At 42.4% G+C, this 72,089-nt stretch overlaps 2 protein-coding genes, 1 non-coding gene and 3 pseudogenes across 3 annotated transcripts; 4 read left to right on the top strand and 2 right to left on the bottom strand.

Annotated features, from left to right (window-relative positions):
* Positions 1–9,867: 9,867 nt before the first annotated feature.
* On the bottom strand, positions 9,868–9,995 carry LOC121583738. The gene has a single exon (XR_006003595.2). It is a non-coding gene; the product is annotated as a U6atac minor spliceosomal RNA (small nuclear RNA).
* A 6,719-nt stretch (positions 9,996–16,714) lies between these two features.
* LOC123487212 lies at positions 16,715–31,473 on the top strand (annotated as a pseudogene).
* Positions 31,474–35,530: 4,057 nt separating this feature from the next.
* Positions 35,531–37,206, bottom strand: LOC123487211. Its single transcript, XM_045218369.1, has 4 exons — positions 37,078–37,206; positions 36,807–36,914; positions 36,352–36,582; positions 35,531–35,893 (listed from the first exon to the last, which is right to left on the bottom strand). The coding sequence occupies exons 1-4, from the start codon at positions 37,114–37,116 to the stop codon at positions 35,531–35,533; spliced, it is 741 nt and encodes a 246-aa protein (XP_045074304.1). The 5' UTR covers positions 37,117–37,206.
* A 1,050-nt stretch (positions 37,207–38,256) lies between these two features.
* Positions 38,257–50,961, top strand: LOC123487209 (annotated as a pseudogene).
* A 20-nt stretch (positions 50,962–50,981) lies between these two features.
* Positions 50,982–52,033, top strand: LOC123487208 (DNL-type zinc finger protein-like). Its single transcript, XM_045218368.1, has 2 exons — positions 50,982–51,157; positions 51,856–52,033. Exons 1-2 carry the CDS (start codon positions 51,003–51,005, stop codon positions 52,022–52,024), a joined length of 324 nt encoding a protein of 107 aa, XP_045074303.1. The 5' UTR covers positions 50,982–51,002; the 3' UTR covers positions 52,025–52,033.
* Positions 52,034–62,653: 10,620 nt separating this feature from the next.
* LOC123487210 overlaps positions 62,654–72,089 on the top strand; it is an 11,883-nt pseudogene continuing 2,447 nt past the window's right edge.

Below are 72,089 nucleotides of genomic sequence, written 5' to 3'. Positions count from 1 at the left end.
CAAACAATTTGGATTTCTAGTTTAAATTTCATATGAAAATAGTGTGACAGAAATGCTGAGCTAGCTAGACACATGGTACAACATTTTTCAAGCTCCAATTTACCTCAGGGGTAGAATACTTTCCTTCTGAAATTTCAGTCACTCTTCTCTTTTCACCCACGAAGTTCATGGGATCCCACCAACATGCTTGCAGCAGAGACGGAGGGAGAAAGAGTGAAATGGGGAAAGGACACTGGTGTTGTCCGTTTTATTTTTGCACTGTGATACAAAAAGCAGCAACGGTGTGCTTTAGGACCATGCGGACGCCTCAGAGATGTCGGGTAAGCTGTTCAGCGGATTCAGACGGCTGGATTTAGGGCTGGCGGACACCACAGAGCATGCAAACAGGCTGTGTGAAGGCAAAGCTTCTGAAAGGTTGGATCAGCATAATGCTGCTGTCTGCAGCTGCTGTCTCCTGTGTGGTGCACTTTTTCTCCCAGTTGTAAAATAACAAAATGCAGAGCAGAAACTGACTACTCTTTAGTTGACTGATGCAGCTGGCAAGGTAACTGATGTTTGACTTAACAGACATTTTAAACAAAGTATTTTTAAAGTAAATTAACTTGACTAGTTTCAGTCAGTTGATTTTTATTTTTTTATTTTTTTATTTCACCTTTATTTAACCAGGTAAGCCAGTTGAGAACAAGTTCTCATTTACAACTGCGACCTGGCCAAGATAAAGCATAGCAGTGCGATAAAAACAACAACACAGAGTTACATATGGGGTAAAAAAACATAAAGTCAAAAATACAACAGAAAATATATATATACAGTGTGTGCAAATGTAGCAAGTTATGGAGGTAAGGCAATAAATAGGCTATAGTGCAAAATAATTACAATTAGTATTAACACTGGAATGCTAGATGTGCAAGAGATTATGTGCAAATAGAGATACTGGGGTGCAAAAGAGCAAAATAAAAACAATATAGGGATGAGGTACCATTAGAGCTAGCCAAAAGTTGGCTAATGTTAGCTAGCTGGTTAGCTCACTGACTTTAGCTATTATTTTTGCCTCAATCACACTAGACCTGAATCAGATGATGAAACTAGCGGCCAAATGATTGAAGATCAATATTCTGAAGTTTTTTGACAGCGCAATGTTAGTTTTTATTAGTCAGTATAGCAATGTAACCTTATTGATCTGTCAGTTTCCCTAGCTAATTCCCTACTTTTCACACTGACACGCTATAAACAGCTCTACAGGCTACACTGTCATGGTGCACAGTCAGTAAACAACACTATGCTCATCATGGCTTAGCAGGATCAGATGGTGACAGGTGTCCCAGCAGGGTCAGACAGCCAGGGAAGACCAGTCTCACGGAGCTCAGGTGAATTTTGCAGTATATTATAACAATCAGTCAATGGATACAAAGTTACATCTTGAGTTGATGGGTAGGCTACAGTCTCGGATCTGGGAATAATGTTAATTTCAATTATTGAACCATTGATTCTATTCTTGGATAATATAATGTATAAATGTACACAGAGGTAATTCTTTGTCATCTGAACAGGATCAGATGGTGACAGGGATCTCAGCAGGGTCAGGCAACCAGGGAAGACCAGTCTGTGATGACGCTGAGGTGAACTTTTGCAGATACAACACTTTATTCTCTGTGCAGCAAACACTGGACAAGCCAGAAGCATTGAAGATTGAAACTATTTTAAGGCAGTCTGACAAACCTCTAAAGTTGATTTCCAAACTGTATCAAGGGTTGATAGAGACTTTTCTTGATGACACAAAACATGTCATACAAAGATGTGAGGAAGACCTGGGAGACACTATTGATGATCATGAATGGATACAGATAAAGTATTTTGAATGCCCAGGCATGCTCATATAATCTCAAACATAAATTACTGCAGTTTAAGACCATCCACAGAACATACTATATGCCAGTGAAACTGAATATCATGCACTCAGAAATGCTGGAGGTGTAAAACACTAAAGGGGACATATTTGCATATGTTATGATCTTGTGAAGGCTGGCTGAAATCTTTTATCTCAGCATGTCTTCAGATTCTCCCTTCTCCCTGTTTTTGTTTGCTTGGAAATGTTGATATTGGAGACTGTTATCAGAAGAAACTGTGTAACCTAGCATTTATAGCTGCTAAGAAATGCATTGCCATGAATTGGAAGGATGGTTATCCTCCCACAATGTCACAATGGATGGCAGAAATGTCAAGTTATGTCTCACTAGATTTGATTTATTACAAGATTACGGGTACACTGTGCAACTTTCATAAATTCTGGGTGCTTTATTTGGAATACTGTATGACAAAAGGGGGTCTGCATTGAAAACATACAAGCAGTTACAAATATATTGTATTTTTTTCATGGCACATGAGACACCTGTCTGATTTGTGCCTGTCTCAGTGGACTAATCCATTGAGGAGGCCGCGGGGATGCCATGGTCCAAGAATATGGGGATTGTGGCTCAGATGTACAAGGCACGTCTCTCTCCAGAATGCGCTCTCTCCCACCATTTCGTGGGTATTCATTGATTCATAACTTAATTGTGTGGATTGTTTGCTGTGTCTATCAATTCCCCATTTCATATATCACCAATAGTAGCCTACATTTAGCCTACCGTTAATTCCCATAATTTCTAATCTGCAATGTTTGTTTGGTTAAAGGTCATTTCTGTTTATGCATTCAAAATATTATTATTATTATTACAGCCATTTACCATTCTCATTGTCAGAGTGGACATGTGTTTTGCAGAACCCACAACCTATGCTACACTTGTGAGAAACAAGTTTTTGTTTATTTCATTCCATTTACGAGTTTTGTCAATTTATTGATCGTCTTTTGTTTGAAACGCTCCTGTCAATGTTGATTAAGGACACGCACCTGATTACGCATATAGAAGTAGGACTAGTCTACCTGGCCTGCGCGCAAATGCAGGCCTATAAATGTGCCCATTTGGGGATGTTTGATAGTATTTCTGATTGTCTTAACTCACCACCACTAATGAGCTGTGGAGCTTCTCAAAGTAATTTTTCTTCACCTCAAACATCAAGTTAACAATGTCTGTTTTTAGAATCAATTGAGAATGACAAAAGTTCCTCAAAGTATTTGAACAATATTTCCAGCATTCTTCCTTTCGATAACCACTCAGCATGAAAGGGAAAAATGTCATGCTCTGATCCAGTGGAAACGTCATAAAATACACCTTTTACAAATAGCCTGCAGCTGTGTCTGTCCCGAACTCACTGACTCTAAACTCTGAGGGCCCAGAATATGTTATACAATGTTTCAAGTTAGCTAGTGCAAGTTTCTGGGCGACCCAGTTGATAGTTGATACAATGTTTCAAGTTCGTTGCAGACATGCCATGCGTATACAGTACCTGCAGGCTGCAATGTTTTTATGCGTTGGCTTTATGTAGGCTATTTCTACAGTCGTGATCAAAAGTTTTGAGAATGACACAAGTATTGGTGTCCACAAAGTTTGCTGCCTCAGTGTTGATGATGGCAATTTCATATACTCCAGAATGTCATGAAGAGTGATCAGATGAATTGTAATTAATTGCAAAGTCCCTCTTTGCATGAAAATGAACTTAATCCCCAAAAAACATTTCCCCTGCATCTCAGCCCTGCCACAAAAGGACCAGCTGACATCATGTCAGTGATTGTCTCATTAACACAGGTGAGAGTGTTGACAAGGACAAGGCTGGAGATCACTCTGTCATGCTGATTGAGTCAGAATAACAGACTGGAAGCTTTAAAAGGAGGGTGGTGCTTGAAATCATTGTTCTTCCTCTGTCAACCATGGTTACCTGCAAGTAAACATGTGCCGTCATCATTGCTTTGCACAAAAAGGGCTTCACAGGCAAGGATATTGCTGCTAGTACGATTGCACCTAAATCAACCAATTACCGGATCATCAAGAACTTCAAGGAGAGAGGTTAAATTGTTGTGAAGAAGGCGTCAGGGCGCCCAAGAAAGTCCAGCAAGCGCCAGGACCGTCTCCTAAAGTTGATTCAGCTGCAGGATCGGGGCACCACCAGTGCAGAGCTTGCTCAGGAATGGCAGCAGGCAGGTGTGAGTGTATCTGCATGCACAGTGAGGCGAAGACTTTTGGAGGATGGCCTGGTGTCAAGAAGGGCAGCAAAGAGGCCACTTCTCTCCAGGAAAAACATCAGGGACAGACTGATATTCTGCAAAAGGTACAGGGATTGGACTGCTGAGGACTGGGGTAGAGTCATTTTCTCTGATGAATCCCCTTTCCGATTGTTTGGGCCATCCGGAAAATACCTTGTCCGGAGAAGACAAGGTGAGCGCTACCATCAGTCCTGTGTCATGCCAACAGTAAAGCATCCTGAGACCATTCATGTGTGGAGTTGCTTCTCAGCCAAGAGAGTAGGCTCACTCACAATTTTGCCTAAGAACACAGCCATGAATAAAGAATGGTACCAACACATCCTCCGAGAGCAACTTCTCCCAACCATCCAAGAACAGTTTGGTGACGACCAATGCCTTTTCCAGCATGATGGAGCACCTTGCCATAAGGCAAAAGTGATAACTAAGTGGCTCGGGGAACAAAACATCAACATTTTTGGTCCATGGCCAGGAAACTTCCCAGACCTTAATCCCATTGAAAACTTGTGGTCGATCCTCAAGAGGCGGGTGGACAAACAAAAACCCACAACTTCTGACAAACTCCAAGCATTGATTATGCAAGAATGGGCGACCATCAGTCAGGATGTGGCCCAGACGTTAATTGACAGCATGCCAGGGCGGATTGCAGAGGTCTTGAAAAAGAAGGGTCAACACTGCAAATATTGACTCTTTGCATAAACTGAATGTCATTGTCAATTAATGCCTTTGACACTTATGGAATACTTGTAATTATACTTCAGTGTACCATAGTAACTACTGACATAAAGATATAAGAACACTGAAGCAGCAAACTTTGTGGAGACCAATACTTGTGTCATTCTCAAAACTTTTGACCACGACTGTACATAGTTGGCAATGGCAATAAAAGTTACTTTTAGATTTGTACAATTTTAATTAAGATTTAGATAGAATGTAGATTAACCACAGACAAGGATTTTGAGATACAAAGACTATTATAAATGAAATGAAACTGTTCCATGAAAATGTGCACATGAAAATCATAACTGGCATGCAGATTATGAAATTAACTGAGGAGGATGATCCTCCCCTTCCTCCTCTCAGGAGCCTCCACTGACTGACATTGTCACGTTCGTTGAATATACGTACATGTTTATTAACTTATAAACACAACGACAAAACAACAAACCGAAACGTGAAGTCCAAGGTAGAACACACAACATACCTTACACGGAACAAGATCCCACAACTAGACAGTGCCAATAGGCTGCCTAAGTATGGTCCCCAATCAGAGACAACGAGCGACAGCTGCCTCTGATTGGGAACCACACTGGCCAACATAGAAATACACATACTAGATACAACAACATAGAACATTCACACCCTGACTCAACATATATGAGTCCCCTGAGTCAGGGCATGACAGACATGTTGTCCACCCAATCTAAAGATCAGAGAATGAATCTAGTACTGAAAGCATAAGCTACAGCTAGCTAGCACTGCAGTGCATAAAATGTGGTGAGTAGTTCACTCAAAGAGAGAGAAAGACAATAGTTGAACAGTTTTGAACAAATTAATTTCTTCCAAAATTAAGGAGAAGCGAGAGAGAGAGAGAACTAGCTATATTTGGTTGTGGTTTTTAAAAACGTTCACTTAGGGAGCTGAATGCAGCTAGCTAGTTTAGCCTACTCAAACACCCGGCTCAAACTGAGAGGGATGCTATGTTAGCTAGGTGGCTATGGCTATCCAACACTGGAACTCTTCCAAGTCAAGGTAAGCTTTTGGTTTTATAAATGTATTGCCACCGGGTCCCACCGGAGTAACTGCTAAACTGCTTTCTGACTGTACACTGTACTGCATGATTGTATGATTGTAGTGGGTTTACTAACGCGTTAGTTCTAGTAGCTATGTTGACTATGAGGTGACAACGATGTAGACTGTGTGTAGCGGTTGGCAGTCATGATATGAAGGTTTGGCTTGGAAATGAATTTTTTGACTGGTCACAGACAGCTGATGTGTTGGGCACTGAAGTGCACAAGCGAAAGGAAAAGGTGAGAGGAGGAAAGCACGTAGATAATTGCGAGAAGGAATTACAGTATATACCATATACAAGGAGCAAAGTGATCATGCTGTTTCTATATGGCTGCTATGAAAGTGTTTGCGTGTGATCAGGGTGTATTCATTCCGCCGATTCTGTTGAAAAACGGAAGCAAACGGAACGAACGAGGATAAACATAGCTGAATTTGTCCAATAGAAACTCTCATTTGCAACTGTTTGACTAACGATTACTCCCTAGATCAGATAGATGCGCATGGTGATATTGAATGTGTCACTGTCTGTCACCTTGATTACAAAAAATTATCTCGACCTGTGCACCTACGTTGTAAACTTTCATTCATAGGCTAGGTTGTAGCAACCTCATGATGGGTACAGAGAAAATGTGAGTATCATGTAGTAGCCTAAACCTACCGATTTTACAATGAGCTGGGTGAATGGAATATGAATGACAGTCATCCAATATGCTGTAATAGAAATAAGGCCATGCTCACAAAAAAAAGATAATCCTCCCTCATCTTAAACGGCACTGACCACCACTAATGTCACTTCATGCTGCAAGACCTCTGATAGGTTGGAGGACATCCTCCGGAAGTTGTCATAATTACTGTGTACAGGAAAGTATTCAGACTCTGAAAGTATTCAGACTTCTAAAAACCTGTTTTCGCTTTGTCATTATGGGGTATTGTGTGTAGGTTGATGAGGACATTTTTAGATTTAATTCATTAAAAGAATAAGGCTGTAATGTAACAAAATGTGGAAAAAGTCAAGGGGTGTGAATACTTTCCGAATTCACTGTAAGTGAGAACCAAGAGCCTCCTAGGTACTGTATTGAAGTCAATGTACCCAGAGGAGGACAGAAGCTAGCTGTCCTCCCGCTACACCATGGTACTACCCTACAGAGTGCTGCTGAGGCTACTGTAGATCTTCATTGCAAAACAGTGTGTTTTAATCAATTATTTGGTGACATGTGAATATATTTAGTATAGTTGTATCTAAAAATTATAACTTTTTAATGTTTCACTATTTTTATTTTTATGAAATTCACTGAGGAGGACAGTCCTCCCCTTCCTCCTCTGAGGAGCCTCCACTGATTCATATATAATTCCTCTCAGTAACTAGTCTATTCTTCTATACTGCTTCATTGCAATCTTGTAGGCCTAATCCCCAATGACTTTTTAATAGACTCTTGTTGACAATGTAGAGGTCCTCAAGCCAGCTGGCAGTTGACCATGGTCATGATGTTGGGGGAGTTGGACAGCGTTTGGAGCTTTTCGTTGGGACCAGCACAGCACTGTAGCTAATATAATACAAGGAGCTCCACTCGGCTGTAGCCCCGGTCCAAAGAATACCTCAGTGCTCGGCCTAGTCTCAGCTCGCCGTGTGGAGGAGAGTAGAGCGGCGGTGACAACATTTACATTACAACATTATTCCAGATGGAGTAGAGGAACGACCAACCAACAGACCAACTGCTGCTGACCTACTTTTCACTCACATTTTTCACTTTTCCTCCTGCTTTTCAAAATGACTCCCCTTACTTCTTTCTGTTCTGACCATGGTTAGAAATTGCAGTTTTTTAACTAATAGAATAAACGCCACTACCATGGCATTGTGGTGGTTTTTATTTTATAAAAGGAAAATAAGTTCTGGAGACTTGTGAGTTTCTCCACATTTGTTATTTTGTGTAGGCTGGTCTACGTGAGGGCGTGGGGTTTGTTTTCAGTGGTCCAGGGACTCTTGACTGATGCTATCTGTGTTTCCCTGTCATTCAGTTCTCATACAGTACACAAACTCATATCAATGGAAATGATGCAACACATATTGGCTATGACAAAAGGCTTCCATGTTGGAGGATTACTAAGGAGGGATAGGAAATGATGACACAGCATAGTTGAGCTCTGCAGCTCAGTGTGTGACAGTTACTCAATCAGAAAACCACTCCACACAGAAACGTTATAACATTCGGGTTATGATCAGTTTATAGCAGGGGTAATGCAGTTTTAAAGCTTATTTCCTGCAATTCTGCACATTTCACCATGGGGCTGAGAGAAAAATGTTACAGTTTTTAAATGAATTTCCTGCAATTCTACACATTTTGCCATATCTTATGTGTGGTCATACCTCTATACTGGTGCAGATTCTCATAACTCAGTAGCCTGTACTCTCTCAGTTCAGTCCAGGCTACTATGGTCCAGAAGGGCCTCCGGGCCTGCCGCCTACAACAACATCAAAATCTGATCAAAGCCATTGATAAGAAAGGTTCGATACTGGTTTCAGCGGGGTACACATATGAGATAGGGCGATTGTAGTAGAGAAGCCCAGACACACACTGCTGCAATACATGTATCTAGGAGTTGAAGGCAACTACTGAAGGCCTCCTCCTCTATAATGTATCACTGTTATCTCTCAATCAGCAAGTCATGGGAAAACAAGGTGAGCTGACCTCATAGCTGCCTATCCAGGGCCGGATTACCGAACGGGCACGTAGGGCACGTGCCCCAGGGCCCCCGACCTCCAGGCCCCCCCCCAACCAAAAAAAAACATAGCATATGAACACATCATAATTGCAATTGCAAAATTTGTATAATTGCAGGAAATTGTCTTTAAAACTGCAGTATTTTCTCTCAGCATCATGGCAAAATGTGAAGAATAGCCTGAGATGAGCTATAAAACAGCACATTTTTCTCTCTACCCCATGGCAACATTTGTTGAATTGTAGAAAATGTGCTTTAAAACTGAAAAATATATATATCAGCCTTATGACAAAATGTGTAGCATAGCATTATAAAACTGCACATTTTTCAATCTGCCTCATGGCAAAATGTGTTGAAATGTAGGAAGTTAGCTGTCATCCCCCTCACAAAAAAAGTTGTTTTTTTTTTTTTGGGGGGGGTGTTGGGGGGGCCCCTGGAGGTAGCTGCCCTGGGGCCCCAAATGTGGTAGTCCGGCCCTGTGCCTATCCCTATCTCACCAGTCTGCCTGCCTGATGCAGTAGACCCAGACACATAGACACATGCACACTGAGGTGGCCTGCTGTGGTCTGGGCAGAGGGCCCTGATGGCTTTCACAGAGAGAGCCCCCCGTATAATGGTTGGCTGCCAGGGCAGATGGATCTCTAGAGGTCTGCTGCCTCATCAGCCTCACAGGCTCTCTGATCCGGGTTCAGAGACAAGTATGGGGGACTTAGCCAACAACAAGCTACTGTATGTCTCATATTCACCAGCATAGTAAGGCTATTGCCTATCTAGATCTCTTCACATTCAAGGAATGTTCAGGTGAAGTTTATTGAAAATATATTTTTTTGTAATCTTTATTCCAGATACCCTCAGGCCAGGCATACCTTTTTGGGGGACGATGGATTGAAGCAGGAAGTCTGAGCTCTTCTGTGTCTTTGGTAGAACATGACTGCCCTCTTCTGGTAATTGAGAAAACCTACACAAAGATTTCAGGATGAACGCAGCATTCTCATCTTGAGTACACTGTGTTACATGCTGTTGTCTGTTGGTTATGCTAGGGGGCATAACTAGCAACTTAATTTAGTGACTATGAATGCAATAGTGATAATTCTTCAATCAAAAACAGACAATGAAATAACTGTCCTGTTTCATTTTCCTGGTCAGGATGTCTCATAATTCTCAACATGCTAAGAAAAATAATGTTGTGTAGAGTATATATTTGTGTGAGGATGTACCATTAAAAAACTTGGTTGAAGATGTCACGAAGTAGGTGACAATGCCTTAACCATATGTGTGTTGAAGGCCACTAGGGCCTCTTCCATCCTTGTCAAGGGGAGTGCTAACCTTCTCTCCTTTCATACAACACAAACACTCAATGTCAAATGACCACTATATATATGGCTGCTGGAGTATAAACTTCTCGGCTACGGTTGCTGAAATTTCTTCTACCAAAATGGCCAAATATACAATAACAGTTATAAAATATACTATTTCCTAATCGTGCAATTTTTTCTCTAAATCTAAATCAGTATTTATATACGTTTTTTCGTTATATCTACAAAAGGACCAGAATGCATTGCCCAAAATGTCCATATTATTGGTGTGAGCCAATGACATCGAGTTATTGACCCAAAGCCTAATCCAGGAAGTCAACAAAACATTTTAGAACTGAAACCAGACCGTTTTGGTCTATGCTATGAAACAACAACCTATTCGGTTTCTGATTGTATTTAGTTGTGTCAAAGTTGCGTCAATTCAAATCTGGTATTAGGAACAAAAGAGGTCAACACGACTTCTAAGATATACTAGTTATTTTAATTAATGCAAAAACCTTCAATGGTAAATATGATGTTTCGTATGTACGGGCTCTCTGAAATACCTCGCAGGGCACCCCAGAGAACTAAAACATTGTTTCAGATTCAATACTCAAATACTCTGACAGAGAGAGTTTCCCACTTCTCTGCTGGCCAATTAGAGTAAAGACTTGAGCGTGGTTTAGACTTACTCAGCCAATCCGTTGATGCACAGGCTAGTCCCCCACCTCTTAGCGCATCCCTGTTTTCAGGCATATGTTCATTTTACATTTAAGTCATTTAGCAGACGCTCTTATCCAGAGCGACTTACAGTTAGTGAATACATTTTTATTTAATTTTTTTATTTATTTTTTATACTGGCCCCCCGTGGGAATCGAACCCACAACCCTGGCGTTGCAAATGCCATGCTCTATCAACTGAGCTACATCCCTGCCGGCCATTCCCTCCCCTACCCTGGGCCAATTGTGCGCCGCCCATGAGTCTCCCGGTCGCGGCCGGCTGCGACAGAGCCTGGATTCGAACCAGGATCTCTAGTGGCACAGTTAGCACTGCGATGCGGCGCCTTAGACCACTGCGCCACTCAGGAGTTCATCATAACAACCTGTCATAGTGAGAAGAGCCAGCTCCCTTAGACACCATTCCTACGTCCAAGGAAGGTTCACAGATCACAAAGAACCAGTATAGTTTAGCATTTGGAGACAAAATCCTTATCTCATTTTACCCCCTAAAACAGCTCTTCACATCAATCACAGCTTGCCAGGTGTCACAACCTACATTAGCACAGTCCAGAATGCATTCTTTCTAAGTTAGTCATCCCATCAATTATGAAAATAATAAATCTCTCACAATCCCTCTTTTCACACCCCCTAGGGTGTGATTCAAAAAATAAGAAAACACAGGGTGTCATTCATTATAATACAATACAAACAAAAAGAATCACACTTTTATTAATAGGCCATAATGATACTAAAAAAGTAAAACCCTCAGTCCATCTACACCCAACTTGCAAATTGCTACCAGTCACCAAGGAACTTCAAACCATCACATAAGGAAAGACAAACATTCACATGGTTAACTTGATTAATAAAGCATAAAACACAGGATTAATAGAACACAAAACATAAGACTATTAAAACATAAAACACAAACAGAGAAGTAAATTTTAGCCCCCTTTAGACACCCTCTAGTGTCACTCCACCAAGCCTGGTAGGTCATATCTTTAATTCCTTAGGTCGGAGTCCGGGATTGGGCCGTATCTCACCATCTGTTGGGAAACCGCCTTCTCCATCTCCTTTTCTCACCAATCCTCAGACACAGGGAATAAGACAACATCCACAAAGAACAAGTATACCCATAGAAGCTATAACTTTACCCAGAATAGTTACAACAATAGTTTTCCATTTACCAAATATGTTCTCAAACCAACCGTTTATGGAGCTATCAATACCAGAGTTCTCAGCCAGTTCGTTCGTCAGCGTGGTTACTCCCTTGAAGCTCTTTTGTCACGGATCCGTCCGGTGCTATATTGTTTGAGGATGAAAATACAGCACATATATCCAAACAGAACACAAACTCCGCCCCGCTCAGCCAAAAGCATATCTAAAGCTATTCTATTCTGCCATGTCATTAAGCTAGTTGCCGCTGTCTGCTCAGCTAATCCCTTTATTGCATCACGAGTGTGGTTTATAAATCTTTGCTGGTTAAAGTAAATATAATTCATCCAATCTACGTTTTTATTAATTGTTGACCACCAAAAAAGACTTGATTCAAACCCAGCTGTGATCTGATTCCCTCGAGGTACTCCTATCCCATCAAAGGATCCTTTCATCAAAGGATCCCGGGAGGAGGTCCTACTTTCTACGTGACAACTCACCAGTCTCTGACACGTTTGATTATTTGCGTATGTAGGTGAATTCACAATCAGTTATCACCACAAAACCATCAGATGTCAGCACGGGCCTGGTTTTGGCTCCTAAAATCCTCTGGCTGCAACAAAGAGGAGAGATTAGTCATGGTCTCTTTTAGTTGTGATATTCTCTGTGTAGGATCAGAGCTAAGATGCCCTACTCTGTATCCTATCTTACTAGTCCTAGAAAAACAATTAGAATCCCCTGAGACTTCAAACGTAGGCAACCTAGGTCGGAATGACTTTGTTATCGGGGGATACAGATAGTTCAAGTTACTACAAGACTCTTTCACCACATTCCCAGGTGGCTTGCATGGAGGATAAACCTGTTTTTGCGTACTTCAGACTTTCAGACAGTACCTACCCTTCTATGGGTCGCACTGCCATTTCTGGTAATTCCCTACTTTCACAAAACTACACCTGTCCCTAAACTGTGTATGGAGATTTACATATCCCCCCCCCCCGCTCGGTATGAGTAACTACATAATCTCAGGATGTACATGGTGACATACATATGGTGATATCCTCCCCTAAAGTCCCTAGTACTTCCCCTTTCCCTACGTCTAGCTGTCTCCTATGCCTTCGTAGACTGTGCTCAGGTATTATTTTATCAACTTGTTTTAGGTTAACTACTACTTTTGGCTGATCAGGAGGGTCTGAGTGTGATAGGAATATGGCCCCCACAACCCATTACTTCACCTTCTACCGAACTCACACAGGGATGATCAGACAGGGTAAGGGAATCTTCGTTAAGGAGCCAACCCCCGAGCCCTAATGGTGATCGGTTCTTTCTCCTAACTCTGTGTTTGTTCATCAGGTGTAACTGGATTTACCTTTTTACAGTGTGTGACATGCACCCAGGTGGATCTAATAGGACTTGATAGGGCCCTTCCCAACAGGCCTGCTTCCAGTTTTTCTTCTTTTAGGGACTGGATCCACACCCAGTCTCCTGGTGAGATAGAGTGGGTCACCTTCTCCTTTAGTTCACCTGTGGGGCACAAAACCTCTGACATACGGGTGTGGTTAATAAACTATCTTTACACATACATGTTGAGCTCTCAATTTCTATTGTTGTTGTTTTTTTTTTTAAGTATTTTTTTTTTTTTTATCCTATCATTATTTTTAATCCTATCACTCCCCCTTTTTTGACACATGATTTGCCCATGTGTCAATATTACCACCTTTCTAAACCATCCCTTAGGTAATTTATCATCCAATTGCCATGCCTTTCATTTTTGAGATTGTCTTTTGCTTCTTTATTGCTCCTCCCACTTCCTTTGTCTTTTATGGCAGCTAAATTCGACTTTCATCCAGTTCAGAATCAATTAGTAATCCAATCTTCAATCTCGTATCTTGTAAAAACACTCATGTTTAGTTCAAACTCTGTTCTACCCAGGCTCTCCCGGGCTTGACCTGAAGACTGATTGTTGGACATGACAAGTCTATATTTAGGTCACCTAAGTCTTCTGTCTAGCAACAAAGAATAAAAATCTCTATGTTCATGATTAACCCAGTTATATCCAATAGCCCACCAAAAAACCTCATCATCTTTAAATCACGACCAATGTCATATCCCTCTTTACTCTCTACCATTTGGATAACATCCCTGATGTACATCTGCCTCCTTAGAGTTCCAAATTACTTTACCATGGGCTACCATTGCCTTCCCATAGATAAGATCACTTAATTTACCCGTATGCAGTACATAATGGAGTACCCAAGCTTTACAGCAGTTTATCATTACCAAAAAGCTCATCATTTGTTTTTTGTTTAATGGTTTTGGCGCTTCAAGTATAGCAGTTTTCCTGGATGAGTTTAACATTCGCCCCTCCTGAGTTATAGTGTGTCCTAGGTAAATGACCTCGCTCTGCCAAAGTTGAAGTTTCTTTTTGCCACTTTGTGTCTCTGTTCTGCCAGGAAGGTTAACAATTGGATTGTATCCCTCTTACATCCCTCCTGAGTGGGATTAGCCAATAGAATATCATCTACATAAACTAACATTTTGCTTCCTTCCCTAGGTTCAAACTTTCCCAAATTCTTAGTTATAGCCTGAACAAAGATTGTAAGACTTTCCAAGTAGCCTTGAGGCATCCTAGCGTAAGTCCATTTCCGTCACTGAAAAGTAAAGCCAAACCACCCCTGACTATCCGGATGAACTGGGATACTAAAGAAAGCATTAGCTAAATCTATCACTGTATAATAGGAGTTCTCTAGTTTCAATTGGTTCATCAATGTATGTGGATCTGGTACACATGGAACTCTGGGAATTATATTTCTATTAACCCCCTGCAAGTCCATGACCATCCTCCAGTTGGCGCTTGGTGCCGCCTTTTTAACAGGAAATACTGGAGAGTTGCATTGTGCCTCATCTCCAGGAATTATCACCCCTCCCTTAAGTAAATGCTGAAATGTAGGTGTTATCCCTTTTATTGCTTCTGGTTTCATAGTATGTTGCTTTTGTTATGGTCTATTATCGGATCGAGGAATCACTTGTACTGGAGCTACCCCCTTAATTAGTCCTACATCTGTTGTCCTTGTGACCATAATTTGAACGGAATTGCTGCTAACTCAGCCTCCTGTTCCTGAGTTAAGAAAATCTCTTCCTGTCATCCGTTAAAACTTATCTCCAGGTGGACCCTGGGCTGGGTTTTTGCTCTCCAATTTAACTTTCTTCTATATCTCCCAGTGGAGTGGCCATACTGATCCCCATTTGGTGTATTCTGCCAGTCAGTAATGTTTTTCCCCTGTTTTATCCATTTACCTAGTGATAACCATTCCTCTGATTACTGCAGCTTATTCCATTAATTTAGGTTCAAATATCCCCCAACAAACCGTTCCATCCTACAGCATAGTAAACACCACCCATGATCTGTTGAAAATCCCCTAAATTCAACATAACAACCCTTTATAAACATCATGCTGGTGTGTTTTTTTAGTTATTTGAAAAACCCAATTGAAAAATAACAATCAGAGATAGTTAGGCTCAACTTAATTTGGTAGCTCCCTCTTATGACCTAAATACTGCCTAACTGAGATGAGCTAATCTCTTTCTCCTGGTTATAATCTAAAGATGGTAGTACACACAAAACACGACACAGACATCCCCAGTCTCAACCCATCAACAATTGCTTGCATCAATCCAACTCCTCACAACCAATCCATAAAACCACTCAAAACTCCTCGAGCACACAATGATTATTTAATTGATCACCCCAACTCTGCTACATGTGATCTCAGCCCAAACGATCTACCATCAATTATTTGCTCAACCCCCTAGGAAAATCTGTCTCCTACTCTATTGTTCCTGTCCCCACTGTTTCACCAATCCAGAACCCACCACAGGCTGGCGCTATTTCCCCAGCACAACAGCCATTGCACACTTTCATCCTAACCAAAATAAATTATCGTTCTAAAATTGTCCAACTATTTTGTATTTTCCCGCTAACCCATTTCAGTTCGCTATTCAATTTCTTTAACTGTTCTCTCTGATTAGGCCCTAATTAATAAAACAAATACTTGCTATCGTTTATCAGCATACGCTTAATGACATTCCTCCCATCTGAACTATGTCCTGTCTCTTACATCTCCTCCCCCTCTCCTGCTCCTTCCTGCATTATGGAGGAGGCGCGGGAAACTTCCCTACAATCTTCCTTCTTAGGAAATAATGTCATTTGTACTTGTAACATATTTTCATAGACCTATTTAGAATATTACTAAAGCTATCTTATGCAACTTTTAATACACGTAAAAACTCTCTCTCTCTACCCATTCCCTATTGAATAAGTGAGTTTTTTCTATTTAACCCCAAAACACGCTACAAATAGTCCATTCAACATTACCAAACCAAATACTCCATCGTACCCATTCAATCAACACATCAGCAGTGGAATTTACACTCATAAATTCAGATTGTTACTCCATGCCTTGAAATGATGAATAGATTTCCACCAATAGTACCATTAATGATCTCATCTTACCCTCTGACACAAAATGAAGTTCCCTCACTGTACTACGTTAGCTCTACCATGATAATTAGTTGAATTTAACCCTCTATTTGCTTTGTACTATATTATACATTACGTCTAAAACAACATTAGTTATGGTCAGTTTATTCCACCATCACATGATCCAACAACGCCACAATCTTAAACTCATATGGGGCGGCAGGCAGTTTAGTGATCAATAGCGCCGCGCCAACAACCGAGAGGTCACCGGTTACAATCCCCGAGCCGACCAGGCGAAAAATCTGCCGATGTGCCCTCGAGCAAGGCACTCAACCTCAATTGCTCCCATAAATCGCTCTGGACAAGAGCGTCTGCCAAATTACCAAAAATGCAAATGTAAATATTCTCTACTTTCTCACCCATGACGCATGTCTACGCTCGGGTGAGCAAGTTTAGAACATTCTCTCGTCAGATACCCACATGCGTTCCCAGCCAACTGCCAGTCTTTCATGGCTCCAAAAGCCACACTTTCGCTCTCTCCAGCCCCTCCCCTTGCAACTCTACTTCTTTCTTGTCCAGGGGGAACAGGCTTTTTGAGGAGCTGTGAGGAGCTGTTTCTCGTTTTAGCGCGTTTCCAATATTCTGCCGTTATTCAAAGTACTTTAGTCTATTTATTTAAATCAAATAATTCCCACCTAATTAGTTAAAGTTGGTGCACGTTTATATTTAAACGATAAACCGAATTATTTCAGTCTAATTGTTTAACCAGTATTTTGCAGGGTCAAACGTCAAACATTACATCAAATAATCAATAAAAAAAAAAGCCTCAACCCAAGCACCTATAACCAGAATTATGCTATGTCTAACACCAAACGGCACAGTTCAAACATATCAGCTCAACCGTTTCAGTTCAGTCACACAATTCATCACTTTAGCTTTATGTTCCCAATTGTTTTTAACGGGTTATATGGTTTAAGCAACCACAAATCCAACAGTTATTCACAAATTATACCGTTTGGACAGCCACAAACGTCATTTGATTCCCAATTTGTTTTCTATCAAGGTATACAGGTTTATCATTCACACTTTCATGCATACGACAACACTCGCACTGTCTAACTTTTTATAGTACCTCCTATGGGTGTCTTTTGTTAACATTTGCACAATTTAAACCTTATTTCCTAATTGTAATTCTTATTATTTACTGTTTTAAAATATTCTTTGTATTCACAGCCAAAAATGGTACACAGTTAAACGTAGTATACAGTTATCACACAGCAAAAATAGTACACAGTTATCACACTCACTCACAATATACAGTCATAACCCTATCACACAGTCAAATATGTCACACAGTCATAAATGACACACCTACACTCCACACACAATCTATTTGGGCACACAGCCTCTTCTATTTGGGCACACAGTCTCCTCTACTATCTTTAAAAAATACTCTGCTGAACCTAGCCATATCCTCGAAGTTATGGACCTTGCCAGTCGCTAGTATTTATCTAAAATTTCCCGAACCTAGCCATATCCTTGTAGTTACGGACCTTGCCGGTGTAATTCTTCTAACCTTAGTCGTACTGTCGTAGTTACGAACCTTGCCGATAGCAATTACTTAAATCAATAATTCCCTATATCTAAAATTTCCCGAACCTAGCCGTATCCTCGTAGTTACAGACCTTGCCGGTGTAATTCTTCGAACCTTAGTCGTACTGTCGTAGTTACGAACCTTGCCGATAGCAATTACTTAAATCAATTATTCCCTATATCTCCGAACCTTAGCCGTATTGTCGCAATTACGGACCTTGCCGGGAGATGTCAGTATTGTCTCCTGAACCTAGCCGTATCCATAGCTACGGACCTTGCCGGTAGAACCAATACTCTCTGTGGTACCATGGTTTAACATCACATTTACCACAGGTTTGCATATAACAATATTGTGCTTATCTACTCATAATAGTTTCATAATTTAGTTCACTTACATCAGACAGGTGTTTCACAAAATTAATTTGGATAAAGCCAATGTGCAAAACTTTAGTTATATTCCAATAGGTGTTTGCTTAGCTTTTTAGAAGCCCGGGCACTTTGTGAAACACACGGTTCGATGAAAGAGGTGACCAAATGGGCCGGACATTACCCAGCGCAGCGAAGTCCCTTCTACCAGATCACGTCGAGTGTCACCAATTGTCAAAATGCGTCAATTCAAATCTGGTATTAGGAACAAAAGAGGTCAACACGACTTCTAAGATATACTAGTTATTTTAATTAATGCAAAAACCTTCAATGGTAAATATGATGTTTCGTATATACGGGCTCTCTGAAATACCTCGCAGGGCACCCCAGAGAACTAAAACATTGTTTCAGATTCAATACTCAAATACTCTGACAGAGAGAGTTTCCCACTTCTCTGCTGGCCAATTAGAGTAAAGACTTGAGCGTGGTTTAGACTTACTCAGCCAATCCGTTGATGCACAGGCTAGTCCCCCGCCTCTTAGCGCATCCCTGTTTTCAGGCATACGTTCATCATAACAACCTGTCATAGTGAGAAGAGCCAGCTCCCTTAGACACCATTCCTACGTCCAAGGAAGGTTCACAGATCACAAAGAACCAGTATAGTCTAGCATTTGGAGACAAAATCCTTATCTCATTTTACCCCCTAAAACAGCTCTTCACATCAATCACAGCTTGCCAGGTGTCACAACCTACATTAGCACAGTCCAGAATGCATTCTTTCTAAGTTAGTCATCCCATCAATTATAAAAATAATAAATCTCTCACAGTTGTCTACTTACTTTCGTCCTTGTCTCGAAAACAAACAATGTTGTGTTTGCCTCCATCAGTTGATGCCAATGACGTACAGTAGGTTAAAGTTAAAACAGATTAGATTTGATTGGTTAAAATGTGAAACGTCATCAACGCGAGAATTTGAAGGGAAGGGAAATATGTCAAAAGAACACGTTTGAAATGTTCAGCTCAAGACAAAATATTACTGCATGGATGAGAAGCATGAAGTAGCGTTGGAAATATTCGATATTCCTCTCTCTTCAACTGCGGTCGGATTTTGTACTGATTGACAGATGAGTGGTCAAAATGCTTAAACTAGGTAGCTAATGTTAATTATAGCTACTGGTTGTTGTTGTCAGTTTACTTTACCAGACTTAACTAGCCACCCCCTTTAGACATCAGTGATAGCTAACATTATCTAGTTAGCTACAATTACACAAAAACAAATCTAATCAAATGTATTTATAAAGCCCTTTTTACATCAGCAGATGTCACAAAGTACTTATACAGAAATCCAGCCTTTCTAAAGGGTAACTCAAAGTAACAACACCGTGTGGTCAAATACTTAGTAACTTAGTTGTAGTCACAGTATGGTTACGTATAACTACAAACATAGTTATGTTTTTACATATGTATTAACTTATTTCCGAATATCTTCAGAAGTACCCACAATGCACTATTTCTCAACATCATATGGAGAACCGGTGCTACCTAGCTAGTTCCCAGCCTCAGTGGTTCCGGCTGGCTAATGTTAGCTACTAGCCATGCTAGCATGTAATTACAAATCCATATGTTAAATGTGGTTACGTTTACACTACCTACCCTTTAAAAGGGGGAAAGTTAGATATAGCTAGTTACTATCTAGCTCTTGATCATGACTCTCAGTTCCATTACATTATGCATAAGAGTCATTGGATGATGCCATCTTCTGTACGGGGAGTTTTGTTAAGAGCTCAGACGCTCTGTCTGAACATTAGCTAACACGCATCGCTTGCGTACGGTTTTGGAAGCATAAGGACCTTATCTTTCATATCAGCGAGGAATAATTTTCAAACAAAAGGTTACATTGATACACACCTTCATAGGGTTAGTGTTCCCACAATGCCATATCTTCATGTTACATCACTTGTTTATGGAAGACAGACAGAAGACATATCATGCTCCGAACACCTGTGTGTAAGGCGTAACTGGGTTGGAAGTGTAGTTCATCAGCTTGTGGATCTGTGCAAAACTGCTAAAGTAAGTGTGTATTTTATTTGAAAGATTATTTCTCGCTGATATGAAAGATAAGGGGCATATCAGCATATATTTTTCGAAAACCGTTTAGAAAGCGATGATTATTGACATTTCTAAACGTTAAAACACAGCATGGAGCCAACAGTTAGGCAAATGTAACCGCTGACAACCCTACGCACGGAGAAGGGTTTTCGAGAGCTAGTTAGTATATTTCATACAACCGAACCTAGTTAGCGATGTTATCACTTTAACTACTTCAACATACATTTTGTTTAGCTTACTAGCTATCTAGCTGGCAAAAGGCTCATGCTGGCACCTTTTATTGTCATTACAAACAATACTAGCTCAAAGTGCATGTCTTACAGATGAAGGAAGGAAGCAGCCAGTTTGGCCCCCCAACCGGTACGGTAACCTGCATTGATAGGCCCCAGGCCAGAGTGACTCCGACCTGAAATTGGCCGACCATCCCTCCTCCCTGCTTGTAGTCTCGTTTTCTTTTCTCTCTGTTCAGCTGCAGAGAGGTGGTCGGATGCACTCATATGCACTACATGACCAAAGGTATGTGGGCACCTGCTCGTCAAACATCTCATTCCAAAGTCATGGGCATTAATAATGAGTTGGTCCCCCCTTTACTGCTATAACAGCCTCCACTCTTCTGGGAAGGCTTTCCACTAGATGTTGGAACATTGCTGTGGAGACTTGATTCCATTCAGCCACAAAAGCATTAGTGAGGTCGGGCACTGATGTTGGGCCATTAGGCCTGACTCGCAGTCGGCGTTCCAATTCATCCCAAAGGTGTTCGATGGGGTTGAGGTCAGGGCTCTGTGCGGGACAGTCAAGTTCTTCCACACCGATCTCGACAAACCATTTCTGTAGTGATCTCGCTTTGTGCACGGGGGCATTGTCATGCTGAAACAGGAAAGGGCCTTCCCCAAACTGTTGCCACAAAGTTGGAAGCACAGAATCGTCTAGAATGTCATTGTATGCTGTAACATTAAGATTTCCCTTTACACCACTCCAGCCGACGCTTGGCATTGCGCATGGTGATCTTAGGCTTGTGTGTGGCTGCTCGGCCATGGAAACCCATTTCATGAAGCTCCCGACAAACAGTTATTGTGCTGACGTTGCTTCCAGAGGCAGTTTGGAACTCTGTAGTAAGTGTTGCAACCGAGGACAGATTATTTTTACGCACTTCAGCATGTGTCCCTTTCTGTGAGCTTGTGTGGCCTACCATTACATTTACATTTACATTTACATCATTTAGCAGACGCTCTAGTCCAGAGCGACTTGCAAATTGGTGCATTCAATTTATGATAGCCAGTGGGACAACCACCTTTTTTTTATGGGGGGTGGGGGAAGAAGGATTACTTTATACTATTCCAGGTATTCCTTAAAGAGGTAGGGTTTCAAGTGTCTCCGGAAGGTGGTCAGTGACTCCGCTGTCCTGGCGTCGTGGGGGAGCTTGTTCCACCATTGGGGTGCCAGAGCAGCGAATAGCTTTGACTGGGCTGAGTGGGAACTGTGCTTCCGTAGAGGTAGGGGAGCTAGCAGGCCAGAGGTGGATGAACGTAGTGCCCTCGTTTGGGTGTAGGGTCTGATCAGAGCCTGAAGATAAGGAGGTGCCGTTCCCCTCACAGCTCCGTAGGCAAGCATCATGGTCTTGTAGTAATGCAAGCCAACTGGAAGCCAGTGGAGTGTGCGGAGGAGCAGGGTGACATGAGAGAACTTGGGAAGGTTGAACACCAGAATGTGAAAGGTTGAATTAGATAGCTTAAATAGAAGTATTCTAGAAAGGTCTATGAAAATATGTTATAAGGTCCCCATGCGATTTCCCCGAAGGAGCAAGGGGAGGGGTGAGAGAGAGTTCAAATGTTAGGAACATCATTAAATGTATGCTTATCAACGATAGCAAGTATTTGTTTTATTAATTAGGGCCTAATCAGAGAGAACAGATAAAGAAATTGAATAGCCATCTGAAATGGGTTAGCGGGAAAATATAAATAGTTGGTACATAAATAGTTGGTACAACGATAATTTATTTTTGGTTACGGGGATGCAAGTGGCATTGGCTGTTGTGCTGGGGGAATAGCGCCAGCCTGTGGTGGGTTCTGGATTGGTGAAGCAGGGGGGACAGGAACAATAGAAGGGGAGACAGATTTTCCTAGGGGGTTGAACAAATAATTGATAATGGATCATTTGAGATGAGATCACATGTAGCAGAGTTAGGGTAATCAATTAAATAATCATTGTATACTCGGGGGAATTTTGAGTGGTTTTATGGATTAATTATGAGGAATTAGATAGATACAAACAATTATTGATGGGTTAAGACTGGGGATATCTGTATCATGTTTTGTGTGTACTACCATCTTTAGCCCAGGGCTAGCAGTAGTGAAGTTAGGCAGTATTTAGGTCATAAAAGTGAGCTACCAAATTAAGTGAGGCCTGGCTATTTGTGGTTGTTATTTTTCAAATTGGGTTTTTCAAACAAAAAACAACACACCTAGTATGATGTTTATAAAGCCTTGTTGTTTCAATTTTTGGGGGTTTTCAGCAGGTCAAGGGTGATAGGTCTTAGAGGAGCACACACTGTGAATTTTATTTTTTTAGGTTTTGGCTGAGTTTGGGGTATATATGATTTCTTATGAGAATGAATGTCATGAGGACTTAATGAACACTTGGGATAACTAACATTTATGAAATATTTAGAATAATGGTAATGTTTAGTATACTATGGGATTAAACAGTTCGTTGAATAATTTCAATTGCCTCTGAACTCTGTTTTAACCTTCTGTTGTTAATTAATCATCCACACTAGTAAATTCTAAAGGCATGAGAGGAGGACTTTAAGAGTTTATTTTACTAAGTTGAGGGTAATTTATAATACTGTGAAAAGTGTGAAGAAGATTATAATTTGGTAATAATATATATGATTTGAACCATAAAATAACAGAAGAGAGAGTGGAGGGATGGTAATTGGATAATGAATTACCGATATTACCTAAGTGATTGTTTAGGTAGGTGGTAGTATTGACACATGGGCAAATCATGTGTCAAAAAGGGGGATGGTAGGATTAAATAATAAATATATACGAAGGAGAGGACAAAATACTTCAATTTTTTTTAAAAAGATTAGAAATTGAGAACTGAACATGTGTGAAGATAGTTTATTAACCACACCCGTATGTCAGAGGTTTTGTGCCCCACAGGTGAACTAAAGGAGAAGGTGACCCACTCTATCTAACCAGGAGACTGGTGAGCATCCAGTCCCTAAAAGAAGAAAGACTGAAGCAGGCCTGTTGGGAAGGGCCCTACCAAGTCCTATTAGATCCACCTGGGTGCATGTCAAACACTGCAAAAAGGTAAACCCAGTTACACCTGACGAACAAACACAGAGTTAGGAGAAAGAACCGATCACCACTAGGGCTCGGGGGTTGGCTCCTTAACGAAGATTCCCTTACCCTGTCTGATCATCCCTGTGTGAGTTCGATAGAAGGTGAAGCAATGGGTTGGCTTCTGGCGTCTGACATGTTCTCAGGGCAAGGGTGGGGATTCACAGGTCTCCCGACGGCAGGTAGCTGTCTGATTGTGGGGGCCATATTCCTAGCACACACATACCCTCCTGATCAGCCAGAAGTAGTAGTTAACCTAACACAAGTCGATAAAATAATACCTGAGCACAGTCTAAGAAGGCATAGGAGACAGCTAGACGTAAGGAAAAGGGGAAGTACTAGGGACTTTAGGGAAGGACATCACCATATGTATGTCACCATGTACATCCTGGGACTATGTAGTTGCTCATACCAAGCGGGGGGAAGGGGGGGGGGGGGGGATGTCAATCTCCATACACAGTTTAGGGACAGGTGTAGTATTGTGAAAGTAGGGAATTACCAGAAATGGCAGTGCGACCCATATAAGGGTAGGTACTGTCTGAAAGTCTGAAATACGCTAAAACAGGTTACAGACCTGACAAGTGAGATATCCTCTTCAACTGGGGCACCCTATAGAGTAAACCTCTCTGAGGGAGGTAGTGAGACCGGGGCTGTGGTAAAGATAGTGCAAACTATAGACCTGAAGGAAGTAGTACAGATGGAGACGGAGTAATTAGATTTTAACCTGTGGTTGGAATGGATTCAGTATACGGCAAGAACTATGTCTAAAGAGGACTGTTATGCCTGTAGGACAGCCAAACCAAGGTTAACAACTACTCCGTTCCCCTTGACAGGCTTTAACTCTCTGTCAGGTTTATCCTCCATGATTAAATTGTTCAAGCCACCTGGGAATGTGGTGAAGGAGTCTTATGGTAACTTGCACTATCTGTATCCCCCGATCTCAGGGGGAAGTCTCGAAGTCTCAGGGGATTCTTATTATTGTTTTTATAGGACTAGTAAGATAGGATACAGGGTAGGGCATCTTAGCTCCTGCTCCCACACAGAGAATATCACAACTAAAGAGACCATGACTAATCTCTCCTCTTTATTGCAGCCAGAGGATTTTAGGAACCAAAACCAGGCCCGTGCTGACATCTGATGGTTGTGTGGTGATAAAAGATTGTGAACTCACCTACATACGCAAACAATCAAACGTGTCAGAGAATGGTGAGTTGTCACGTAGAAAGTAGGACCTCCTCCCGGGATCCTTTGATGAAAGGATATATATTGATGGGATAGGAGTACCTCGAGGGGTTCCAGAAGAATTCAAAGCTAGGAATCAGATCGCAGCTGGGTTTGAATCAAGTCTTTTCTGGTGGTCAACAATTAATAAAAACGTAGATTGGATAAATTATATTTACTATAACCAGCAGAGATTTATAAACCACACTCGTGATGCAATAAAGGGATTAGCTGAGCAGACAGCGGCAACTAGCTTAATGACATGGCAGAATAGAATAGCTTTAGATATGCTTTTGGCTGAGCGGGTGGAGTTTGTGTTCTGTTTGGATCTATGTGCTGTGCTTTCATCCTCAAACAATACAGCACCAAAGCGCTTGAGGGAGTGACCACGCTGGCGAACGAACTGGCTGAGAACTCTGGTATTGATAGCTCCCTAAACGGTTGGTTTGATAACATATTTGGTAAATGGAAAACTATTGTTGTAACTATTCTGGGTAAAGTTATAGCTTCTATGGGTATACTTGTTCTTTGTGGATGTTGTCTTATTCCCTGTGTCTGAGGATTGGTGAGAAAAGGAGATGGAAAAGGCGGTTTCCCAACAGATGGTGAGATACGGCCCAATCCCGGACTCCGACCTAAGGAATGAAGGATATGACCTACCAGGCTTGGTGGAGTGACACTCTAGAGGGTGTCTAAAGGGGGCCAAAATTTACTTCCCTGTTTGTGTTTTATGTTTTAATAATCTTGTGTTTTGTGTTCTATTAATCCTGTGTTTTATGCTTTATTAATCAAGTTAACCATTGTGAATGTTTCTCTTTCCTTATGTGAAGGTAAAGGATTCCTGGGTGGCTGGTAGCCAACTCAGTACAAGTTAGGTGTAGATGGAAGAACTGAAGGCCTTTTTATTATCATTATTGTCTATTAATAAAAGTGTGATTATTTTTGTTTGTATTGTATTTTAATGAGTGACACCCTAGAGGGTGTCAAAAGGGGGAATCCGAATTTCCCTGAAATTTCTTATTTTGGGTTTTCTTATTTTGGGTTCACACCCAGTGGGTGTAAAAAGGGGGATTGTTGGGATTTGCTTTCTCATAATTGGATCTGTATGTGATGAATAGCTTAGAAGGAATGCATTAATGATAAGCATAGGTTTGTACTATACTGATATAAATTGTTTCACATAACAGGCTGTGATTCATGTAAGGAACGTTAGGGGGAAGGACAGATAAGACTTGTATTTCTTACAGATACGAACACTGCCTCTTTGTTGTCTGTGAACCGTCCTTGAACGTATGTACTCACAGTACAGTGGTGACTTTTGGGTGCTAACTCCACAGGTTGTTATGATAAACTTATGCCTGGCAACAGTGTGCAACAGGTGGAGCGCCAAGGGTTGGGACCAGCCCGTGCGCCAACGGATTGGCTGAGTAATTCTAAACCACGCTCAGTCTCTACTCTGATTGGCCAGCAGAGAGTGGGAACGATCTCTGTCAGAGTATTTGAAGAAGAACCTGTAACAATGGATTAGTTCTCTGTCTGCCCTGCGTGGTATTTCAGTGAGCCCGTATACGAACCAATATACTTATCATACATACATTTTGCATATAATAAATTTAGCTTGGAATGAATATCTCTTGATTATGTTTTCTATTATTCCAATATCAGATTTGAATTACGCAATTTCTAACAGTTGTCATGCAGGAATAGGAGAACTCGTGATGTGATGTGTGTAAGGGATCGGGGGTTGGCAGGGTCTAGACAGAGTCATCAGACTCGATCTGGTTCACCTGAGTTCTGAGCACACCTGTCAGTAATTAGTGTAGGATTTAAGGTGTGCTCAGAAGCTCAGTCGGCGCGAGGTATTGTTCCATTGGGACTTGCTAAGCGTTTTGTTCCGAAGTGAGAGAGAGAGTTTGTTGTTTTTGATTACCCGTGTATCCGACCTGTGCCTTGTTGTTTGACTCCCCGAATTGCTTAATCCTCTGCTTGTCTACCCCAGTGATTACCGTCCTCTGATCCTGTGCCTGTGCCCTCGACTACGACTAAGCCTGCTCCATTGGTACCTCTGCCTGTCTATGCCTGGCCCGGTTTTGACCACAGCCCGCCCGACCACGATTAAGCTATTCCCTTGTCTGTACTCTAATAAAGCATCGCTATTCTGCGATTGGATCTTACCACTCTGTCCGAGTATTCATTACAATGTGACATCGCTAATGAAATGGGGACGTCTCTTGCCACCAAGCCATCAATTAAACTAACGTTAGTGTCTTGTTTTCTGTCTGTGAGATTATTTTGAAATGTGTCAGCTACTGCTCTCTGCTCCAACCTCATCATCAAACTGAAAATATGCCAAATGTCAATACATTTCCTGCGTGTGACAGGTCTTTAACATGGTATATTACACACAATTCATGGAAACTTTACTCAACTCACAAAATGTTGAAATACACATAACCCCTTTCTATGTGATAGATTTAGCTAAACTGTGCTAATCTAGGAAATAATAAACCTGTCTGTTTTTTAGTCAACAGTATGTGCCAAAATCATGGAGTTGCTGGGCCAGAACAAGGTGGACCATCGTCAGAGGAAAGTTGCTATCGTCAGCCAAGACAGTTTCTACAGAGTCTTGACACCTGACCAGAAGGCCAAGGCACTCAAGGGCCATTACAACTTTGACCACCCAGGTGGGGGTGGCAGGTAGCTTAGCGGTTAAGAGCGTTGGGCCTAAAGATTGGACCGAAAGGTCGCTGGTTAGAATCCCTGAATTGCTCCTGTAAGTCGCTCTTGATAAGAGCGTCTGCTAAATGACTAAAACGTAAATGTAAAATGTACTACAGGCCTGTATGAATTGTAATAACATAAGTATAATCGTTGTAATAACATAAGCTCTCAGTCAGTCACTTATCACTTAGATAACGTGGATTTAGTTAATCATGGCGTTTAATGAATCTTTGCTAGAATTATAAATGGCTAATGTTCTGGCTGAACAGTGTAATTGAGTTAATAACCTTAATGTTTATTACAGATGCTTTCGACAAAGAGTTGATGTACCAAACCCTGAAGGATATTGTGGAGGGGAGTGTGGTGGAGGTGCCGACATATGACTTTGTCACGCATTCCAGGTGAGAAGGAAACATTCCATCCAGACCCAGTGTACAGAAATGCCCCTTCTTGAATTCAGACAGACGGGATCAAAAATGCCCACCCTCCACATTCCAGAGCTCAGATAGATGACCCTTGACCTAAAGAAAAATAAAAACCAAAAGAACTGGGTGTATTCATTAGTCTGATTTCATTGCATTAGTCTGTTGCAAAACATTTACTCCAAACTGAAAACTTTGTGCAATGAAAACAAGTTTATTTTGGACAAATTCAGATAGGTCTCTCCCCGTTTCGTTTAGTCTGTATGCTTCCCGTTTGGACCCTAGAGTAAACGGTTTCCGTTGCAAAACGTTTGGCAAAAGACCAAACGTTTTTGCACACTAGGGCAGTTCCCAACTAAATAAAATCCTGGTTGACCCGAGAGTCGTCTGTTCTTTTGACCAATCGCTTTTAAAACTTGTATTTTTCCAAACACCCTATGTTTGAATAAAATCAACTATATGTAGGCTACGGAGCTTGTCTGATGCTTTAAGCACTGCGATGAAAAATGAAGACACACAAATGACTAAAGAGGGAGCCAGAGATCAATATAGCCTAACCAGAATAAAAAAAACCTGACCCCCCTCCTCCCTCTACTGCTGGTCTTCGCAGATTCTGCCGTTACGCTCCTGAAGTTGCCGGTAATAGGCTACGCCAGCGGTCGGTAACCTTTTCCATTTGGAGTGCCAAGTTATCGTACCATTTCTACTGAACTGCGTGCGTGCCAGTTATGATTTTCATTTTCGTAGAACAGTTTCATTTAATTTATAATAGTCTTCAAAACTCAAAATCAATGTTGTGGTTAATCAACATTGAAAATGATACAAATCTAAAAGTAACTTCTATTGCCATTGCCAACTATGTAAAAATAGCCTACATAAAGCCAACAAATAAAAACATTGCAGCCTGCAGGTAGAAAATATCCTGATAAAAATAAATATACTATAAATCCCATTGGCTACGCATGGCCTGTCTGCAAGGAACTTAAAACATTGTATCAACTATTAACTTGGTCCAGCCTGATGCTCGTGCTAGCAAACTTGCAACATTGTATAAAATGTTTTGGGCCCTCAGTTTCCTGTGCCAGTGAGTTCCGGACAGACAGACAACAGCTGTAGGCTATTTTGCGCAAGGGATAAGAAGTAATCAGGTAGGCCTATATTGTGACGTTTCCACTGGATCAGAGGATGACATTTATTTTGCCTTTCATGCTGTGTGGTTATCGAAAGGGGAGAGAGCTGGAAATAATTTTGAAATAGGCTACGTTGAGGAACTATTGTCATTTTCAATGGATGTAAAAACAGACTTCATTTACTTGCTGTATGAGGCAAAGAAAAAAATTACTTTGAGAAGCTCCACAGTGATGGTGAATTAAGAAAATCAGAAATAGTATCAGATCCCCAAATGGGCACATTTATAGGCCTACATTTGCGCGCAGGCCAGGTAGCCTAGGCCTACTTCTATGTGTTACAAGGTGCGTGTCCTTACTCAAGATTGACAGGCGCTCTCCAAACAAAAGACAATGAATAAATTAACAACTCAGAAATAAACGTAGGTTGTGCGCTCTGCAAACAACGCGTCGACTCCGACAATGACAACGGTAAGACTGTAATAATAATACATTGAATGCATTAACAGAAAAAAAGCATTAACATAAATTACCATAAACAAACATTGTAATTAGAAATGATGGTAATTAATGGTAAATGTACTAGTGGTGGTACTGGTGTGCCATCCCCGCGGTCTCCAATGGATTAGTCCACTGAGACAGGCGTCAATCAGACCGGTGTCGTGTGCCATATATTTTTAAAAATATATTTGCCACTGTGAAAACTAAGCGCAGACAGCCATTCTGATTCTGTGTTGAATCATAGAGCACGGCACCTACTGCTTTCGGCCGTTCATCGTCCCGGTGTGTGCAGCCTCAGACATGAATGTCAATGCATTTGCAGATTAATTAACACACACACACACACACACACACACCATGCATTCACGTGAAAGTTAGTCTGTCAATAGAATACCTCTGTGTGTACTATACATTTGGTGCTTAATGTGTGTGTGTTTTCCAGGCTGCAGGACAGGATCACGGTGTACCCGCTGATGTGGTTCTGTTTGAGGGCATTCTGGTATTCTACTCTCAGGAAGTGAGGGACATGTTTCACATGAAGCTCTTTGTGGACACTGACTCTGATGTCAGGCTGTCCCGCAGAGGTACTACTGAAACACACACACACCTAACAAGGGGATTGTCACATGCACGTCCACTTCCATACTCATACACACACTTTTCTCTAGCATATTTGATGTATATACTGAATTGTCACATTTGTCTTGGTCCTGACCTGGTTGTTGTTGTTGTCTTGGTCCTGACCTGGTTGTTGTTGTTTTGGTTTTGACCTGCAGTTCTGCGGGACATGAAGAGAGGCAGAGACCTGGAGCAGATCCTTAACCAGTACACCACGTTTGTCAAGCCAGCCTTCGAGGAGTTCTGTTTGCCTGTAAATGTCCAGCAGAGCCACACACCCTCACCATACACCGATGATAACTAACAGATAATGGACACTTTCATTCATTATTAATAGGGCTAATTATGGACATTTAAAAGATAATGACACATATAACACCCAGTGACTAATTTATATTATGTTCTAAATGCAGTCTTTTGAGAGCATTAGCTACCAAATTTAGATTGATTAGTTATTTTCCCCCCCAGACCAAGAAATATGCAGCTGTAATTATTCCTCGAGGAGTTGACAACATGGGTAAGTTATAGCACTCTGATGAAGCCTTCAGACTCATACCCTCTCCATATCCCTCTCTCTCCACACTCCTCCCTCCCTACATCTCTCTTATTAATCTGCCTCTCATGCTCAGTGGCCATCAACCTCATCGTGCAGCACATCCAGGACATCCTGAATGGGGACCTCTGTAAGTGGCACCGTGGAGGAGTGGTGAATGGGCACAGCCGGGGCTTCAAGCGGGCCATCTCGGAGCAGGGGGACCTGGATAACGCCACCTCCAACCTCCCCCTAGGGAGCCCAGCAGTCGCCCCCACTTTTAAATGGAAGATCAGTTATTGTTCACATCATGTTTCTACAGTGACAGGCATAGCATGATTTGTCAATCAAGATTTGGTTGGTGAGGTGATCAGAACACTGGTACTCAGGGCCCGTATCCACAAACCATCTCAGAGTAGGAGTGCTGATGGATCAGTGCTGATGGATCAGTTTTGCCTTTTAGATAATGAATAAGATTATATGGATAGTTTATAAAGTTCAGACTGACTCTTCACCCTGACTCTTCTAATAAACGGTATCATTATTTTACTGTCAATGATCTGTATGCAGGTGTGCTCAACCAGGTCAACAAAGAGGATATCCAAGGTAGCCTATCATAAAGGTGTTGTCCTAGTGACCTGCCCAGGATGTGAAAAAAACACCACATTATTGCTGACAACTTGGGTTGGTTCTCTGACCTGAAGGGAAAGAGGTTGGTGGCCAAGTTAATGTAGTTGTGAACATTTTACATGCATGCACAGTATTACAATGTTATGCAGGCAGGGCACTCTCGCGTCACCTCAGGTAGCGCAAACCCACACTCGTTCAGAGCCCTCTGCGCGCATTTCACCATCCACGTCAACTTCCCTGATTACACGGTAGTTCCCCAGTGTAAGGCGCTGGTCGAATTCAGGCGCAGCTGGGAACTTTATGGACAGGTCTTTAGCTAATAGTCTATGTATTGTCTCCTGTAGCTCAGTTGGTAGAGCATGGCGCTTGCAATGCCAGGGTTGTGGGTTCGATTCCCACGGGGGCCAGTATGAAGAAGAAAAAAAAAAATGTATGCACTCACTAACTGTAAATCACTCTGCTAAATGACTTAAATGTAAATGTATTTCCCCTATTGATAGTGACATGCACAGAAGAGAAATGGAACTGCAGTCATAGTGAATCATAAGTGAATACCGTATATAGGCTGTAACGTTTGTGTGGACTAAAGGGCCCTACACACTTCACGCAAACCCAGCATAATATTCACAGGTAGTTCTAGGTACTTTTGTGTGACTCAGATTTTGGAACGGACCATATACGACGCTCCTTCGCTCTGTTTGCATGCAGCCTCCTTAAGACTTGAGTATTATTCCTGAATATATATTTTTTTATTCATGGTTTGTTTTTTTCCTACAGGAACATTGAGGAAATCCTTGCAGCGAAAGGGGAGAAAGTGAAGAGGGTAGAAGGAGAGGCGGCCCGAGATTGTTGTAGACAAGTCCGGCAAGGATTCAACACAGACTGCTCAAGATGCAGATGCAAAGAAACCTTCACCAGAGTCTGATGACTCAGGGAAATCATGATTAACTCTCTCTGTGTGTGTATGCGCATACATGCATTTGTCGATGGACTGATCACAACAAGGACACCATTCTCTATGAGTGAGAAATAGCAATTACTAAATAAATGCAACACTCGCTTTTGATATTTATATCTCTATATTGTTTTCATAACATGTTGGTCATTTCTTATCACACTATTTTATACCAACTGAACACTAGTGTCAGAATATTATTTGGGTTTACACCAATCCTACAACTACTGCACTGATCACACTCAAACAGAAAAGGCTGATGCTTGCAATTCATTTTTATTGTAAAGTTGTATGATATAAAGCAGGAAAAATGAACATCCAAAAGCCCATTTAGGGCCATGGCAAACTGCCTATAATGGACGCTCTCCCTCTTCCTCCATTGTTCCCTCCAGCAGCTCATTAAAGCAATGCTGTCAATCCACACGGAAGCAGAACATAGTGCTCCTGTAAAACAACAAACAGTCATTGAACGAATGGGATTCACAGTAATACATTTGTCTTATAATTTTAAATCATGAAGCCGAGTTCTGGAGCCCCCATCCTCTTATCACAAGCCCAAGCACTTACCTCATCTGTTCTTCTGTCTTTTCCTCTCCCTCCTCCCTTTCATCCTCTCCCTATTGATGCTTCATCAGATAAAGTGACCTCAAATGCCACAATCTGTTTCAGGAAAAAATAAACATCCGAAAGCCCACTTACATGAGGTAGAATAATCACATGAGATCAGGAATTGTAGTTTTTGAGTTGAAAGACATTGCATAAATGCACTTCTGTCAACACTAATACAGTTGTCTACAGAGAACAGGCTTTGATCCTAAACACTTACCTAATGTAGTCATCCAAATGTGCTCCTCCTCCAACCCTCCCATCCTTTCCAATTGATGCTTCTACAGATCTGTTTCTATGGCTGCTCTTTTCATCTACCTCAGACTGGAAGTCTGCCTCTTCGAATGCATTAGCTAGGTTCCAGTTGGGATAGCTAATTTGCCCATATGTCCATCTCCTCTCTATTACTCTTATGAAACGGTTTCACCTCTTTTCTCTTGGTCTCTGTTTATCTTGTCTTCTTCTGCCTCTGAGTATTGCCCTCCCCCTTGCGTTTTCCATAACTTTATTTTGATCCACTTAGCTCTTCTTTACTGCTAATCTCATTGACCTTTTATCCCATGGTCCGTCCTGATTCTGTCCATCAGGACTTGAATTCTATATCTCCTATTTCCCCTCCTGATAAACCACTCTGGTCTCCCTTCCTCCTCTCATGTTTTCTCCTCTTCACCCTCATGCCTGGCTCTGTATTATTCCCCCCTTTTTGCACCTTTCCAGTTTTGTTGTTAGTTTTTTTGCCTTAAATATAAAAATGTTTGTTTATTTACATCTATTAACATACCTAAGAGCATTGACAACATTTCTTTCTTCCTTTGTCTGCTCAGCTTTTCTTTCGTCATCTACTCAAAAGTTGTCAACGCCTCGTCCGCCCTCATTCTTCTGCTTCTTCCTTGTTCTCCTCTTGCAGACTGTGCGTGAGCGTCTCTGGACACTGCTCCCTCTCTTCCGTCCACAAAGATGTAAACGCTGTGACCTGGTATGGCACCACCTGTTTTGCTCTCTGTGTCTGCCCTTTTTTCTCATACTTCGCACGCCTCTTTCTTTCAATCTGTGCAATCCGCTCTTCTCTCTCATACAGTTTCTCCATCTCCATCTTGAACCTGGCCTCGTCATCTTTTATTCTTTGAAGCTCTGCTCTCTTCTTATCCTCGTCCCATATCCTTTTCTGACTTTTCTTCTCCTCCTTCTCTTGTTCCTGCTGTATCTTCAATCTCCTTTTCTTCTCCTCCTTCCTCCTTTTCTCTTCTTTCTCTTGTGCCTTTTGCTGCATCTCCAGCACCTTCATTCTCTCCCTTTTCCCTGTTCTTCTCCTCCTCCATCCTCTGTTTCTCAATCTTTTTCAACTCCTCTGCCCTCTTTTTCTCCCTCTTTTTTTCTTTCTCCACCCTCTTTTTCTCTTCTTTTCACGGGCCTTCTGTTGCATCTGCTGCTTCTTCATTTCTTTTTTTCTCTCTTTTCTCTTGCTCTTGTCTCTTTTTTCTCTTGTTCGATCTTTAGTTTCATCTCTGCCTTCTCCCTTTTCATCTGCTCCTCTAACTTCTTTTTTTCCATCTTTTCTGTCATTTTCCTTTCCTCCTCAACCGATTTCTTCTGTCTCTTTTCCCACTTTTAGCTCTTCTTCCCTGTCTTTCTCCGCCTTCCTTTCTTTTTCCTTCCCACTTTTCATCTTCAACATCTCTTCATTTTTCTTAGCCTCGTCCTTGAAATATTTAATCCTCTCTGCGTAGCTCATGGCATTAAGTTCTTCTTTCCCTAGGCTCGCCATCATAGACATTGCATTTGCGGTTGCATATCTCCCTTCCATTGTACGACTATCAATCTTCTTCCTCTCCCTCTCACCATAAGGATCCCTGTGTAGACATCTCTGTTGTTGTCCACTCATGCTCTCCTCACTTTCACTACTCCCCTCCTCACTTGTGTCCTCACTCATACTCTGAGACACATCCTCCTGAGACAAGCGTAAGGGCGTCACAGCCTTCTCAGTGGTGTCGCAGAGCGCCTCTGATGTAGTCAGCTTCTGAGTTCACCCTGTGAGCAAGTGGGCACAGCTCCTCGTAAATGGAGCTCCACGTGAGTGAATCCTCACAAACGTCGTCAGGCAGGTATAGGTCAGATGACTGCCTCTTGAGCACATTCACAACCTCTGCTAGGTCCTGCTGGGTGGCCCCCTGAGTGTCCTCTTGGGACGGCCACTGGCGTGGCATCTGTGGTGGCCTCTGGGCTGGCCGGACGCTCGGGGGGCTGTGGCAGGGGTCTTGGATTGTCCTACTGCAGAGGAGCAGGAGGCCTCAGTGTCATCGTTCTTGTCATAGTTGTTTATCCTTTTTCTTCAGAATCTCTTCCTTTCTCTTTTGGGCCATCCTCTCTCTTTCAGCTGCGCTTTATACATATTCTCAATTTCTGCACCTCTCCGTTGAACTTCCTCAGACAATTCCTCAGACGATGCAACCTCTGACCTCTTGACCTTATCCTTGACCTTTGCCTGGTCAGTCAATGGGGACCTGGGGTGGACATGCGGATGGGTCTGCCTCAGCTGGGCAGGAGGGCCAGGAGCCAGGAGGTGGAATGGGACAGAAAATCTGTGTGAAGCGTGTGGGTGCGACGTCTTGGGACGGAGAATGAGGCCGTTTGTCAGGGGAGGTGCAGCTCTGTGTGACCAGAGGGGGAAAGATTGAGTGTTTCTTAGCCGGGTTCTTCTGGGTGGCGGCGGCATGCTGGTCACACTCCGATTGGCTTTTGGTGAGGTACCTGTGGAGATTGTACCTGGGGAGAGCTGGCAGTGTCGGGGAGACGGGACAAAGAATGGAGGAGGTGGAGCGCTGCTTGATCACCCCTTTATCTACCCCAATCTGTATGATGACAGACACATTTTTATTACTTAATAGCTTGATGGTCCATGTTATTACTATCTTAAAACAATTATATGTGTATGGGTAGTACATATTATAGAGAAAACATTTTATTACTGTATATTAGCTTATTAGGAAAATGGGATCGTCCACACTTTTGGATTTATTCTTTTTTCAACTCTTCTAGGAATGCAGACCTTCCTGAGAATACTACCAGTGCAGAATGCAGACCTTCCTGAGAATACTACCAGTGCAGAATGCAGACCTTCCTGAGAATACTACCAGTGCAGAATGCAGACCTTCCTGAGAATACTACCAGTGTGCAGTTTTTTTTATTGCTGTCTTATTTCACTATTCAAACTATTTAGATCTAATTTCCGTGTATCAGGATTGGGAACATCTCAAAGCAACTACAGTATATCTACTGAGAAGTCTGATTTAAGAAAACTGCTCGTTACCTCCTCCAACAACTTGTGCAGCCTAAATATTTCTCCATACAGCGCCTTCATCTCCCTTATGTTTCCTCGCTCAGTTCTCCATGTCTCTTTAGCCAATCTCCAATGGGCGAGCTCAAGGTCATGGATATCCTCCCGCATGCCTAGTTCAACCTGTGTCCCCTTCTCATTGTGCCTCTTCTTTTTCCTCTTCTTCGGGGTTGAATCGGTGTTCTCCTTGCCCTGCCTACACACCTTTGGGGCAGTAGGGATATTGAGAATAGAACATGGTATATTTTGTTTTACTCATTGGATTATTATGTGCCTTCCATCGTTTTCCGTTGATATAGAATATCAAGAAGGTATAATGTTGACACTAGATCAAGCCGTAGTTAGTACGAAGTTTACACTGATTGGCCATAAATTATTAGTCTGGACCACTTTAGAGATCATAGAGTTAGCCTGCAGATGGGACTTACAGTATGGCTGGGGAGTTGTGAGGAGTTGTGAGGGTGGTTTGGTCTGAGCCTGTGGAGTTCGTTAGTTCCTGTGCAGAAATCGTCCCGTGCAGTCCGATTTGCCCATGGCTAGAAATTAAAATGAGGACAAACATGCAGTCAGTAATGAGGTTATCATTATACAAGCTTGTTATTTTCAATCTTAGAAAAGCTCATAGGCCTAAATGTCAAAATGATGATTTTAAAGCGCTGGAGTTTTGACTGAGGGTGGTGAGAGAAAAGGGATTCTAACCATTCTTATGATGAGCCTTGGGAAGGAGAACTTTCCCATAGTTCCCTCAATTACTGTAATCCTGAAAAAGATACAATATGGCTTAAAAATATTATTATATTATTTAAATAAACTCAATTAAATTGTGCCACAAAGTAGGACTACTATAGCAATGGTTTTGACCCTGAATTGAACTTAAGTGTTGCCGTAATGTGACAGTAACGCTATGGCAAACCATTTAGGCTGTCAACATATCTGAACACAGTCATTTATGACATCATGAATGTGATGTAATGTGATGCCATGGGGAGACCACACCCACTCTGACAGACAAATCACCAGAGCCAAATAGGCCTATTTTCAATTACCTTAACCAATTAACCCACTTCTATGGTTGAAATACAGTATATTTTGTAGTAGTAAGCTCATAAACATAGTAAAAACCACACTGCAACAATGTGTATCACTTCACAGCTACTGTCCATGATACATGAGCTGGGTGTCCTCTGAATGTGTCCTAAAATTGCACCCTATTCCCTACATAGTGTACTACTTTGACCAGGGCCGATAGTGTACTTTATAGGGTGCCATTTGGGATGTACATAGGACTATGTAAACATTACCTTTGTTCATCCACACACATCAGTTTTGCCTTGATATTAAGTAATTTTTGCTAAGTGAAAATTATTGGACAACAAGAAAGAAATGTATTCATAAGAAAAAAATATACACACCTTATTGTAATATCAATATAGATTCCAGTTGTAAATGGTATACATTATACAACAAGGTAACTCTTCAGGATGCTTCAGAGAACCAGTAGGCCTAGGGCAATAGAACATTACAAAAACTGCATGGTGGCCAATTTAATGTATTATTGCAACATTACAGCATTTTTTCACACTTATTTCATGAGTTTCAAAATGAGGACACTTATTTTGACGTTTTTACAAACATTATTTTTCTGAAGGAAGTGCTTGTCCGTGTTCTCGCGTTGTTACACGTATGAACGTGAACAGATTATTGTTTTATAAAGCAGCTAGACTGGGGAGATTCAGAGTGTTGTTCAACAGTTGAGGGAAACTGATATGCTGATTGTGAAGAAGGTGAATGTTATGGTGTTTATCGCGCATGTGATTAATTGTACTGCACAAACGAACAAAAAGTCCAAGAAACTGGACATAATAGTATCATCGGCTGAAAGGTTTTTGGGTTTCCATGACTTCACTGCCCAAACGGTGCAAAGAATACTGTCCGAAGATGCTATTTTTTTCTCAGGCCCCAGAACCTGCAGGGATGGGCGTTGGCAGTTGAATCTGAATAAAGGAGCGCATTGATTTTTGTTTTGTATTATTTTGTTAATTATTTGGGCTGATATACAGCCAAAACAGTAGGTGGCGGCATGCACCAATAGCATTTGTTTGCGGACCGCCATAATATCAAAGAAGAGGACCCCGTACAGAGGTGGCGGCAATACACAAATAGGTGTAGTCTTCCATAAATCTTTATAGAAGAAGAAGAAGAAGGCAGCAAGCTAGCTAAACAAGCGTGCTGTTACTCGACAAATTGCCCCGATATGACTGCTATCAGACCGTTCGAGATGGAGCGGCCAAGACACCGTCCGTTTCTGATCGGTGTTAGCGGAGGAACGGCCAGTGGCAAGGTAGGTAACTAATAATAGCTAGCGTGCCTTATCTAGCTGTATGGGTTAGTAAGAGCCAATTTATGCTTGATCCGAAAATGTGGTCGGAGCGTCGTAATGGTGGTGGCCAGATTGAGCTCTGTACGGCATCGCCGTGTTGTAACAATGCGGAAGGCTCCGTATAGCTCCGCATTGACATGATTGAGGGCGGAAGGTCCTGTGTAAACACAAACTCACTAACTTGACAACTTCCTTCACATCAGGGGCCTGTTGCACAAAAACTAGGATAAGGGATTAAGCCAGGATATCTTGGTGATCCTGGCTCAATTGATCCGTAATCCGGTTGCACTAAAGATGGATAGGGGGCAGGAGGATATGTTATGGTATAAATTACCATGGAGATTTATTCTGTGGAGCTAGCCTGCTCCAGACCAGGCTAAATTCCAGGATCTATTTAATCCATCCCTAATGTCAGTCAGCAGTCACCACAAATGGAAACCAATAGTTATTTCACTGCTCACTATACATTGTTATCACATATAACTAGACCCACTGTCATTATTTAAACGTTTGTGATCATTAATTTCAATGATTTTGGATAAAAAATGATTTTTAGATGATGTTGCTATCATTAGATAATTTACAGTTTCCCATAGACTATAAGGCTATATATAAAATGATAGAATATTAGGGCCACAGAGGGGAAAAAAACACAAGTCATAATATTGTAACCAGTTGTTTTAAAGGAGGACAGTTGTTAAAATGACAGATGTGGGGCATTTCGTGAAATTGTACTTCAGTATGGTTTCATAAACAAAGACATGCTGATGTGCCAGAATATTAAGTATCACATTGTCATAAGTATCAAAACTGTAAAAACAATATGTAGCTTTTCTGCAGAAAGAACCAGCCTCATAAATTTATGACTTTATCCTTTTTCTTCAGTGTGGCCCCTAGTACTCTGTCATATAAACAAATACACATTCCATATGAATATAAAAACACAATGTGTAACATTATGTTCCTTTATTGAATAAGGACAAAACAAAGCAGGTAAACCATCAGCTCCTTTCGAAACTGAAGTCACAGTGACTCTACAAGATGGAAAGCACAGAATCCAAGCATATTATACAAAATGATACATACACATTCAAAGGTCTGTATATAACACACCCTGCATGTCTGCACACTAAAATAAATGCAGGACAAATCCATACACATCAACTGAACAGACAAATGAATGGATGCAGTAGCCTCCCTGCAGCCTTGTATTACACACAGTATACCGCACAAACATCATAAGAGGCCAAATTCAGTAAAAAAACGAACCCAAAAAAACCCAAATTCCTCTGCCACCGCAGGAACATATTTAACCAAAATTGAAAGCACACATACTAACTAAATAATTCAACACATATTGGTCCCTCAACGGCCGACCACTGTCGTCATCAGGGGAAGATTGCCGATTGTCCCAGTCCATGGCTGGTGGCACTCTGGGGGCCCCTCTCCTTCCTCAGGCAGGCCACATTGTGGAGGACAGCACAAGCCACAGTAATATCACATGCCCTAACAGGGCTGACCCTTAATTTGTGAAGGCAGTGAAAGCGTGCCTTCAGGAGGCCAAAGGTCATTTCAACTCTGGCCCTGGTCCTGCATGGGCATGGTTGTAGGCCTGCTGTGCTTCCTGGGGGTCTGTGAAAGGTGTCAGGAGAAAAGGCTGGCAGCCATACCCCCTGTCTCCCAGCAACACACCAGAGAATTCACCTGTCAACACAAAATCTCATCATTACTACCTCATAAACACAGTGATATTCTTGACACAGCCATGATGGTTATAAATAGGGGTTGTGTGGCTTTACCTTGTGATAGGCACTGATAGATTTCAGAGGCCCGAAAGATTCTGGAGTCATGGACTGAGCCAGGCCATTTTGCCACAACATTGCTGATCACACAGTCAGCATTGCAGACCATCTGAAATCATAAGATGAGGAATATTACACCAATCAATGCACATCACTGGCAATGCAGAGTGTTCGTCAATGGACAATATCAAAAAGTTATGTTCACCTGAACATTAATGCTGTGAAAGGATTTCCTATTCACAAAATCGGCCTCATGGGCACCTGAGGGGGCTTTTATCCTTATGTGTGTGCAGTCCACTGCACCAATGACATTGGGGAAACCTGTCACAACAAAGTATGAGTATCCTACTATGTGTTAACAGTTGTCCTGTAATTTGTAGATCCTCTTACCTGCAATCCTATAGAACTCCTCTTTGATGTCACAGAGTCTTCTGTGGCCAGGGAAGGAGATGAAGACATCTGCTAATGCTTTGATAGCCAGACACACATCCTTATTGTGCGGCAAATTGTGGCCTTGTTCAGCTGTTCTGCATCCCCCCACTGAGTACAGGAAGGCTCCACTAGCAAAAAAGCGCAAGGCACACAAACCATTTGCTCCACACTCAGTGCATGGCTCCGTGCAGTGCGGTGCTTAATCCTGGGACCCAGTAGTCTGCATAGATACCTGATGCCATCTGCAGAAAACCTGTATCTTTCATATAGATGGTCATCAGGGAAGGCCAGTGGGTCCAACCGGTCCCCTGAAGACCCTTTCTCGCCTGAAGGCTCTCCCTCAGCACAAGTGCTTCTTCATCCACCACATCTCGCACGAATGGGCATGCCATTGTCAGAGCAGAAAGGAACACACAATTTTGGGCCTTCATATAGGCTAGTGGCCACACCTGGTGCTGGGGGTGGGCAAAAGAGGGCGATGCCTTATAACGATGACTTGGTTGTACTGATTGCTGGGAAAATAAAAAAACCTTAGAAAGATGCCACCGTCCTGTGTGCTCACATAAGAGCTCATATGTCATGGCTCACTTGACTTTTACGAGAATATACCTAATTTTATTTTGAGCTGTGTCATCTTCTTGGGAGCTGGGGGAGGAAAGAAAAATAATGATTAATACATTTGTGTTACAGTTAGCATACAGTGTACATTGAAGGCATATCTCACCTCCCTCTCAAGTTTTTTTATTTCAAGGTCCAGTTTCCTAATTGTCCTCTTTTTATTTCGGACTCCAGTGCAAGATTTTCCATCTTTTTCTTCTTGTACTGAATGTCTATGTCTGCCAGTTCTATTTGGCGCCGGAGGTGGTTGCCATACAACTTTCTGATAGCTTGTGAGCTCTGTGAACACAATACCAATTAGCGCAGCTGGAATTTGGCAGGATGTGGTGTCCTTTTATTAATACGCACTATGTTGCCAGGCTGGTTTCCCACTGTATAGCATCTGGGTCCTGTAAAAGAAATTAGATTTTTGATTTTGATGAGGACTCCTCACCATTGTAGAGTAAATAGTACTTTCACAGTCTTAACATGATACCTCATGCCTTCTGGAATCCAGAGATGGTCTCCTCCTCATCATCGTCTCCATCATGTGCTGTTGCTGCTGCACTGGGGCCTTCACCCTATCACATTTAATCGGATTCATATTGAAGCTAGTAGACAAGACATGCCAGGCCTACAGTATGCCTTTGATGGAGTACTCACTGGATCAGCATCGTCTGGTGCTTGTGCTGGTGGCTCCAACAGGAACACAGTGCTGCCAGACACTGCAAGGCAATAGGTAAACCAAAGTCAGACAGTCCAAATTGATTCAATATGAATGTGGTTGTATCCCATGTAGAGATGGGAAGGACATACCTTGAATGAAGCGGGTGGCATCTTGGGAGGAACCTATGCTCGTCTCTTTCCCCCAGGGATCCCCTCTAAGACGGGCCTGCCTTTATTTAGCCTCCAAGGCCATGTCCTCTGCTGGGGGTAAGGTCAGCCTTTGGTGACCCACCACCATGCCTTGTCTGTGGGTATTCTTTTTTCACTGCTAAAACAGTACAGACAATGTGTGAGCAGGCACCTTCTGGGTACAATATATGCTTGTGCTTTGTTAAATATTAGTCAGGGACCATACCATTCTGCAGAATGTTCTTGTATTTGATTTTGACCTGCTGCCATGTCCGTTTTGGCCCGTTCATGTTTGCAATCTACACACACACACACACACACACACACACACACACACACACACATTTAATGGAGTCACACTGCAAAAATTACTTGGTATTTTTGTCTTGTTTTCAGTAAAAATATCAAAAAATTTATCATGCTTTATACAGTGTGATGGAGTTACTTTACACAATTTCACTCATATCTGCCGTGCATTTCAATTAAAAAATTTAACCGTTTCATAATTACAGTACAACTGCATTTTTGGAGATGTGAATTAAATATTTGAATTGTAATTGTGATGTTTCAGCGGTGCGTGAGTGTGTAATTGTGCACTACTTACGCATTCAGGCGGTCTGCAATACTTTGCCACGCTTTTTCTCTTTGCTTTATCACTGTGGCGGTGTTGCCTTTCTTCTTAATTATATATTTTACCTCCTCGTATGCCTCCATGAGGATTTGTAGCTTCCGGCCGGGAAAAGTACGCGGCTCTAGTTGCCATGGTAAATCAGTTAATCTGTGATCTGTGGCGGGGGTCTATTTGAGTGAGCCGTGAGCGCGCACCTATCCAGGATTGGTTTCACCTGGCTTAATGAATCCGTGTCTGCTCATCCTGGCTTGGTCTTTGTGCAACCAATTAAGCCTGACGCACATGTTTTGGCTTCATTGAGCTCAGCTGAGTCATTTATCCCCGGATGTCTTAATTCTACTTTTTGTGCAACAGGCCCCAGCTCTGCGCACACATGAATGCCTTGACTTCTGCAGAGGCCATATCACCGTAAATACTGCACGGCAGATCAGAGATTGACCATGAAGCGCCTTTAATTTTAGGTCACGTCAACAAACAGTACGCGTTAATCGAAACGTTAGCTTTCGTTGCCCCATGCACTGAGAGCAGACACGCCCCTGTACCAAAACGTGATAACAATTTGTATTTTCTTTGGCCTAATAATTTACTAACGTCTGTTTTCATAAATTTAAGGCACTTAAGGTTAGCTAGCTAATGGTATACAGCTAGCTAGCTATCTAGTTAAATTATTGCACACTCTTAGCTTGGTTGTGATGAATGACTAGTGTGACTGAACTGAAACGTTTGAGCTTATATGATTGAACTGTGGCGTTTGACCCTGCAAAATACTGGTTAAACAATTAGACTGAAATTATTCGGTTTATTGTTGAAATATAAATATGCACCAACTTTAACTAATTAAGTGGGAATGATTTGATTTAAATAAATAGACTAAAGTACTTTAAATAACGGCAGAATATTGGGCGGTAAGATAGGAGAGGGAGGTGAGGTGGGGGTCGGGTGTTGTAGCAGTTGCTAGGCGACCTTTGCATGTATAAATTAGGGAGAGAAAAAGAGTTTGTGTCACAGTGTGTGGCTAGCCTGTCTGATGACTCCAGCAGAACGTGAACAGGGGACCAGTCAGAGGTTGTGTGGTGTGGCTAGCCTGTCTGATGACTCCAGGGGAATGTGAACAGGGGACCAGTCAGAGGTTGTGTGGTGTGGCTAGCCTGTCTGATGACTCCAGGGGAATGTGAACAGGGGACCAGTCAGAGGTTGTGTGGTGTGACTGCCATGAGCTAGCTGCCTGTCCCTCCCTGAGTCTGGTAAATACCCAAAACAATCTCCAAAGAAAATGCCATACCTCGCCATAACTGCAGAAACAGAGAGATATGGCATGGCTGGCTGTTTTTAATTATTTAAAAGTTAACATTTTAGAAGACACTTTTATCCAGAGCTGACTTCCAGTAGTGAGTGCATACATTTCGTTCTCTTCTTTTCTTTCATACTGGTCCCCACGGGAATCGACCCGCAACCTTGACATTGCTCTACCAACTGAGTCACAAGGGACAACATTCATGGCTTGTGGGGCCATGTGTGGTGCCGTCTGCAGATTATGGAGCATGTATCTAAGGGCTGGTAGCTAACCTGTAGACTACTCCGCCCTCATGTAACTAAGATGAGGAAACGGATCACAATTCTAAAACTGAGAAAGAACCCTAACTAGGAACACCATTTCCATTTTAGTCATTTAGCAGACACTCTTATCCAGAGCGACTTACAGTTAGTGAGTGCACACATATTTAATTTTTTTCCATACTGGTCCCCTGTGGGGAATCAGACCCACAACCCTGGCATTCGCAAACGCCATGCTCTACCAACTGAGCTGAACGGGACCATTGATAGGGCAACATTAAATTGATACATAAAGAACACATAATGTAGGGACGATTTCCTAATTTATGCACACTCACTTTTCTCACTTACTTACTTAAATGTACCATTGATATCAGTGCATGATTTACACCAAACTGAGTTACTTATATAAAAACACATGTAAAGTTTTTTGGCCCAAGTAATGGTCCCATAGTGTGTTTGTCATTGAGTTTTATGTGTGGAGTGTGACAGCAGCCTGTGTTACCTTGTGTTGTGTAGCAGTGCTTTAACAGGTGAACTGATCCTGTTAGTGGCTTAGTGTTGAGCTAAATCAGATTAGCTTTGTTCAGTCACCTAGCCTATGGAGCTATGGAGGCCCGTAGCCCACCCACACTGAGCTTGGTCCCGTTTTCTCTCTCTCTCTAAATTCAAAGGGGTTTTATTGGCATGGGAAACATATACTGCCAAAGCAAGTGACTCAAGTGAATTACACAAGCAAGTAATTAACTCTTTCCTTTATTCAGAAAAGCACAAACAGGTCCAATTCCTTCAAGCATCACAAAACACAGTGGGAACTCAAGCCATGCATCAAATGACCGATTGCTTTAATTCGATTCACCCCTGTGGCTACAGTAGTCCATGAGGCATAGGAGGTTGGATGTTTTGTCCCCTCAGGAGTAAGAGCTCAATTCTAAATAGCCTTTGTCTCAAATGGCACCCTATTCCCTACACAGTGCATTACGTTTGACCAGGGCATAGGGCTCTCGTCAAAAAGTAGTGCACTATATAGGGAATAGTGTGCCATTTTGGGACACAGGCTAAATCCCCTTGTTGTCCCTTGGCTGGTTCCACTACCAAGCCCACCGAGACAGACCAGCCGGTCGTCTCCTGGTCTTACCTGATCTGTAGGGCCACACTGGTCACTCTAATCTAACCTGATCTGTAGGGGCCCGCTGGACCCTTATTGTTTTTCAGATGATGGTCATAATGGAGTAATCTCTGAGAAATAGATTGATTTCTACTGTAATCTCCTAAACCCAAGTGACCTTTACAACTATGGCTGGCTGCTTCAGGCTTTGAAATAAGGGAGCAACATAGAGCTTACTTAGGTTTCTCTTTCTCTTCCTTCAGCAAACATTATGGTAGTGCCTGTTACTTATCCAGGTCTTTATTCAGTAGTAGGCTACCTGTAGCTATTTGATTTGGGTTTGTGTTAAACTGTAGGGTAACGTAAAACAACCAAATGTTTGGGAAAATGACTTCCGAACAGTGAATTTTTTGCTAAACCTCACATTCAAACCAACATAATGAGGCATGATACACTTGTTTTAGACCACCACACGATTACATCACTGTGCCAGAGGAACAGGGTACGTTCTGTGTGTTTTCATAAGAAACAAACAATACAATCACTAGACCTCCATCCATATTATTGTGACATTTCTGTTAAGCCATTTGAGAACTTTACAACAAAATGTCTCAAGTAGCTATTCACTTTTGATTTTCCCATACAATAACACCTGAGTGTATTTTCAGAGGGAAACATTTAAGAAAAAACGATTTATCAAATAAGAAGCCAAACATTTTGGTCTGAAGTGTAGTGGCCAATATCAATAAAGTAGGCCTATATATACTTATCCAAAGCTCTCAGTTAACAGTCAATCATTTTCTAGAACTATTTTTCTCTACCACTTTGAGAGGGCATTTCAGTCATAACCTTGTGTTATAGTTGGGTTTTGTTTAGCTTGGAATGAATATCTCTTTGATTATGTTTTCTATTTTTCCAATACCAGATTTGAATTCCGCAATTTCTAACAGTTGTCATGCAGGAATAGGAGAACTTCGTGATGTGATGTGACATTGCTAATGAAATGGGGACGTCTCTTGCCACCAAGCCATCAATTAAACTAACGTTAGTGTCTTGTTTTTCTGTCTGTGAGATTATTTTGAAATGTGTCAGCTACTGCTCTCTGCTCCAACCTCATCATCAAACTGAAAATATGCCAAATGTCAATACATTTCCTGCGTGTGACAGGTCTTTAACATGGTATATTACACACAATTCATGGAAACTTTACTCAACTCACAAAATGTTGAAATACACATAACCCCTTTCTATGTGATAGATTTGGCTAAACTCTGCTAATCTAGGAAATAATAAACCTGTCTGTTTTTAGTCAACAGTATGTGCCAAAATCATGGAGTTGCTGGGCCAGAACAAGGTGGACCATCGTCAGAGGAAAGTTGCTATCGTCAGCCAAGACAGTTTCTACAGAGTCTTGACACCTGACCAGAAGGCCAAGGCACTCAAGGGGCCATTACAACTTTGACCACCCAGGTGGGGGTGGCAGGTAGCAGCGGTTAAGAGCGTTGGGCCTAAAGATTGGACCGAAAGGTCGCTAGATTAGAATCCCTGAATTGCTCCTGTAAGTCGCTCTTGATAAGAGCGTCTGCTAAATGACTAAAACGTAAATGTAAAATGTACTACAGGCCTGTATGAATTGTAATAACATAAGTATAATCGTTGTAATAACATAAGCTCTCAGTCAGTCACTTATCACTTAGATAACGTTGGTTTAGTTAATCATGGCGTTTAATGAATCTTTGCTAGAATTATAAATGGCTAATGTTCTGGCTGAACAGTGTAATTGAGTTAATAACCTTAATGTTTATTACAGATGCTTTCGACAAAGAGTTGATGTACCAAACCCTGAAGGATATTGTGGAGGGGAGTGTGGTGGAGGTGTCGACATATGACTTTGTCACCATTCCAGGTGAGAAGGAAACATTCCATCCAGACCCAGTGTACGAAATGCCCCTTCTTGAATTCAGACAGACGGGATCAAAATGCCCACCCCTCCACATTCCAGAGCTCAGATAGATGACCCTTGACCTAAAGAAAACCAAAAAGAACTGGGTGTATTCATTAGTCTGATTTCATTGCATTAGTCTGTTGCAAAACATTTACTCCAAACTGAAAACTTTGTGCAATGAAAACAAGTTTATTTTGGACAAATTCAGATGGGTCTCTCCCGTTTCGTTTAGTCTGTATGCTTCCGTTTGGACCCTAGAGTAACCGGTTTCGTTAAACGTTTGGCAAAAAGACCAAACGTTTTGCACACTAGGCAGTTCCCAACTAAATAAAATCCTGGTTGACCCAGAGTCGTCTGTTCTTTTGACCAATCGCTTTTAAAAGCGTGTATTTTCCAAACACCCCTATGTTTGAATAAAATCAACTATATGTAGGCTACGGAGCTTGTCTGATGGTTTAAGCACTGCGATTAAAAATGAAGACACACAAATGACTAAAGAGGGAGCCAGAGATCAATATAGCCTAACCAGAATTTTAAAAAAACTGTTCCTGACCCCCCTCCTCCCTCTACTGCTGGTCTTCGCAGATTCTGCCGTTACGCTCCTGAAGTTGCCGGTAATAGGCTCGCCAGCGGTCGTTAACCTTTTCCATTTGGAGTGCCAAGTTATCGTACCATTTCTACTGAACTGCGTGCGTGCCAGTTATGATTTTCATTTTAGTAGAACAGTTTCATTTAATTTATAATAGTCTTCAAAACTCAAAATCAATGTTGTGGTTAATCAACATTGAAAATGATACTAAATCTAAAAGTAACTTCTATTGCCATTGCCAACTATGTAAAAATAGCCTACATATAGCCAACAAATAAAAACATTGCAGCCTGCAGGTAGAAAATATCCTGATAAAAATAAATATACTATAAATCCCATTGGCTGCATGGCCTGTCTGCAAGGAACTTAAAACATTGTATCAACTATTAACTTGGTCCAGCCTGATGCTCGTGCTAGCAAACTTGCAACATTGTATAAAATGTTTTGGGCCCTCAGTTTCCTGTGCCAGTGAGTTCCGGACAGACAGACAACAGCTGTAGGCTATTTTGCATAAGTAGAAGTAATCAGGTAGGCCTATATTGTGACGTTTCCACTGGATCAGAGGATGACATTTATTTTGCCTTTCATGCTGTGTGGTTATCGAAAGGGAGAGAGCTGGAAATAATTTTGAAATAGGCTACGTTGAGGAACTATTGTCATTTTCAATGGATGTAAAAACAGACTTCATTTACTTGCTGTATGAGGCAAAGAAAAAATTACTTTGAGAAGCTCCACAGTGATGGTGAATTAAGAAAATCAGAAATAGTATCAGATCCCCAAATGGGCACATTTATAGGCCTACATTTGCGCGCGGCCAGGCTAGCCTAGGCCTACTTCTATGTGTTACAAGGTGCGTGTCCTTACTCCAAGATTGACAGGCGCGCTCCAAACAAAAGACAATGAATAAATTAACAACTCAGAAATAAACGTAGGTTGTGCGCTCTGCAAACAACGCGTCCACTCCGACAATGACAACGGTAAGACTGTAATAATAATAATACATTGAATGCATTAACAGAAAAAAAGCATTAACAGAAATTACCATAAACAAACATTGTAATTAGAAATGATGGTAATTAACGATAAATGTACTAGTGGTGGTACTGGTGTGCCATCCCCGCGGTCTCCAATGGATTAGTCCACTGAGACAGGCGTCAATCAGACCGGTGTCGTGTGCCATATATTTAAAAAAATATATTTGCCACTGTGAAAACTAAGTGCAGACAGCCATTCTGATTCTGTGTTGAATCATAGAGCACGGCACCTACTGCTTTCGGCCGTTCATCGTCCCGGTGTGTGCAGCCTCAGACATGAATGTCAATGCATTTGCAGATTAATTAACACACACACACACACACACACACCATGCATTCACGTGAAAGTTAGTCTGTCAATAGAATACCTCTGTGTGTACTATACATTTGGTGCTTAATGTGTGTGTGTTTTCCAGGCTGCAGGACAGGATCACGGTGTACCCCGCTGATGTGGTTCTGTTTGAGGGCATTCTGGTATTCTACTCTCAGGAAGTGAGGGACATGTTTCACATGAAGCTCTTTGTGGACACTGACTCTGATGTCAGGCTGTCCCGCAGAGGTACTACTGAAACACACACACACCTAACAAGGGGATTGTCACATGCACGTCCACTTCCATACTCATACACACACTTTTCTCTAGCATATTTGATGTATATACTGTATTGTCACATTTGTCTTGGTCCTGACCTGGTTGTTGTTGTTGTCTTGGTCCTGACCTGGTTGTTGTTGTTTTTGGTTTTGACCTGCAGTTCTGCGGGACATGAAGAGAGGCAGAGACCTGGAGCAGATCCTTAACCAGTACACCACGTTTGTCAAGCCAGCCTTCGAGGAGTTCTGTTTGCCTGTAAATGTCCAGCAGAGCCACACCCCTCACCATACACCGATGATAACTAACAGAAAATGGACACTTTCATTCATTATTAATAGGGCTAATTATGGACATTTAAAAGATAATGACACATATAACACCCAGTGACTAATTTATATTATGTTCTAAATGCAGTCTTTTGAGAGCATTAGCTACCAAATTTAGATTGATTAGTTATTTTCCCCCCCAGACCAAGAAATATGCAGATGTAATTATTCCTCGAGGAGTTGACAACATGGGTAAGTTATAGCACTCTGATGAAGCCTTCAGACTCATACCCTCTCCATATCCCTCTCTCTCCATACTCCTCCCTCCCTCCATCTCTCTTATTAATCTGCCTCTCATGCTCAGTGGCCATCAACCTCAACGTGCAGCACATCCAGGACATCCTGAATGGGGACCTCTGTAAGTGGCACCGTGGAGGAGTGGTGAATGGGCACAGCCGGGGCTTCAAGCGGGCCATCTCGGAGCAGGGGGACCTGGATAACGCCACCTCCAACCTCCCCCTAGGGAAGAGGGTCCTACTGGAGCCCAGCAGTCGCCCCCACTTTTAAATGGAAGATCAGTTCTTGTTCACATCATGTTTCTACAGTGACAGGCATAGCATGATTTGTCAATCAAGATTTGGTTGGTGAGGTGATCAGAACACTGGTACTCAGGGCCCGTATCCACAAACCATCTCAGAGTAGGAGTGCTGATGGATCAGTGCTGATGGATCAGTTTTGCCTTTTAGATAATGAATAAGATTATATGGATAGTTTATAAAGTTCAGACTGACTCTTCACCCTGACTCTTCCTAATAAACGGTATCATTATTTTACTGTCAATGATCTGTATGCAGGTGTGCTCAACCAGGTCAACAAAGAGGATATCCAAGGTAGCCTATCATAAAGGTGTTGTCCTAGTGACCTGCCCAGGATGTGAAAAACACCACATTATTGCTGACAACTTGGGTTGGTTCTCTGACCTGAAGGGAAAGAGGTTGGTGGCCAAGTTAATGTAGTTGTGAACATTTTACATGCATGCACAGTATTACAATGTTATGCAGGCAGGGCACTCTCGCGTCACCTCAGGTAGCGCAAACCCACACTCGTTCAGAGCCCTCTGCTGCGCATTTCACCATCCACGTCAACTTCCCTGATTACACGGTAGTTCCCCAGTGTAAGGCGCTGGTCGATTCAGGCGCAGCTGGGAACTTTATGGACAGGTCTTTGGCTAATAGTCTACGTATTGTCTCCTGTAGCTCAGTTGGTAGAGCATGGCGCTTGCAACGCCAGGGTTGTGCGTTCGATTCCTACGGGGGCCAGTATGAAGAAGAAAACATTTTTTTATGCACTCACTAACTGTAAATCACTCTGCTAAATGACTTAAATGTAAATGTATTTCCCCTATTGATAGTGACATGCACAGAAGAGAAATGGAACTGCAGTCATAGTGAATCATAAGTGAATACCGTATTAATAGGCTGTAACGTTTGTGTGGACTAAAGGGCCCTACACACTTCACGCAAACCCAGCATAATATTCACAGGTAGTTCTAGGTACTTTTGTGTGACTCAGATTTTGGAACGGACCATATACGACGCTCCTTCGCTCTGTTTGCATGCAGCCTCCTTAAGACTTGAGTATTATTCCTGAATATTTTTTATTTTTATTCATGGTTTGTTTTTTTCCCTACAGGAACATTGAGGAAATCCTTGCAGCGAAAGGGGAGAAAGTGAAGAGGGTAGAAGGAGAGGCGGTCTTCGAGATTGTTGTAGACAAGTCCGGCAAGGATTCAACACAGACTGCTCAAGATGCAGATGCAAAGAAACCTTCACCAGAGTCTGATGACTCAGGGAAATCATGACTAACTCTCTTTTTATTATTATTTTTTTATTTTTTTATTTCACCTTTATTTAACCAGGTAAGCCAGTTGAGAACAGGTTCTCATTTACAACTGCGACCTGGCCAAGATAAAGCAAAGCAGTGCAATAAAAACAACACAGAGTTACATATGGGTTAAAAAACAAAGTCAAAAATACAGCAGAAAATATATATACAGTGTGTTCAAATGTAGCAAGTTATGGAGGTAAGGCAATAAATAGGCTTTAGTGCAAAATAATTACAATAGTATTAACACTGGAATGCTAGATGTGCAAGAGATTATGTGCAAATAGAGATACTGGGGTGCAAAAGAGCAAAATAAATAACAATATAGGGATGAGGTAGTTGGGTGGGCTAATTTCAGATGGGCTGTGTACAGTTGCAGTGATCGGTAAGGTGCTCTGACAACTGATGCTTAAAGTTATTGAGGGAGATAAGAGTCTCCAGCTTCAGAGATTTTTGCAATTCGTTCCAGTCATTGGCAGCAGAGAACTGGAAGGAATGGCGGCCAAAGGAGGTGTTTGCTTTGGGAATGACCAGTGAGATATACCTGCTGGAGCGCAGACTACGGGTGGGTGCTGCTATGGTGACCAATGAGCTAAGATAAGGCGGGGATTTGCCTAGCAGTGATTTATAGATGGCCTGGAGCCAGTGGGTTTGACGACGAACAGGTAGTGAGGACCAGCCAACAAGAGCGTACAGGTCACAGTGGTGGGTAGTGTATGGGGCTTTGGAGACAAAACGGATGGCACTGTGATAGACTACATCCAATTTGCTGAGTAGAGTGTTGGAGGCTATTTTGTAAATGGCATCGCCGAAGTCAAGGATCGGTAGGATAGTCAGTTTTACGAGGGCATGTTTGGCAGCATGAGTGAAGGGAGGCTTTGTTGCGAAATAGGAAGCCGATTCTAGATTTAACTTTGGATTGGAGATTCTTTATGTGAGTCTAGAAGTTGAGTTTACAGTCTAACCAGACACCTAGGTATTTGTAGTTGTCCACATACTCTAGGTCAGACCCGTCAGTGGTGATTCTAGTCGGGTGGGCGGGTGCCAGCAGCGTTCGATTGAAAAGCATGCATTTAGTTTTACTAGTGTTTAAGAGCAGTTGGAGGCTACTGAAGGAGTGTTGTATGGCATTGAAGCTCGTTTTGGAGGTTTGTTAACACAGTGTCCAATGAAGGGCCAGATGTATACAAAATGGTGTCGTCTGCGTAGAGGTGGATCTGAGAGTCACCAGCAGCAAGAGCGACATCATTGATATACACGGAGAAAAGTGTCGGCCCAAGAGTTGAACCCTGTGGCACCCCATAGAGACTGCCATAGGTCCAGACAACAGGCCCTCCCGATTTGACACACTGAACTCTATCTGAGAAGTAGTTGGTGAACCAGGCGAGGCAGTCATTTGAGAAACCAAGGCTATTTAGTCTGCCAATAAGAATGCGGTGGTTGACAGAGTCGAAAGCCTTGGCCAGGTCGATGAAGACGGCTGCACAGTACTGTCTATTATCAATCGCGGTTATAATATCGTTTAGGACCTTGAGCGTGGCTGAAGTGCACCCATGACCAGCTCGAAACCGGATTGCATAGCAGAGAATGTCCGGTGGTATTCGAAATGGTCGGTGATCTGTTTGTTAACTTGGCTTTCAAATACTTTCGAAAGGCAGGGCAGGATGGATATAGGTCTGTAGCAGTTTGGATCTAGAGTGTCACCCCCTTTGAAGAGGGGGGATGACCGCGGCAGCTTTCCAATCTCTGGGGATCTCAGACGTTATGAAAGAGAGGTTGAACAGACTAGTAATAGGGGTTGCGACAATTTCGGGCTAGTTTTAGAAAGAAAGGGTCCAGATTGTCTAGCCCAGCTGATTTGTAGGGGGTCCAGATTTTGCAGCGCTTTCAAAACATCAGCTGTCTGAATTTGTGTGAAGGAGAAGCGGGGGGGGCATGGGCAAGTTGCAGCGGAGGGTGCAGAGTTGGTGGCCGGGGTAGTGGTAGCCAGATGGAAAGCATGGCCAGCTGTAGCAAAATGCTTGTTGAAATTCTCGATTATTGTAGATTTATCGGTGGTGATAGTGTTTCCTAGCCTCAGTGCAGTGGGCAGCTGGGAGGAAGTGCTCTTATTCTCCATGGACTTTACAGTGTCCCAAAACTTTTTGGAGTTAGTGCTACAGGATGCAAATTTCTGTTTGAAAAAGTTAGCCTTTGCTTTCCTGACTGCTTGTGTATATTGGTTCCTAACTTCCCTGAAAAGTTGCATATCGCGGGGCTATTTGATGCTAATGCTGTACGCCACAGGATGTTTTTGTGCTGGTCAAGGGCAGTCAAGTCTGAGGAGAACCAGGGGCTATATCGGTTCTTAGTTCTGTATTTTTGAATGGGGCATGTTTATTTAAGATTGAGAGGAAATTACTTTTAAGGAACAACCAGGCATCCTCTACTGACGGAATGAGATCTATATCCATCCAGGATACCTGGGCCAGGTCAATTAGGAAGGCCTGCTCGCTAAAGTGTTTTAGGGAGCGTTTGACAGTGATGAGGGGTGAGTCGTTTGACCGCGGACCCGTTACGGACGCAGGCAATAAGGCAGTGATCGCTGAGATCCTGGTTGAAGATCGCTGAGGTGTATTTAGATGGTATGTTAGTCAGGATGATATCTATGAGGGTACCCATGTTTACGGATTTAGGGTTGTACCTGGTAGGTTCGTTGATAATTTGCGTGAGGTTGAGGCATCTAGTTTGGATTGTAGGATGGCTGGGGTATTAAGCATATCCCAATTTAGGTCACCAAGCAGTACGAACTCTGAGGATAAATGGGGGCAATCAATTCACATATGGTGTCCAGGGCACAGCTGGGGGCTGAGGGGGTCTGTAGCAAGCGGCAACAGTGAGAGACTTATTTCTGGAAAGGTGGATTTTTAGAAGTAGAAGCTCAAACTGTTTGGGCACAGACCTGGATAGTATGATAGAGCTCTGCAGGCTATCTCTACAGTAGATTGCAACTCCACCCCCTTTGGCAGTTCTATCTAGACGGAAAATGTTATAGTTGGGGATGGAAATTTCAGAATTTTTGGTGGCCTTCCTGAGCCAGGATTCAGACACTGCTAGAACATCAGGGTTGGCGGAGTGTGCTAACGCAGTGAATAACTTAAACTTAGGAAGTAGACTTCTGATATTTATGTGCAAGAAACCAAGACTTTTGCGATTACAGAAGTCAGCAAATGATAGCGCCTGGGGAGTAGGAGTGATACTGAGGGCTGCAGGGCCTGGGTTAGCCTCTACATCACCAGAGGAACAGAGGAGGACTAGAATAAGGATACGGCTAAAGGCTTTAAGAACTGGTCTTCTAGTCGTTGGGTACATAGAATAAAGGGGGCAGATTTCCGGGTGTTATAGAGAAGATTCAGGGCATTATGTATTATATGAGTAAAGTGGAGGTAAACCTAAGCGTTGGGTAACAATGAAAGAGATAGCATCGCTGGAGGCATCAATTGAGTCGGTCTCCGCGTGTATTGGGGGTGGGACAAAGGAGCTATCTAAGGCAGGTTTAGCTGGGCTGGGGGGGTCTACAGTGAAATAGTACAATTAGAAATAACTGAAACAACAATAAGCTAACCATGTCTGGGCTGAGGCTAAACATAAACAGGATGTAGTACCGTAAAAGGAACAGTCCAGCAGACATCAGCTGTATAGCTGAGTTATCATAAGGTCCGGTGAACAGCAATAGGATAGTTCGGAGGCTGCTAAAGCACTAGCGAGTAAGAGGCCACGGCTAGCGTGTGCTAGCGGGCCGGGGCTAGCAGATGGAATCTTCGTGGTCGACGTCGTAACCACATCAGACGATTTCGTCGGCAGACCAGTCGTGTAGGATCGGCGGGGCTCCGTGTCAACACTAGGTGGTCCCGTCCGGTTGACAGAGGTAGATAGCCGGGAGATGGGCCTAGCTCAGGATGATTAGCCAGACCACAACGTCCATTTTGTTGCAGCTAGCTGGTAGCGATGAATCCGGAGTTAAAGGTCCAGTGATTCAGTGATTCCGGCGGAAAAACTGATATGTTCTGGGTCGATAACGCCTGTGCAGACTGGCCGAATATCCGGTGATTAATGTCCAGTGATTAAGTTAATCCCGCAGAAAAAAAATCAAATGTTCTGGTGAAATACCGCTAGCTGTGGCTAATAGCAAGTAGCTAGTTAGCTGGCTAGCTAGTTTCAACTGGAGATTCTAGATAAAGGTAAGTCAATAATAGAATCCGTTCCACATTGAGTGAGGCGGGTTGCAGGAAAGTATATTTTGTAGAAGGATGAAAAGTCTGATAGGGAAATATGCGAAAAATACAAAAAAACAGGGTATTTACAGGCTATTTACAGACACCACGACAAAAACAGAACTGCACTACTACGCCATCTTGGAATCTTCTGTGTGTGTATGCGCATACATGCATTTGTCGATGGACTGATCACAACAAGGACACCATTCTCTATGAGTGAGAAATAGCAATTACTAAATAAATGCAACACTGCTTTTGATATTTCTATCTCTATATTGTTTTCATAACATGTTGATCATTTCTTATCACACTATTTTTATACCAACTGAACACTAGTGTCAGAATATTATTTGGGTTTCACACCAATCCTACAACTACTGCACTGATCACACTCAAACAGAAAAGGCTGATGCTTGCAATTCATTTTTATTGTAAAGTTGTATGATTTAAAAGCAGGAAAAATGAACATCCAAAAGCCAATTTAGGGCCATGGCAAACTGCCTATAATGGACGCTCTCCCTCTTCCTCCATTGTTCCCTCCAGCAGCTCATTAAAGGCAATGCTGTCAATCCACACGGAAGCAGAACATAGTGCTCCTGTAAAACAACAAACAGTCATTGAACGAATGGGATTCACCAGTAATACATTTGTCTTATAATTTTAAACCATGAAGCCGAGTTCTGGAGCCCCCCATCCTCTTATCACAAAGCCCAAGCACTTACCTCATCTGTTCTTCTGTCTTTTCCTCTCCCTCCCTCCCTTTCATCCTCTCCTATTGATGCTTCATCAGATAAAGTGACCTCATATGCCACAATCTGTTTCAGGAAAAAATAAACATCCAAAGCCCACTTACATGAGGTGAATAATCACATGAGATCAGGAATTGTAGTTTTGAGTTGAAAGACATTGCATAAATGCACTTCTGTCAACACTAATACAGTTGTCTACAGAGAACAGGCTTTGATCCTAAACACTTACCTAATGTAGTCATCCAAATGTGCTCCTCCTCCAACCCTCCCATCCTTTCCAATTGATGCTTCTACAGATCTGTTTCTATGGCTGCTCTTTTCATCTACCTCAGACTGAAGTCTGCCTCTTCGGAATGCATTAGCTAGGTTCCAGTTGGGAGTAGCTAATTTGCCCATATGTCCATCTCCTCTCTATTACTCTTATGAAACGGTTTCACCTCTTTTCTCTTGGTCTCTGTTTATCTTGTCTTCTTCTGCCTCTGAGTATTGTCCTCCCCCCTTGCGTTTTTCCATAACTTTATTTTGATCCACTTAGCTCTTCTTTACTGCTAATCTCATTGACCTTTTATCCCATGGTCCGTCCTGATTCTGTCCATCAGAACTTGAATTCTATATCTCCTATTTCCCTCCTGATAAACCACTCTGGTCTCCTTTCCTCCTCTCATGTTTTCTCCTCTTCACCCTCATGCCTGGCTCTGTATTATTCCCCCCTTTTGCTCCTTTTCCAGTTTTGTTGTTAGTTTTTTTGCCTTAAATATAAAAATGTTTGTTTATTTACATCTATTAACATACCTAAGAGCATTGACAACATTTCTTTCTTCCTTTGTCTGCTCGCTTTTCTTTCGTCATCTACTCAAAAGTTGTCAACGCCTCGTCCGCCTCATTCTTCTGCTTCTTCCTTGTTCTCCTCTTGGCAGACTGTGCGTGAGCGGTCTCTGGACACTGCTCCCTCTCTTCCGTCCACAAAGATGTAAACGCTGTGACCTGGTATGGCACCACCTGTTTTTGCTCTCTGTGTCTGCCCTTTTTTCTCATACTCCGCACGCCTCTTTTCTCTTTCAATCTGTGCAATCCGCTCTTCTCTCTCATATAGTTTCTCCATCTCCATCTTGAACCTGGCCTCGTCATCTTTTATTCTTTGAAGCTCTGCTCTCTTCTTATCCTCGTCCCATATCCTTTTCTGCCTTTTCTTCTCCTCCTTCTCTTGTTCCTGCTGTATCTTCAATCTCCTTTTCTTCTCCTCCTTCCTCCTTTTCTCTTCTTTCTCTTGTGCCTTTTGCTGCATCTCCAGCACCTTCATTCTCTCCATTTTCCCTGTTCTTCTCCTCCTCCATCCTCTGTTTCTCAATCTTTTTCAACTCCCTCTGCCCTCTTTTTCTCCCTCTTTTTTTCTTTCTCCACCCTCTTTTTCTCTTCTTTTCGCGGGCCTTCTGTTGCATCTGCTGCTTCTTCATTTCTTTTTTTTCTCTCTTTTTCTCTTGCTCTTGTCTCTTTTTCTCTTGTTCGATCTTTAGTTTCATCTCTGCCTTCTCCCCTTTCATCTGCTCCTCTAACTTCTTTTTTTCCATCTTTTCTGTCATTTTCCTTTCCTCCTCAACCGATTTCTTCTGTCTCTTTTCCCACTTTTTTAGCTCTTCTTCCCTGTCTTTCTCCGCCTTCCTTTCTTTTTCCTTCCCACTTTTCATCTTCAACATCTCTTCATTTTTTCTTAGCCTCGTCCTTGAAATATTTAATCCTCTCTGCGTAGCTCATGGCATTAAGTTCTTCTTTCCCTAGGCTCGCCATCATAGACATTGCATTTGCGGTTGCATATCTCCCTTCCATTGTACGACTATCAATCTTCTTCCTCTCCCTCTCACCATAAGGATCCCTGTGTAGACATCTCTGTTGTTGTCCACTCATGCTCTCCCCTCACTTTCACTACTCCCCTCCTCACTTGTGTCCTCACTCATACTCTGAGACACATCCTCCTGAGACAAGCGCAAGGGCGTCACAGCCTTCTCCAGTGGTGTCGCAGAGCGCCTTGATGTAGTCAGCTTCTGAGTTCACCCTGTGAGCAAGTGGGCACAGCTCCTCGTAAATGGAGCTCACGTGAGTGAATCCTCACACGTCGTCAGGCAGGTATAGGTCAGATGACTGCCTCTTGAGCACATTCACAACCTCTGCTAGGTCCTGCTGGGTGGCCCCCTGAGTGTCCTCTTGGGACGGCCACTGGCGTGGCATCTGTGGTGGCCTCTGGGCTGGCCGGACGCTCGGGGGCTGTGGCAGGGGTCTTGGATTGTCCTACTGCAGAGGAGCAGGAGGCCTCAGTGTCATCGTTCTTGTCATAGTTGTTTATCCTTTTCTTCAGAATCTCTTCCTTTCTCTTTTGGGCCATCCTCTCTTTCAGCTGCGCTTTATACATATTCTCAATTTCTGCGCCTCTCCGTTGAACTTCCTCAGACAATTCCTCAGACGATGCAACCTCTGACCTCTTGACCTTATCCTTGACCTTTGCCTGGTCAGTCAATGGGGACCTGGGGTGGACATGCGGATGGGTCTGCCTCAGCTGGGCAGGAGGGCCGGGAGCCAGGAGGTGGGATGGGACAGAAAATCTGTGTGAAGCGTGTGGGTGCGACGTCTTGGACGGAGAATGAGGCCGTTTGTCAGGGGAGGTGCAGCTCTGTGTGACCAGAGGGGGAAAGATTGAGTGTTTCTTAGCCGGGTTCTTCTGGGTGGCGGCGGCATGCTGGTCACACTCCGATTGGCTTTTGGTGAGGTACCTGTGGAGATTGTACCTGGGGAGAGCTGGCAGTGTCGGGAGACGGGACAAAGAATGGAGGAGGTGGAGCGCTGCTTGATCACCCCTTTATCTACCCCAATCTGTATGATGACAGACAAGCATTTTTATTACTTAATAGCTTGATGGTCCATGTTATTACTATCTTAAAACAATTATATGTGTATGGGTAGTACATATTATAGAGAGAACATTTTATTACTGTATATTAGCTTATTAGGAAAATGGGATCGTCCACACTTTTTGGATGTATTCTTTTTCAACTCTTCTAGGAATGCAGACCTTCCTGAGAATACTACCAGTGCAGAATGCAGACCTTCCTGAGAATACTACCAGTGCAGAATGCAGACCTTCCTGAGAATACTACCAGTGTGCAGTTTTTTTATTGCTGTCTTATTTCACTATTCAAACTATTTAGATCTAATTTCCGTGTATCAGGATTGGGAACATCTCAAAGCAACTACAGTATATCTACTGAGAAGTCTGATTTAAGAAAACAGCTCGTTACCTCCTCCAACAACTTTTGCAGCCTAAATATTTCTCCATATAGCGCCTTCATCTCCCTTATGTTTCCTCGCTCAGTTCTCCATGTCTCTTTAGCCAATCTCCAATGGCGAGCTCAAGGTCATGGATATCCTCCCGCATGCCTAGTTCAACCTGGGTCCCCTTCTCATTGTGCCTCTTCTTTTTCCTCTTCTTCGGGGTTGAATCGGTGTTCTCCTTGCCCTGCCTACACACCTTTGGGGCAGTAGGGATATTGAGAATAGAACATGGTATATTTTGTTTTACTCATTGGATTATTATGTGCCTTCCATCGTTTTCCGTTGATATAGAATATCAAGAAGGTATAATGTTGACACTAGATCAAGCCGTAGTTAGTACGAAGTTTACACTGATTGGCCATAAATTATTAGTCTGGACCACTTTAGAGATCATAGAGTTAGCCTGCAGATGGGACTTACAGTATGGCTGGGGAGTTGTGAGGAGTTGTGAGGGGTGGTTTGTTCTGAGCCTGTGGAGTTCGTTAGTTCCTGTGCAGAAATCGTCCCGTGCAGTCCAATTTGCCCATGGCTAGAAATTAAAATGAGGACAAACATGCAGTCAGTAATGAGGTTATCATTATACAAGCTTGTTATTTTCAATCTTAGAAAAGCTCATAGGCCTAAATGTCAAAATGATGATTTTAAAGCACTGGAGTTTTGACTGAGGGTGGTGAGAGAAAAGGGATTCTAACCATTCTTATGATGAGCCTTGGGAAGGAGAACTTTCCCATAGTTCCCTCAATTACTGTAATCCTGAAAAAGATACAATATGGCTTAAAAATATTATTATATTATTTAAATAAACTCAATTAAATTGTGCCACAAAGTAGGACTACTCACCTAAATCACAAGTGGTCACAACTACTTACCACCAAGCACTTCAAAATTAACCATCCAAAATATAGCAATGGTTTTGACCCTGAATTGAACTTAAGTGTTGCCGTAATGTGACAGTAACGCTATGGCAAACCATTTAGGCTGTCAACATATCTGAACACAGTCATTTATGACATCATGATTGTGATGTAATGTGATGCCATGGGAGACCACACCCATCCTGACAGACAAATCACCAGAGCCAAATAGGCCTATTTTCAATTACCTTAACCAATTAACCCACTTCTATGGTTGAAATACAGTATATTTTGTAGTAGTAAGCTCATAAACATAGTAAAAACCACACTGCAACAATGTGTATCACTTCACAGCTACTGTCCTATAAATGAGCGTGTCCTCTGATTGTGTCCTAAAAATTGCACCCTATTCCCTACATAGTGTACTACTTTTGACCAGGGCCGATAGTGTACTTTATAGGGTGCCATTTGGGATGTACATAGGACTATGTAAACATTACCTTTGTTCATCCACACAATCAGTTTTGGCTTGATATTAAGTAATTTTTGCTAAGTGAAAATTATTGGATAACAACAAAGGAATGTATTCATAAGAAAAAAATATACACACCTTATTGTAATATCAATATAGATTCCAGTTGTAAATGGTATACATTATACAACAAGGTAACTCTTCAGGATGCTTCAGAGAACCAGTAGGCCTAGGCAATAGAACATTACAAAAACTGCATGGTGGCCAATTTAATGTATTATTGCAACATTACAGCATTTTTTTCACACTTATTTCGAGTTTCAAAATGAGGACCCTTATTTTGACGTTTTTACAAACATTATTTTTCTGAAGGAAGTGCTTGTCCGTGTTCTCGCGTTGTTACACGTATGAACGTGAATAGATTATTGTTTTACTTAAAGCAGCTAGACTGGGGAGATTCAGAGTGTTGTTCAACAGTTGAGGAAACTGATATGCTGATTGTGCTGAGGTGAATGTTATGGTGTTTATCGCGCATGTGATTAATTGTACTGCACAAACGAACAAAAAGTCCAAGAAACTGGACATAATAGGATCAGCGGCTGAAAGGTTTTTGGGTTTCCATGACTTCACTGCCCAAACGGTGCAAAGAATACTGTCCGAAGATGCTATTTTTTTCTCAGGCCCCCAGAACCTGCAGGGATGGGCGTTGGCAGTTGAATCTGAATAAAGGAGCGCATTGATTTTTGTTTTTGTATTATTTTGTTAATTATTTGGGCTGATATACAGCCAAAACAGTGGTGGCGGCATGCACCAATAGCATTTGTTTGCGGACCGCCATAATATCAAAGAAGAGGACCCCGTACAGAGGTGGCGGCAATACCAAATAGGTGTAGTCTTCCATAAATCTTTATAGAAGAAGAAGAAGAAAGAAGGCAGCAAGCTAGCTAAACAAGCATGTTGTTACTCGACAAATTGCCCCGATATGACTGCTATCAGACCGTTCGAGATGGAGCGGCCCGTCCGTTTCTGATCGGTGTTAGCGGAGGAACGGCCAGTGGCAAGGTAGGTAACTAATAATAGCTAGCGTGCCTTATCTAGCTGTATGGGTTAGTAAGAGCCAATTTATGCTTGATCCGAAAATGTGCTCGGAGGCGCCGTAATGGTGGTGGCCAGATTGAGCTCTGTACGGCATCGCCGTGTTGTAACAATGCGGAAGGCTCCGTATAGCTCCGCATTGACATGATTGAGGGCAGAAGGTCCTGTGTAAACACAAACTGACTAACTTGACAACTTCCTTCACATCAGCTCTGCGCCGCGAAGCATGAATGCCTTGACTTCTGCAGAGGCCATATCACCGTAAATACTGCACGGCAGATCAGAGATTGACCATGAAGCGCCTTTAATTTTAGGTCACATCAACAAACAGTAACGTTAGTCGGAAACGTTAGCGTAGAATCCCGTATTATCGGCATATTCAACAGCGTTTAAGAAATATATTACCTTCAACAGTGTTATCTTGTGATCAAGCCTTCAATGTTTTGTGATTATTGGTGTCGTAAAAATGTTAGCTAACGGTTTAGCAATTAGCAAGTTTGACATTTCATTTGAAAATATTACTGTTATCTGCTTTTGATAAGCGGTTTAGCAAAAAAATACGTCCGTATTATCTGTATACGGCCCCCAGTTATTGGGCACCTTACTATTTTGTTCAATTACAAGATATATCCGTTTAATTTTGTTGAAAAAGAGACACCAACCACGATAGTTGACTAGTTGGCTAGTCTTCAGGTAAAAAATAATGATTTGCCTGTCAACTTTTTCATTGCGTAGCCCGTGCGCCCTCTTGTGGACTCTTAAAAAATGGTTCTTCACCACATATTCAGTGTTGTAACCAAATGAAATATGAGTATTAATAATTTACATCAAATACCTTTAATTTCAGTTATGTGCATTAACATAAAACAATGAAAACACTGTTGGAGTTTGTGTTGCAGAGGTGCACTTGGAAAGTAAAGGAAGAAATACACAAGATGGGTTCAATAAATATATATATTATATTTTAGACATTCATTTTTTTTGAACAAATAAATAATTTCATATGAACACAAACAAAACAAACAATTAAATCTCGACCTCCATCCCTATATTGTCACAAAAATCACAATAAAAATCCAGCTCCACCGCTACCTCTTGATCCCACTGCACACACCTGCAGTGGAACCAGTGCTGGCAAAAGTCACACGCACACCCATGGCACCTCGGATCTACACTCCTGAGAGGAGCTTGCAGGCGGATCACGCTCCCCAGCGAGCACAGCAGGTGGTGTCTTCTTTTATAAAAAATTTAATAATAATACAAATTGATTAATATGGTTTTGCAAAATGTAGAAGTTCTTCAACAACAATAGTAATTGATACAACTGAGAGGCGAGAAAAACAGATTATGAAGTACCTGAGAGTGGTGCCATGGGTGGTGTGACAGATGTGACCGTGTAGCTTTTCTCTTCCTTTTCTGTGCTGCAGTTTGAGAAAAAGTAGTGTTAGACAGAGCATGTTGCATGAAAACCCTTTTCAACTTTTTTACATCAATACCTCTGGAGGAAGCTGCAGAGGTTTTGGAGAGGCGGAGATGACTTGAGGGCTGGTGCTATTTACTGTAGATATATAAAGATATATATATCTTTTTTTTACATTGCTGTTTTATAAAACAGATAACAAACAGTCATTTTTTTCGTAATTTAACATGTGTTTACCTGTGGAGGTGGTGGTATTCAAATTGCAGGGGGCAGGGACACCAGACGAGGCTGCTATGGTGGTGTGACCAGGGGAGACGGAGGAGGCAGTTGGTCCAGAGGAGGCCGTGTTGGTGGTGACAGACATGGGGGGTGGTGTGCCTTGGGGTGGTGGTGGACAAAACCGCCGACGATGGCTTGGAGGAGCTGGTGTTTGTAATGGTGGGGTTGAGGGCCCGACGATGGTGTGGCCGGAGAGTAGGCATGTGGCCTTCTTCTGCAGCTGGGGACTCCGGCGGCTCCTACAGGTGTTGCACACTGGGAGGCACTGGCAGTGGTGATGCAGCTGTCAGTAGTGGTTCCAGCAGAGGCGATGGCGTCAATGGTCTCATCCATGGCAGCCCTCTCCTGTGCCCTCTGTGTTCTGAGGCTGCCCGAGCTCTTTCTCCTCTGCCCCGGCCCTCTCCCTTCTCACCCCCTCTCCTGCTGGCGCGTGTATTCCTCCCGGTGAGGCATGTGGCGACCACAGGGAGTCTTCTGTTCGGTCCAGCCGATACTTCAGGACAGTAAGGATGTGCCCCAGGTCCTTCGCTATCAGCCCCCCTCTATTAGGGGGTGCTCTTCTAGAGCTAGGGATAGGACTGGAGCAGCGGCTGGGACTGGGGCAGGGGCTGAGGGTCCTCCTGTGGTCGCTGGGGAGGAGGTGCTGATGGATGGCACATTGCTGCTGGTTCCAGTAGAGGCGGTGTTGGGACCCGGTGAGGTCCGAGACGGCATTAAACGGGACCCTTCAATGGCTGAAGGGACAAAAGGGAAGAGGCCACACTTCTTAAACCCTTCCACCACATAGCGCATGTCCTTGCATCGCTGGTACGGATAGCGGAATACTCTGGCAAATTCTGATTTGTTTACCATGTAGGAGTGGTCAAAATGGCTAAGGTCTCCAGCTACCTTGGAGAACTCAGCCTTTAAAGGGCCAAAGGTATGCCACGTCCAGCGGCTGCAGGACATGGGTGCAGTGTGGTGGAAGACAAAGAAGTATAACCCCTTCCCTTAGTGCCACCGCGAGCACTTCCGGGTCCATGTGGCTCTTGTGCCCATCAAAGAGGAGAAGGAGAGGGCGCTCTTTCACTGCATACTTAATGAAGTGCTGAAACCACTTCCTGAACAGGTCCCCGTCAATGTAGCCACTGCTTGACTGTCCATACAAGGCTTGGGGGGGGGGGCCTCCCAGTGTGTAGTGGCCACCGGGGAAACACTTGGGGTAGATGATAAACGGGGGGATGTCCTCCCCAGTTGCGTTGAAGCTTCTCATAAGAAGCGAAGAAGGTGTCCATCGTCGGACGTGTGGCACACTCAGCTCTCCCCCTATCCAGGGTGTCCGGCCTCCTCATGCTTAGGTTCTTGTGCCTCCTGAACATTTCCCACCACTCTTCCCCAGTGGTGGGATTGTTTCCCCTGGGTGCCGAAACCTACAATAGAATAGAATATATAATTGTCCATCCAGGATGAAAATGTTTGTTTTGGCATCACCATACACATACACATTTACATCACACACATTGATAACAGTCAGTCCAGCATTCTACATACATAAACACATAGAACACCAAATACCTGCGTATTTTGTCGGCGTATTTCATCAGCCTCTGTCTGGTGAAGGGGAACCCATGGCTGGCGCAGTAGATACAGTACTGCACCAGAGACTTTTCATCCTCTGGTGCAAGCAATGTGGGTGGTCCACTGCGACAACCATGGGTCACCCGGCCGCTCAGCCTGTCCGCCAGGGTCTGCCGAGGTACACCATGCACCTTGGTAGATAAGAAAAGAAAACTGTTACTAGCAGATAAAATTCACATACACATGGTAATCTCCTAAAAACAAAAGATGCCTAACCTTGGCAGCCTGGCGGATAGCCATCCCTGCCCGAGTCCTCCATGGCATGGAACATGTCCACCTCACTCCACTGCTTCCTCTTGACTTTCTCCATGCTGCAGTGGTAAATACATGTAGCTAAATAACTTGGCATACTATACACATTTTAGAAAGATAACTCAATCTGAATATGTATAAACATTTACATTTCAAAGCTAAGGCATTGAAAGGTGATGAAAGTTTTCACAATAACTGAAAGTGTACCCAAGTTTTATGTTTGATGTTATCTGTAATGAAAATTAGTGTCCCAATTAGTGTAATATTGATGCATACATTGTACCATTTAACTAAATACTGCCTCTATGTAGCTGTTGTAAGATGAAACATAGCCAACAGTGATAGGTGTCAAAAAAGTTCATGGTTCAAAGTTCCAAATACATTTTTGCAGATTGTGCAAAAACGCCTCCGTCAGAGGACTCCAATTTTGATACGGTAAAGCTTGACAACATGCAGCTGTTTTCATGATATGTATTATCTAAGACTTACAATTTCTTTCCTTTTTTGCTTACTTAGCAGTTCTATCAACATTTAGCAACTAAGATAGCAACATTAGAACATCCGTTAGCTATATTTCAGAGGTAAAAAGTTGGATATTAAATTAGGTGTGGTCTGTCGCGCAGTCGAATTTTACAATATGCAGCGTGTTCCACAAAATGTGTACATATAACTTTTTTGAAAACTCTCAAAACCTAACTTAACTTACAGAAATTGCACTGAAAATCGGTGGTCAGCTAGCTAAAAGGGTGTCGTTAGTCACAAAACGTACCGTTATTTTTCAGTCCATTTAAATGTTGAGCTCGAGGTGATTCAGTCCTCCAACCGCTAGAGTGTCCGAGGTCAGGGGGTGTCTGATGTTTGGGGAAAATTAGCTAGCTTTCGTTGCCCCATGCACTGAGAGCAGACACGCCCCTGTACCAAAACGTGATAACAATTTGTATTTTCTTTGGCCTAATAATTTACGAACGTCTGTTTTCATAAATTTAAGGCACTTAAAGTTAGCTAGCTAATGGTATACAGCTAGCTAGCTATCTAGTTAGAATTATTGCACACTCTTAGCTTGGTTGTGATGAATGACTAGTGTGACTGAACTGAAACGTTTGAGCTGATATGATTGAACTGTGGCGTTTGATGTTTGACCCTGCAAAATACTGGTTAAACAATTAGACTGAAATAATTTGGTTTATTGTTGAAATATAAATATGCACCAACTTTAACTAATTAGGTGGGAATGATTTGATTTAAATAAATAGACTAAAGTACTTTAAATAACGGCAGAATATTGGGAACACTAAAACGAAAAACAGCTCTTCAAAGAGCCTACTCCCACTGAACACTGGAGAGAGAGTTGCGAGGGGAGGGCTGGAGAGAGCGAAAGTGTGGCTTTTGGAGCCAGGAAAGACTGGAAATGGCACATTTATTACTGAGGTAAGGGAAGAGAGACCGAAAGCGAGAGAGAGAGAGAAGGAGGCGGTAAGATGGGAGAGGGAGGTGAGGTGGGGGTCGGGTGTTGTAGCAGTTGCTAGGCGACCATTGCATGTATAAATTAGGGAGAGAAAAAGAGTTTGTGTCACAGTGTGTGGCTAGCCTGTCTGATGACTCCAGCAGAACGTGAACAGGGGACCAGTCAGAGGTTGTGTGGTGTGGCTAGCCTGTCTGATGACTCCAGGGCAATGTGAACAGGGGACCAGTCAGAGGTTGTGTGGTGTGACTGCCATGAGCTAGCTGCCTGTCCCTCCCTGAGTCTGGTAAATACCCAAAACAATCTCCAAAGAAAATGCCATACCTCGCCATAACTGCAGAAATAGAGATATGGCATGGCTGGCTGTTTTAATTATTTAAAAGTTAACATTTTAGAAGACACTTTTATCCAGAGCGACTTCCAGTAGTGAGTGCATACATTTCCGTTCTCTTCTTTTCTTTTATACTGGTCCCCCATGGGAATCGAACCCACAACCTTGACATTGCTCTACCAACTGAGTCACAGGGACAACATTCATGGCTTGTGGGGCCATGTGTGGTGCCGTCTGCAGATTATGGAGCATGTATCTAAGGGCTGGTAGCTAACCTGTAGACTACTCCCGCCCTCATGTGAACTAAGATGAGGGAAACAGATCACAATTCTAAAACTGAGAAAGAACCCTAACTAGGAAATCGACCATTTCCATTTTAGTCATTTAGCAGACACTCTTATCCAGAGCGACTTACAGTTAGTGAGTGCATACATATTTAATTTTTTTTCATACTGGTCCCCTGTGGGAATCGAACTCACAACCCTGGCATTGCAAACGCCATGCTCTACCAACTGAGCTGAACGGGACCATTGATGAGGGCAACATTAAATTGATACATAAGAACACATACTGTAGGGACGATTTCTAATTTATGCACACTCACTTTTCTCACTTACTTAAATGTAACATTGATATCAGTGCATGATTTACACCAAACTGAGTTACTTATATAAAAACACATGTAAAGTTTTTGGCCCAAGTAATGGTCCCATAGTGTGTTTGTCATTGAGTGTATGTGTGGAGCGTGACAGCAGCCTGTGTTACCTTGTGTTGTGTAGCAGTGCTTTAACAGGTGAACTGATCCTGTTAGTGGCTTAGTGTTGAGCTAAATCAGATTAGCTTTCTTCAGTCACCTAGCCTATGGAGCTATGGAGGCCCGTAGCCCACCCACACTGAGCTTGGTCCCGTTTTCTCTCTCTCTCTCTCTCTCTCTCTAAATTCAAAGGGGTTTTATTGGCATGGGAAACATATACTGCCAAAGCAAGTGACTCAAGTGAATTACACAAGCAAGTAATTAACTCTTTCCTTTATTCAGAAACGACGAAACAGATCCAATTCCTTCAAGCATCACAAAACACAGTGGGAACTCAAGCCATGCATCAAATGACCGATTGCTTTAATTCGATTCACCCCTGTGGCTACAGTAGTCCATGAGGCATAGGAGGTTGGATGTTTTGTCCCCCTCAGGAGTAAGAGCTCAATTCTAAATAGCCTTTGTCTCAAATGGCACCCTATTCCCTACACAGTGCATTACGTTTGACCAGGGCATAGGGCTCTCGTCAAAAGTAGTTGCACTATATAGGGAATAGTGTGCCATTTGGGACACAGGCTAAATCCCCCTTGTTGTCCCTTGGCTGGTTCCACTACCAAGCCCACTGAGACAGACCAGCCGGTCGTCTCTAGTCTTACCTGATCTGTAGGGCCACACTGGTCACTCTAATCTAACCTGATCTGTAGGGGCCCGCTGGACCCTTATTGTTGTCAGATGATGGTCATAATGGAGTAATCTCTGAGAAATAGATTGATTTCTACTGTAATCTCCTAAACCCAAGTGACCTTTACAACTATGGCTGGCTGCTTCAGGCTTTGAAATAAGGGAGCAACATAGAGCTTACTTAGGTTTCTCTTTCTCTTCCTTCTAGCAAACATTATGGTAGTGCCTGTTACTTATCCAGGTCTTTATTCAGTAGTAGGCTACCTGTAGCTATTTGATTTGGGTTTGTATTAAACTGTAGGGTAACGTAAAACAACCAAATGTTTGGGAAAATGACTTCCGAACAGTGAATTTTTTTGCTAAACCTCACATTCAAACCAACATAGTGAGGCATGATACACTTGTTTTAGACCACCACACGATTACATCACTGTGCCAGAGGAACAGGGTACGTTCTGTGTGTTTTCATAAGGAAACAAACAATACAATCACTAGACCTCCATCCATATTATTGTGACATTTCTGTTAAGCCATTTGAGAACTTTACAACAAAATGTCTCAAGTAGCTATTCGCTTTTGATTTTCCCATACAATAACACCTGAGTGTATTTTCAGAGGGAAACATTTAAGAAAAAATGATTTATCAAATAAGAAGCCAAACATTTTGGTCTGACAGTCTGAAGTGTAGTGGCCAATATCAATAAAGTAGGCCTATATATACTTATCCAAAGCTCTCAGTTAACAGTCAATCATTTTCTAGAACTATTTTTCTCTACCACTTTGAGAGGGCATTTCAGTCATAACCTTGTGTTATAGTTGGGTTTTGTTTAGCTTGGAATGAATATCTCTTGATTATGTTTTCTATTTTTCCAATACCAGATTTGAATTACGCAATTTCTAACAGTTGTCATGCAGGAATAGGAGAACTCGTGATGTGATGTGACATTGCTAATGAAATGGGGACGTCTCTTGCCACCAAGCCATCAATTAAACTAACGTTAGTGTCTTGTTTTCTGTCTGTGAGATTATTTTGAAATGTGTCAGCTACTGCTCTCTGCTCCAACCTCATCATCAAACTGAAAATATGCCAAATGTCAATGCATTTCCTGCGTGTGACAGGTCTTTAACATGGTATATTACACACAATTCATGGAAACTTTACTCAACTCACAAAATGTTGAAATACACATAACCCTTTCTATGTGATAGATTTAGCTAAACTGTGCTAATCTAGGAAATAATAAACCTGTCTGTTTTTAGTCAACAGTATGTGCCAAAATCATGGAGTTGCTGGGCCAGAACAAGGTGGACCATCGTCAGAGGAAAGTTGCTATACGCAGCCAAGACAGTTTCTACAGAGTCTTGACACCTGACCAGAAGGCCAAGGCACTCAAGGGCCATTACAACTTTGACCACCCAGGTGGGGGTGGCAGGTAGCTTAAGCGGTTAAGAGCGTTGGGCCTAAAGATTGGACCGAAGGTCGCTGGTTAGAATCCCTGAATTGCTCCTGTAAGTTGCTCTTGATAAGAGCGTCTGCTAAATGACTAAAACGTAAATGTAAAATGTACTACAGGCCTGTATGAATTGTAATAACATAAGTATAATCGTTGTAATAACACAAGCTCTCAGTCAGTCACTTATCACTTAGATAACGTGGGATTTAGTTAATCATGGCGTTTAATGAATCTTTGCTAGAATTATAAATGGCTAATGTTCTGGCTGAACAGTGTAATTGAGTTAATAACCTTAATGTTTATTACAGATGCTTTCGACAAAGAGTTGATGTACCAAACCCTGAAGGATATTGTGGAGGGGAGTGTGGTGGAGGTGCCGACATATGACTTTGTCACGCATTCCAGGTGAGAAGGAAACATTCCATCCAGACCCAGTGTACAGAAATGCCCCTTCTTGAATTCAGACAGACGGGATCAAAATGCCCACCCTCCACATTCCAGAGCTCAGATAGATGACCCTTGACCTAAAGAAAAAGAAAAACCAAAAAGAACTGGGTGTATTCATTAGTCTGATTTCATTGCATTAGTCTGTTGCAAAACATTTACTCCAAACTGAAAACTTTGTGCAATGAAAACAAGTTTATTTTGGACAAATTCAGATGGGTCTCTCCCGTTTTCGTTTAGTCTGTATGCTTCCGTTTGGACCCTAGAGTAACAGCGGTTTCCGTTCGCAAAACGTTTGGCAAAAGACCAAACGTTTTGCACACTAGGCAGTTCCCAACTAAATAAAATCCTGGTTGACCCAGGTCGTCTGTTCTTTTGACCAATCGCTTTTAAAACGTGTATTTTTCCAAACACCCTATGTTTGAATAAAATCAACTATATGTAGGCTACGGAGCTTGTCTGATGGTTTAAGCACTGCGATTAAAAATGAAGACACACAAATGACTAAAGAGGGAGCCAGAGATCAATATAGCCTAACCAGAATTTTTAAAAAAACTGTTCCTGACCCCCCTCCTCCCTCTACTGCTGGTCTTCGCGAGAT

This window comes from Coregonus clupeaformis, unplaced genomic scaffold (genome assembly GCF_020615455.1).
Source record: "Coregonus clupeaformis isolate EN_2021a unplaced genomic scaffold, ASM2061545v1 scaf1528, whole genome shotgun sequence".
Taxonomy (NCBI): Eukaryota; Metazoa; Chordata; class Actinopteri; order Salmoniformes; family Salmonidae; genus Coregonus; species Coregonus clupeaformis.
This window is presented reverse-complemented; position numbering and strand designations above follow the sequence as displayed.

Coding starts and splice junctions, on each gene's coding strand:
- LOC123487211 (XM_045218369.1), bottom strand. CDS start 37,116: ATGGGAAAGTTCTCCTTCCCAAGGCTCATCATAAGAATG. Junction 36,915..37,077: donor CAAGGCTCATCATAAGAATG/GTTAGAATCCCT, acceptor TTTAATTTCTAG/CCATGGGCAAATCGGACTGC. Junction 35,894..36,351: donor TGCACAAGTTGTTGGAGGAG/GTAACGAGCAGT, acceptor GTCATCATACAG/ATTGGGGTAGATAAAGGGGT.
- LOC123487208 (XM_045218368.1), top strand. CDS start 51,003: ATGATCTGTATGCAGGTGTGCTCAACCAGGTCAACAAAGAGGATATCC. Junction 51,158..51,855: donor TCTGACCTGAAGGGAAAGAG/GTTGGTGGCCAA, acceptor TTTTCCCTACAG/GAACATTGAGGAAATCCTTG.